General features: G+C 45.6%; 6 protein-coding genes across 10 annotated transcripts in view; 4 read left to right on the top strand and 2 right to left on the bottom strand.

Moving 5' to 3' along the window:
* Positions 1 to 6,552, top strand: part of mkrn2 (makorin, ring finger protein, 2) — a 7,669-nt gene extending 1,117 nt beyond the window's left edge. The window contains exons 3-8 of the mRNA XM_083668221.1: positions 673 to 827; positions 1,108 to 1,490; positions 2,062 to 2,276; positions 3,048 to 3,158; positions 4,631 to 4,775; positions 5,216 to 6,552. Coding sequence (XP_083524347.1) covers positions 673 to 827; positions 1,108 to 1,490; positions 2,062 to 2,276; positions 3,048 to 3,158; positions 4,631 to 4,775; positions 5,216 to 5,371 — 1,165 coding nt within the window. The 3' untranslated portion in view covers positions 5,372 to 6,552. The remainder of the gene's footprint in view (positions 1 to 672; positions 828 to 1,107; positions 1,491 to 2,061; positions 2,277 to 3,047; positions 3,159 to 4,630; positions 4,776 to 5,215) is intronic.
* A 2,526-nt stretch (positions 6,553 to 9,078) lies between these two features.
* Positions 9,079 to 26,674, bottom strand: raf1b (Raf-1 proto-oncogene, serine/threonine kinase b). 4 transcript variants are annotated; one of them, XM_083668714.1, is made up of 18 exons: positions 26,341 to 26,674; positions 21,271 to 21,511; positions 20,915 to 21,027; positions 20,541 to 20,643; positions 20,077 to 20,234; positions 18,372 to 18,464; positions 17,546 to 17,699; positions 16,654 to 16,773; positions 15,844 to 15,868; positions 15,525 to 15,631; positions 15,061 to 15,178; positions 14,101 to 14,185; positions 13,419 to 13,595; positions 13,057 to 13,103; positions 12,521 to 12,639; positions 12,205 to 12,336; positions 10,592 to 10,726; positions 9,079 to 10,400 (listed from the first exon to the last, which is right to left on the bottom strand). In XM_083668714.1, exons 2-18 carry the CDS (start codon positions 21,472 to 21,474, stop codon positions 10,260 to 10,262), a joined length of 2,031 nt encoding a protein of 676 aa, XP_083524840.1. In that variant the 5' UTR covers positions 21,475 to 21,511; positions 26,341 to 26,674; the 3' UTR covers positions 9,079 to 10,259. The 4 variants fall into 4 exon arrangements, with proteins under 4 accessions (XP_083524840.1, XP_083524837.1, XP_083524839.1 ...); XM_083668711.1 differs by lacking the exon at positions 16,654 to 16,773; XM_083668713.1 differs by lacking the exon at positions 16,654 to 16,773 and having other exon boundaries at positions 20,541 to 20,640.
* A 4,009-nt stretch (positions 26,675 to 30,683) lies between these two features.
* Positions 30,684 to 35,877, top strand: cnbpb (CCHC-type zinc finger, nucleic acid binding protein b). Its single transcript, XM_083668188.1, has 5 exons — positions 30,684 to 30,748; positions 32,178 to 32,296; positions 33,070 to 33,135; positions 33,940 to 34,138; positions 34,787 to 35,877. The coding sequence occupies exons 2-5, from the start codon at positions 32,194 to 32,196 to the stop codon at positions 34,902 to 34,904; spliced, it is 486 nt and encodes a 161-aa protein (XP_083524314.1). The 5' UTR covers positions 30,684 to 30,748; positions 32,178 to 32,193; the 3' UTR covers positions 34,905 to 35,877.
* Positions 35,878 to 41,386: 5,509 nt separating this feature from the next.
* isy1 (ISY1 splicing factor homolog) lies at positions 41,387 to 47,475 on the top strand. The gene is made up of 11 exons (XM_083668033.1): positions 41,387 to 41,477; positions 41,872 to 41,894; positions 42,201 to 42,252; positions 42,395 to 42,460; positions 42,657 to 42,699; positions 42,803 to 42,915; positions 43,325 to 43,442; positions 43,765 to 43,887; positions 45,429 to 45,547; positions 46,024 to 46,113; positions 47,028 to 47,475. The coding sequence occupies exons 1-11, from the start codon at positions 41,475 to 41,477 to the stop codon at positions 47,133 to 47,135; spliced, it is 858 nt and encodes a 285-aa protein (XP_083524159.1). The 5' UTR covers positions 41,387 to 41,474; the 3' UTR covers positions 47,136 to 47,475.
* Positions 47,476 to 49,324: 1,849 nt separating this feature from the next.
* On the top strand, positions 49,325 to 57,315 carry LOC310803478 (haloacid dehalogenase-like hydrolase domain-containing 5). The gene is made up of 8 exons (XM_083668265.1): positions 49,325 to 49,547; positions 51,165 to 51,368; positions 51,651 to 51,763; positions 52,917 to 53,010; positions 54,006 to 54,039; positions 54,293 to 54,467; positions 54,760 to 54,948; positions 55,315 to 57,315. Exons 1-8 carry the CDS (start codon positions 49,428 to 49,430, stop codon positions 55,721 to 55,723), a joined length of 1,338 nt encoding a protein of 445 aa, XP_083524391.1. The 5' UTR covers positions 49,325 to 49,427; the 3' UTR covers positions 55,724 to 57,315.
* A 139-nt stretch (positions 57,316 to 57,454) lies between these two features.
* Positions 57,455 to 63,787, bottom strand: rab43 (RAB43, member RAS oncogene family). 2 transcript variants are annotated; one of them, XR_014554183.1, is made up of 4 exons: positions 63,481 to 63,787; positions 61,240 to 61,423; positions 59,050 to 60,417; positions 57,455 to 58,992 (listed from the first exon to the last, which is right to left on the bottom strand). XR_014554183.1 is itself a non-coding variant. In XM_083668266.1 (3 exons), the coding sequence occupies exons 1-3, from the start codon at positions 63,667 to 63,669 to the stop codon at positions 60,164 to 60,166; spliced, it is 627 nt and encodes a 208-aa protein (XP_083524392.1). In that variant the 5' UTR covers positions 63,670 to 63,787; the 3' UTR covers positions 57,455 to 60,163. The 2 variants fall into 2 exon arrangements, 1 of the variants encoding a protein (XP_083524392.1); XM_083668266.1 differs by having other exon boundaries at positions 57,455 to 60,417.
* Positions 63,788 to 68,355: the final 4,568 nt, after the last annotated feature.

Below are 68,355 nucleotides of genomic sequence, written 5' to 3'. Positions count from 1 at the left end.
TCGCCTGGATTGTCAACATTCTAGAGCGCCACGGGTGACTTTATTCACCAAAAATGCATAAATTATGATGCTTCATTTTGTAGCCAATCAAAGTATTGTTGCTATGGTAAACACCACATAAAGCACTTGGCACTCTAGGTGGTGAGTGTTCCGGAATACTTTGGCAGTTGATGAGTTTATTAAAGTCTGCCCAACTGCCCATATTTGACTTCCTTTTTTTGGACCCCAACACACGCACTGGCCACTGTCTGTTTGGTCCGATCTCTTCTGAAATGACATGGTATGCTTTAGCTACACCTATTCTCTAACTAGTCCATTGGACTCAAGTGACAGCACAACTACAAATGCTTGGTGGGTAGTGGTCTTGTTGAATCAGGTGTGTTTGGTAAGGGCAACAGCAAATAAGTTTAGTCCTGTGGGTCCTTAACTGGAGTCACTTACTTAAACAAATGTATTTGTTATAAGTCGCTTTCGACAAAGGCGTCTGCTAAATGCCGTACATGTAATGTAAATGTAACTGGAGTTCAGACACTGAGCTGTTTGGAATTTACCTGAATTTCTCAACATACAAGATTTAGAGGAAATGTAGAAATTCACACTGAATCTATGCACTGTCTAAGCACAGAAGAACACTGACCTTTCCTGTACGCGTGCATTTGATTGTCTTTGTAGGTATGACCACATTAAGCCTGCCGCGGGTCGAGGTGGAGGTATCCCAATGGATCAGCCCATCAGAGGCCCCAACGTTGGAGCCTTTGTCCCAGGACCCGGGCCCTCAGTGGGGCCAAGCAGGCACGGCAAGAAGCCCCTGGTCCTCAGAGACAGAGGTACGGTATAGGCTGGAAGGCTGCTGTCTCACCAACAGTCTTTAGCTCATCAAAGCGGTTGTTTATTCTGTTTGCGTTGGGGAGAGGCAACAAAATCTCATGGGATGAGAATGTAATTTATTCCAAGTTGCAGTGAACCAAGAATGATTGGTAGTTATGTAGTTCGCCACCAGGAGGTGTTTTTGTGACGGAGATGTATCATAATGAATTGTGAATCCAGTGTTTAAGCTTTTCTCTTGACTCGTCTTCTCCTATCCTCCATCGTTTGGTTCTGTCTTAGCCCTAGGCTGTGACAGCCGTCTGCTACCCTATGGCAGCGAAGGCCCAGAGATGGTGCCCGGCCCGGAGCAGGAGTGCTGGGACTACCAAGACCCCAACAGCGCCCAGGCCAAGCCTCACTCCTACCTGGAGGCCATCAGGACCGGGCTGGAGTGCTCGGCCACCGCCGGCCCCTACCCAGGTCCTGTCCCCGGCCACGGGCCTGTCCCTGGGCACGGACCGGGTCACGACATGCCCCCCCAGCCCCAGTTGTGCCCCTACGCTGCAGCAGGGCAGTGCCACTACGGTAGCAGCTGTCCCTACCTGCACGGGGACATGTGTGACATCTGCAGCCTCCAGGTGCTCCACCCCCACGACCAGGAGCAGAGGAGAGCCCATGAGAAGGTAGGGAGGCCAGGTCTGTCCTCCATACATGCAAAACTTTCTATCACTTCTCTGTCTGAAGTTTACTTGTCTGTCTTTATGTGCCAAATGGAGAGGAAGTGTATTATAAATGGAGTCAATGTACTCAGTGTGTAATCACAAATATAATTCTATCAGATATTATATTTACACAAATATAGGTGATAACCTCCCAATATACAATGTATGTACAGTACTTTGTATCGTGAACATTATGTAAGCACTGCATGCAGACAGATCTAGCAAGGAACCGTGTGTGAAGCCTCTTTTCATTCAGTGTCACCCTCTCCTCCCCCCCCCCCCTCCTATCTTCCCCTCCCTCTCCTCCCTTCTCCCCTCTTCATCTCCCCCCCCTTCTCTCTCCCCTCCTCTCCTCCCCATCTCCTTTCTACCTCCCCTCCTCTCCTCCCCTCCCTCTCCCCTCCTCCTTTCTACCTCCCCTCTCTTCCCCTCCTCTCCCCTCCCTCCTCCTTTCTACCTTGCCTCCTCTCTTCCCCTCCCTCTTCTCTCCTCTCTTCCCCTCCTCCTTTCTACCTCCACCTCCCTCCCTCAGATGTGCATGCTGGCGTTTGAGAGCGACATGGAGAAGGCGTTTGCGGCGCAGCACAGCCAGGACAAGGTGTGCAGCATCTGCATGGAGGTGGTGTACGAGAAGGCAGCGCCCTCGGAGCGGCGCTTCGGCATCCTGTCCAGCTGCTGCCACACCTACTGCCTCAGCTGCATCCGCCAGTGGCGCTGCGCCAAGCAGTTTGAGAACAAGATCATCAAGTGAGGAGACCTTAGAGGAGACCTTAGTAGAGTAGAGGAGACCTTAGTAGAGTATAGGAGACCTTAGAGGAGACCTGAGTAGAGTATAGGAGACCTTAGAGGAGACCTGAGTAGAGTATAGGAGACCTTAGAGGAGACCTGAGTAGAGTATAGGAGACCTTAGTAGAGTATAGGAGACCTTAGAGGAGACCTGAGTAGAGTATAGGAGACCTTAGTAGAGTATAGGAGACCTTAGAGGAGACCTGAGTAGAGTATAGGAGACCTTAGAGGAGACCTGAGTAGAGTAGAGTAGATCTTAGTAGAGTAGAGGAGACCTTAGTAGAGTAGAGGAGACCTTAGTAGAGTAGAGGAGACCTTAGTAGACCTTAGTGAGTAGAGGAGACCTTAGTAGACCTTAGTGAGGTGAGGAGACCTTAGTGAGGTGAGGAGAGTAGTAGAGTGGATACTCAATGGGAGGGGAGGTTGGGTGAGTGGATACTCAATGGGAGGGGAGGTTGGGTGAGTGGATACTCAGTGGGAGGGGAGGTTGGGTGAGTGGATACTCAGTGGGAGGGGAGGGGAGGTTGGGTGAGTGGGTACTCAGTGGGAGGGGAGGTTGGGTGAGTGGGTACTCAGTGGGGGCTAGAGGCTACAGTGAGAGAGATATTCACATTTTTAGCTGAATTAACATCTATCCGCTACTCTATTGGAACTGCTGTGCCAACCCATGAGAGAGGAAGGAGACATAGAACTGACTTTAGTTCCTCTGTGTGTGTGTCCGTGTCCGTTCAGGTCGTGTCCGGAATGCAGAGTGGTATCGGAGTTTGTCATCCCCAGTGTGTACTGGGTAGAGGACCAGGATGAGAAGAACAGACTCATCGACGAGTTCAAGTCCGGAGTCAGGTCAGCAACTTTACCTTTCATCACAACCCCTTTTGATTCAGCCACAGTCTCCATTGTTTCACTGCAGAGAAGTTCCATACGATTTATTGCTGTGTGGGTGTATGATATTGTTTGTGTCAGCCACAATGGTCAGTCTATCAGTGAGGTGATCTACTAAGGAACACAGTCCTGATGAAGGGTTCGGCCTGAAGCCCACCGACCTCAATCATACTGAGCCTTAATGAATGTTGGCCACTTTGTTGAATGTTGACACCTATCCAATCCTCTCAGATGTACAGCCTTTATGTTCCAAAGGATTAGGAGGTAGGGACTAGGGGTTAGGAGGTATTGTAGGGACTAGGGGGTAGGAACTAGAATTTAGGAGCTAAGGGTTAGGAGGTAGGGGCTAATGGTTAGGTGGTAGGGACTAGGGGTTAGGAGGTATTGTAGGGACTAGGGGGTAGGAACTAGGAGGTAGGGGCTAAGGGTTAGGAGGTAGGGCTTAGGAGGTAGGAGCTAAGGGTTAGGCGGGAGGGACTAGGGGTTAGGTGGTAGGGACTAGGGTGGAGTGTGTGGAAGGTGGGTGGAGGACTGTCTGGGACCCAACATAAATAGAAAGAGAAAGGTCAGCAGCTGGCCTCCTCTGCTTCAGTACTGACAGAGGAGATAAAAGAGAGAGGGAGGGAGGGAGGGGGTTAACCCCACAGCATGGCCTTTGAGGAGGCTTTGATTGACTTGATGCACCAGTCAGACACACCCCTCTATGTGGTGCTGTGGTGTTCCATTAGAACACGGAGGTCAGGCTTCATTAGAGGTTCCGTCACTGTATTCCATATTTATGACCTCATCCATATGTAATGGCAGATAGACCAGGGGTCGGTTTCCCGAAAGCTTCGTAGCGTTAAGTAGTGCTTTATCTCTTTTGTGGATCCAAGCCCACGCCTCTCCTCGACCAGCAAAGTGCTTCGTTTAATGAATTTCGTTCTTTCAGGCACAGCGGATTGACCTGCAAACATTGATTTTATAATTGTTATTCTCTTACGGTCTTGCGGGCTGGGTTGTTGGGAGAAATTAAGTGCTATTTTAGCTACGAGGCTTTCAGGAAACTGACCCCTGTTAAATTTTGGGTGATCTATCTGGTGAATGCAAAGTCTCTGCTCTTCCGTGTGTCAGTTTAAAAAGAAAAACATCCATAATAATTAACATTAGAATCGATGTTTGGATTGTTGATTGGAGACATTCAGTAATTCCACCGCTCTACTGCAGCAGGACGCCGTGTAAATCGGCCAGGGACGAGAAACCTGCCTGTGCACACCACACCTTTTTGATACCATTCCTTATTCCGTTCCATGCATTACAACAACCCCTTCCTCCGATTTCTACCTCCACCAGCCTCCCCTGGTTCTGACCTACCCCCCGCCTCTCTCTCTCTCTCTCTCTCTCTCTCTCTCTCTCTCTCTCTCTCTCTCTCTCTCTCTCTCTCTCTCTTCCAGTAAGAAGCCATGTAAATACTTTGACCAGGGACGAGGCACCTGTCCATTTGGAGGGAAGTGTTTCTACATGCACGCCTACCCAGACGGCACGCGGGCTGAACCTGACAAACCTCGCAAGCAGCTGGGTCCTGAGGGGAACGTCAGGGTAAGACCCGGCTGGCGCTGCTCAGCCACGCTGCCCAGAGGGCTGTCCAGCTCAATATCCACTATACCAGTCACCTGTCTTTAACTCACTCAACTGCCAAAGAATTCCGGAACACTCACCGCCTTGAGTGCCAAGTGTTTTATGCGGTACTTACCGAGTAACAACACTTTGATTGGCTCCAAAATGAAGCATTGTAATTGATGCATTTCTGGTGAATAAAGTCACCCTTGGCGCTCGAATGTTGAAGATTTGGGTGACTTTATTCACCCCCGGCACTAAATGTGTGTTTGTGTGTGTTTGTGTGTGTTTGTGTGTGTTTGTGTGTGTGTGTGTGTTCATTATTTGGAGAGTTAGCTGGCTTAACTCATTGATCCAGTAGTTGTTTTAGCAGCTCATATAAGGACACCAAGTAAGTGAACTCCTTGTGTTTTTGTTTGTAGTTCCTGAACAACGTGCGTCTGTGGGACTTCATCGAGGAGCGTGAGCACCGCGGGCTGCCCCACCACGATGACGAGGTGTCAGAGCTGAGGGAACTCTTCATGCAGATGTCAGCCCCTGGGGAGGAGAGCCCCGGGGTCGCTCCTGCCCCGCACTGAAGCCGGCCCCCCCAGGCCCCCCCAGGCCTGGAGAGGAGGGTGGGGGGTGGGGGGTCACTCCTGAAGCTGCCCTGATCTGGCCTGCCTACCACTCTCCTCTGCCCTTCCCTGTCCAGTCCATCCCAGCCTAGCTCTCTCCCTTCTCAGACCTGCCAACCACTTCTCCAGCCCAGCCCAGCCCAGCCCAGCCCAGCCCAGCCAGTCTTGGCCTGGCCTTTGCTCTGACCAATGTCTCCTACCATACTGCAACTGCATACAACACTGGACAATAAAAGAAATGTACTCACTTGTAAGCCTTTTCATGTCGGTGGTTGTGAGGCTTTTTTAAAATGATATTTTTAACTTGTGGTACATTTTTGTGCGGGGGAAGAGGAGAAGAAAACAATACATCTGTACATAGGTATTATCTACAATGGTTCTGTTTAGAGAAAGCTGCTATATATTTTCCTGATATGCTTTAGATAATTTACATCGGAGTGGAAGGCTTTTGTAATGAGTCCGGTAGGTCAAAGGGAGAGCAGGAAGACCTTCTTCAGCTGTGGCACAACATGAATGCACTAATGCAGTGGTGTGAAAGGTCATATGTACATTCAAAAAAAAAAAAAAAAAAACTGTCAAAAACTAAAAATAATTACTATGAAATCAATGCACCCAAATCTATTTCAGACAAGTTTAATTTCCTTGAAACATGAGACTGAAAAATTCTGCAGTGTTTTATTTAGAAAAAAGTTACATTTTTATTTTGTAACTAGTTCCTTACATATTAAATGTCCAGTATACGTGTTTACTATTATGGCTGCTCATGTCTGAGATTTAGTGACACAGTGAATTTATCCTATCATGGTATAATAAAAATAATGTTGACCTTAATATCCCACATCTTATGTAAGAAAAAAAAAGGGTATTTGAGAGCATAGGTCAAAGAATGAGTTACCAGTAGTATCATATTATCTAAACTGTCTTGTTGAGTGACACTGGGGAGACTGTAGACAATAGAAATGAGTATGGTGTCTAGATATAATACGCTAAAGTGTTTCCAATAATGTATATTCATAAATGTTAAATCAATCATGATGAGAATGTTGGTTTATATTTCCACACTTTCCTCTCTGTATGTATGAAACTTTCCTTGTTTATTCGATAGGAAAATGAGTCCGTTCATTAAATAAATAAAAACATTTGACAACACCACGTGGGCTCTATTTTCAGCCGGTGTAAAACGGACGCAAGTCCAAACGCAGTTGCATTGACGATTTGTGTCGGTGGGACAGGTGACAGGTGGAACAGGTGACAGGTGGGACAGGTGACAGGTGGAACAGGTGAAACATGACAGGTGAGACGACCTCTGTCGCCTGCGCCCCGCTGGGTGGAGTAGCGGTAATAGAGGCGTGTTCATGACAATGACACCTCATATCTACAGGAGAGTAAGGGCCAGAGGTGGTCCATGGACAGGGCCTTTGTTTATTTTGTGACATTTGTCTATGTGAACAAAAATGCTCTTTTACGATGGTGAATACAAATAGAATAAGGTACAATGTTAAAACCCCATTTTGTATAATGGAGTTTTTTTTATTTTTTTATTTTATCTTTATTTCACCAGGGGGACCCATTGAGACCAAAGTCTCATTTTCAAATGGTGCCCTGGTTACAAAGCATTTTTGAAACAATACAAAAACATCACACATCAGTACAAATTCAATACAAAAACATAATACATTCACACATTAAAACTGATAAACATTATGGCAACATCCTCTAAAAACATGCACAGACCTCGACCTCAAATTCACTTCATATTATTGCTGAACTTGCCCAAAGAGACTAAGGCATCCAATTTGATGGTCTCTTTACACTCATTCCAAGCTCCAGGGGCACAGTAACTAAAATCAGTTTTTCCCAGCTCAGTTCTGACTCAGGAACCAACCTATCCTGAGATCCTGTTTGGTGATGACCTCAGGAACTAACCTATCCTGAGATCTTGTTTGGTGATGACCTCAGGAACTAACCTATCCTGAGATCTTGTTTGGTGATGACCTCAGGAACCAACCCATCCTGAGATCTTGTTTGGTGATGACCTCAGGAACTAACCTATCCTGAGATCTTGTTTGGTGATGACCTCAGGAACTAACCTATCCTGAGATCTTGTTTGGTGATGACTAGAACGCCGTGATGAGGGATGTCAGGTAGCTTTTGTAAGATTGCTTTATAAACATACAGGAGCCAACGCTGCGTTTCCTAGCGGCCAGGGATGGCCAGCCCACTGCCTGATATAGATTACAATGATGCGTTGTAAAATGATCACCAGTAATAAAAACGAAGTGGTGAATGATAAACAGTGTCAAGCTGTTTCAAGGTGGTAGAGGCAGCGGGCGTGTAGATAACGTCGCCATAGTCAAGTACACAAGTGACAGGAAAGTAGACTGTACCAAAAGCTTCCTGTCATCACGCGAAAAACAAGATTTATTTCTATAAAAGAACCCAAGTTTCACCCTGAACGTTTTAGTCAGCTCATTAACATGCAATTTGAAGGACAGCTTTTCATCAATAAAAATCCCAAGGTACTTGTAAGAGGGTACTCTCTCAATTACAGAACTATCCAAAGTGCAAACATTGAAATCAGTTTCCTTCAAAGAGCGAGATCTAGAGAATTGCATATATTTTGTTTTTGCTCCATTTAGAACAAGTTTAAGCTCTAAAAGTGAGCGCTGGATTCAAAGGCTGTCTGCAAAATAGATAACGCTCCTCCCAATGTAGGATGAATAAATGAATAAATTACTGTATCATCAGCATAAAAGTGCACATTACAGCCATTTTTAAAAGAGACAGTGTTATTAATATCCAAGGTGAAGAGTAAATGGCCTAGGTTTGAACCTGCGGTACACCTTTAGTGACCTCCATAAAAGTGGATTGAATAAAGTCAGCACATTGGGTTCTATTCGCGAGATAGCTTGTAAACCATTGGCAGGCGTTCTAATCTAGGCCAACAGAGACTAGTCTGTCTATTAAAATTGAATGGTCAACTGTATCAAATGCTTTGGACAGGTCAATGAACTGAGCAGCACAGTGCTGCTTATTGTCAAGAGCGCATACAATGTCATTTAGAACAAGAAATGCAGCTGATACAGTACTGTGACCTGATCTAAAACCAGACTGAAAAATATTTAAAATGCAGTTTTTACTGAGGAACAAATGAAGCTGACAGTTAACTAAAGATTTAAGAGTCTTGGCTAAGCAAGATAGCTTGGAAACTGGGCGGTAATTATTAAGGTCTCTACAGTCACCACCCTTGTGAAGTGGAAGCACATGAGCAGTCTTCCAAATCTTTGGAACAATCCCCAAGCTAAGAGAAAGATTAAAAATGTGTGTTAAGAGCCAAACTATAACCGAAGCAGCTAACCTCAAAACACCAGCGTCCAGAAGGTCAGAAGGTCAGAAGGTCAGCCCCAGTAGACTTTTTTGAGTCTATCCTCAAAAGAGCGTCACCCACTTCCACAGTGAGTGACCTAAAAGAGAACCGACAAGGATTCCTATCCTTTGAGAGCTCTGGACCTGATTGGCTGGTCTCATTTTGATTATGCTGACCCACCCAACTGGCGATATCTATTGGATTTATTTGATCAAAAATATGTCCTGCATTAATAAAATTATCATTAAAGTTATACCAGTTGAGCATCCATCAATGAATTCAGCCAAAACGGGAGTGTTTGTCTTTATTTTATTAAAATACAATGAATAAACAATCTCAGATTTTATAGTGCTTATTCAAGTATAATCACCCTAGAAGGCAAGCAATAGAATACCAAAATATATGAAAACCCCAAGTCATTGTACAGACAAAAGTCATGTCTTCTGTACTCACATCTTTACCCAGATTGTACAGCCTTCCACAGACAGACACATCTTTACTTCATAACAACCTTTAAGCAAAACCATGAACCAATACCCTGTTCAAGGACAACTCAATTGAAAATCAACAATTGCTCATGGACTTGTGAACACAGGTAACAATTAACAAAAACACCAAGGCAGCGGTCCAATTCTCTACTATTGTCCAACAAAAGTGCACTCTTTCATTCCCCCCCCCTCTTCAAGGATTTAAGAGGATTGCCTTGGTGTCAGTACAGCCATGAACGGGGGAGTTTCCTTCCTTCATATTTCTTACACCGGTCTATTCCTTTTATATCCATGGGGGGCAGGAGCGAGCACACACATCGGGGGAGAAGGGTTGAGGACAGGACTGCAGCCTTGATCGGTACTGGCCGTTCTAAATGTTTAGACTGAGGTTCTACCTCTATGGTAGGCACGTTGGAGAGAGGGCAGGCTTCAGTGGAAACGGTACTGCTTATGCTGTCAACATCCAGTTTTGAGGGGGTACGTTATGTCACATACAAGTTCTCCTGATACAATTAAAAAAAAAAAACTGGGTTGCAAATGAACATATTTAAATCAAGAGGAGATGGATGTCGAACAGTCAGCAAATGTGAGAGAAGCTTCACTTCTATGTAACCGATTGCTCCGGAAAGTGTGGCCACATTTCCATCCAATAAATTAGCATAAATTACCCCAGGAAAAAAAAACAATAAAGCACTACACTTCTTCATACAGAATATAGAACAAGCTCCTCTTCTCCTCCGTACTCGTCCTTGTAACATGTTCTGAATGTGCTTGGGCTAACAGTTCCCTGCTGTGCGACAGGCAGGCTTGAGATTAGGTGCGTTGGATTCGGCTCTCCTTGCAAACCGGGTGGGAGGGGTTTGGGTTTCCCGCTTTAGAAAAACCAATGGCATGGCTGAAAAAAAAAGACCCAACAACCCACCCACCCGCCACCCGGCGCAGCGGGCGAGCGGAACAACGTGTCTCCGGGGAGACAGGCAGAGTGGCAGGCAGGTTAGAAGACAGGCAGTCTGGAGGAGGTCAGCGTGCAGCAGTTGATGTCCTCTGTGTGTGTGGCTCTGTGGAGGGACGGCTCTGACGTGCTACGGTTGATCTTGGGGAGAGCGTGCTGCAGGAGCTCGATGGAGGACAGGATCTACAGACAGGGCCAGGAGAGGTCACGGTTTAGCTAACGCTCTCTGGCCGTTAATGCACGCACAGACACACACACAGACACACGCACACGCACACACACACACACACACACACACACTCCATTTCATGCATTACAATGAGCCTGTCCTCCCATTTCTACCTCCTCTGACGTGAGGTTTGATCAGGACCTACCTGAGGGAAGAGAGGCCTGTCGTCTTTGGACTTCTTGATGCAGTCGGCCACCAGCCTCTTCATGGCCTTGGGGCAGCTCTTGTACAGCTTGCTGAGGTCAGGAGACAGATACCCCCGGCCCACCATGAAGATGATCTGGAGGAGAGAGAGAGACAGAGAGAGAGGGACAGAGAGAGAGACAGAGAGAGAGACAGAGAGACGGGTTACGTGCTGTACGCTCGAATATGGTGGTGGAGAGTTTAGGGTGGAGGGTAATGTATGTTAGCCTGCTGTAAGGTGGAGGGTGGTTTAGGGTGGAGGGTAGTGTAGGGTACTGTAGGCTAGGGTGAATAGGGTGGAGGGTAGTGTAGGGTACTGTAGGCTAGGGTGAATAGGGTGGAGGGTAGGGTAGGGTGAGAGGGTGCTGTGGGGTGGAGGTAGTGTGTAGTGGAGGGTAATGTATGTTACGGAGCTGTAGGAGGGTGGAGGGTAGGATGCAGTGGAGGGTAATGTATGTTAGGGTTCTGTAGCAGGGTGGAGGGTAGGATGCAGTGGAGGGTAATGTATGTTAGGGTTCTGTAGCAGGGTGGAGGGTAATGTATGTTAGGTTGTAGTGGAGGCCATGAGGGTGTGATGCTGTGGACTCTGGGGCCTATATTTAGTGCTCTGTCTCCTGGGTGACCGCCCTAACCACACTGTGGACCAGCGCCAGAACCACGGACCTGGTTCAGAACTGTGGACGAGCGCCAGACTGAGGGCCACGGGCGGTTCTGAACGCCCTGCAGACTGCTGACAGGCCTCGCCGCAAGGCCGAAAACAACCCCACCACAGGGACAGACCAAACACAACACGAGACTATCCCAGGGTTGTTGTTGAACCCAATAAAGAAAATGTTCTCTCTCTCTCTCTCTCTCTCTCTCTCTCTCTCTCTCTCTCTCTCTCTCTCTCTCTCTCTCTCTCTCTCTCTCTCTCTCTCTCTCTCTCTCTCTCTCTCTCTCTCTCTCTCTCTCTCTCTCTCTCTCAAATATTTTGCTAGCTCTGACATAATGAGAATGAACCCAATACTCCCTCTGCGTGAAGTAGCTAAAGTCAGAACTCTTCCCATTAGGCTACACGTCACCTCCACAGGGGAGGAGGTCCACACTGAAGTTATTTATGAAAATAAATCTGTTTACTACATTTGAGTCGGTCCCGAATTGTACAGTTTAATTTCAAATCTAAGCGTGCTGCAGACATCCTACTCCTTTATTACTGACTCAGGTTTGCATACTATACCTATGCTGGTTTACATACTATACCTATGCAGGTTTACATACTATACCTATGCTGGTTTGCATACTATACCTATGCTGGTTTGCATACTATACCTATGCTGGTTTGCATACTATACCTATGCTGGTTTACATACTATACCTATGCTGGTTTACATACTATACCTATGCTGGTTTACATACTATACCTATGCAGGTTTACATATGATCGTGTTACCTGGTCTCTGTTGGCGATCATGGAGTAAATACTACCTATTCAGGTGGGGGAGGTGGGTTCCTGGCCGTGTTACCTGGTCTCTGTTGGCGATCATGGAGTAAATACTACCTATTCAGGTGGGGGAGGTGGGTTCCTGGTCGTGTTACCTGGTCTCTGTTGGCGATCATGGAGTAGGGCAGCTCTCCGGTCATGAGCTCGTAGAGGACGACCCCGTAGGAGTACACGTCTGACTGGAAACTGTAGGGGTTGTTGTCCTGCATCCGGATCACTTCTGGAGCCTGGGGAAACAACTTTGACTTAGAGTGTGTGTGTGTGTGTGTGTGTGTGTGTGTGTGTGTGTGTGTGTGTGTCTGTGTCTGTGTGTATGCATGCATGTCTGTGTGTGTGTGTCTGTGTGTCTGTGTCTGTGTGTGTGTCAGTGTGTATGCATGCATGTGTGTGTGTGTGTGTTGTTGTTGTTACCATCCACAGTATGGATCCAGACGGCTGCTCCACCTGATGAGAGCCGCTCCACCTGGCCTTGACTGTCGCCAGGCCGAAGTCCCCGACCTTCACTGTCAGGTTCTCATGGAGGAAGATGTCTGTGGCCTCGTCAAGGACAAGATCAACTCACATGGTGGCTCACTGACATGGTCTCTCCCCACTGGATCTCAGGGGTCAACAGCAGATCTACGTCCAACACTGGGAAATCTGAATCATCATCATCAGTGTCTAGTGTCTTACTAATAATAAAATCAAAGTTTATCTATCATATGTACATGATACAGCTGTAAACGTACAATGAAGTGCTTAGTACGAGCTACACCTCAACAGTGCAGTGAAATACAAGGATAGGAATGTAATAAAATAGAGTATTAACAATATAATATAATACACAATATACAAATCAACAGTCAAACAATAAAACAATAAGTGTTACTTTGGTGAAATATATAGAGATAATGTATCCAGATAATAATATATAAAGATAATGGTAAAAGTATCTCATGGAAGGATACTGTTGGACTTCATGTCCCGGTGGATAATGTTCTTGGCATGTAAATAACTGCAAAGAAGAGAGAAAGAAAAGAGAAACATCCAAAATATGATTAGTATGGTTAATATGAAATGTTTTACATTGTTATAATGTTATATAACATGGGATTGGGTCAGGGGAGGCTGGTGGAGGCAGAAATCAGGAGGACGAGGCTCGTTGTGATGCATGGAACGGAATAAGGAACGGTATCGGAATGGTGTTTGATATCGTTCCTCACTCCGTTCCATGCATCACAACGAGCCCGTCCTCTGATATTTCTACCTCCACCAGCCTCCCGTGGATGAGACAGTCCAATTCTTTCCCCCCCCATGTATGTGTACTCACTCCATGCCCTGGGCGGTCTGCCTGGCGATGTCAATGAGCTGGAACATCTGCAGGTTGGTCTCCTGGACGTGGAGGTGCTTGTACAGGCTGCTGCCGTCACACCACTGAGTCACGATGGCCAGGTTGTCTTTGGTCATGTAGCCCATGAACAGCAGGATGTTGACGTGCCTCGTCTTCCTGTGGGGCAACATGTGGGGGAGGACAATAGGGGAGGGGGCAATAGGTGAGGGCTGAATTCCAGTTCTCGTATTGTTTTTGGGAGGCTGGTGGAAGTAGGAATCGGAGGACGGGGCTCATGGTAATGCAAGGAACGGAATGAGGAATGCATTACAATGAGCCCGTCCTCCGATTTCTACCTCCACCAGCCTCCACTGAACCCTACATCAATGTGGAGGACTGCACAAGTGCAGAGTCCAGCAGAAGGTTGGAGGTCTGGGCAGCCTCACCCCTGTCCACCAACGGTTGTATTCGTCTGTGGTCTTTCGTTTGTGTCTATTTTGCTGTAAGGTTTGTAAACTGGGCTGTTTTTAATAGGATTTTTTGTTTTTGTCTTGTTGTGTTTTCCAATGAGGTCCACAGTAGAAATAAGTGTTTCACGCTGTCTTGTGTTATCCTCTGGGAGCTCTGTGTGAATCTGTGTTTCCCAAAATCAATCCGCATCCTTCAGCTGATGTTTATTTACCTGAGAACGGCCACCTCGTTGCGGAAGGCCTGGAACTGTTCAGGAGTGGGATCTATGACCTTCAGGATCTTCACAGCTACGTCACCTGACGGAGCAACACAATGACGTCAGGATGCAGAACAAGCCCAGGGAACAGGACGCAAACACACACACACACACACACACACACACACACACACACACACACACACACACACACACACACACACACACACACGAATACACAGTATCAAACTATGAGCCTCTGAATGTCAACATGCATGTGTGACCGCCCAACTCAGTTCTAACCGGGGATTGTCTGTGTGCCACAAGACGGTGTAGGTCAGGGGAGGCTGGTGGAGGTAGAAATCAGAGGACGGGCTCATTGTAATCCTTGGAACGGAATGAGGAACGGTATCATCTACCTGTGGGGGCCCGTCCTCCGATTTCTACCTCCACTAGCCTCCCCTGGTGTAGGCCTCCTGAGCTAAAGTTTCAACATGAGTTAGGGGAGCTGAGGTCTCAGGCAGGGTTAAACTAAAGAAGCAGTGCACAAATTTGTTGGAAATCTGGCACTCCGGTCACTGGACCAAAACAGTGATTTCAAGGGATCTCGTTCCCTGATCGCTACCGATGAAACATAGTCGTTACAACCATTAGGAAAGCTTTTAGAACACACCTCACTACACATACTGGACCTGTAACTCATTCAGTGCCGAGGGTGAATAAAGTCGCCCAAATTGTCAACATTCTAGAGTGCCAAAGGTGACTTTATCACAAAAAAATACATCAATTATGATGCTTCATTTTGCAGCCAATCAAAGCGTTGTTGCTAGGTAAACACCACATAAAACACTTGGCACTCTAGGTTGGGGAGTGTTCCGGAACTCTTTGGCAGTTGGTGAGTTAAAGTCCACTGAAACTCTTCCATCACAGATGCCTCTGGAGGCCCGTGTGGTTGGGTCAGAACCACTCACTCACCGTGCCACTTCCCTTTGTAGACCGTCCCAAAGGAGCCCGACCCGATCCTGGAGTGCAGAAGAACCTCGCTGGCCTCGATCTCCCAGTAGTAACTAGAGTCACGCTTGTCTCGCGGACGCTGAGGGGGGAGGAGGGGAGAGGGGGGGGGGGGGGGGGGGGGGATGGAGAGAGAAAGGGAGAGAAGACAGAGTTACTAGGAGCTGTTATCCTTGTGCCATTCATTTAAGCAGCTGACAGGAAATGATGCCAATATAGCTGTATGGGAAGGATTTATTAGGGATTCATGTCATGTTTGTGATGTTGGTGCTTGTATCAAATGTGGAGGACATTATTGTTTGTGACCAGGCAGTGCCTTGTTAATTGCCCCTGTGGGGGATGACAAATACAATTGTGTTGAATTCGATTGGATTGCTAAAACACAAACACACCAAACAGTGAAAGAAGTGAAACCTGAGGTGTCTTACTATTCTGTGTTTGTCCTGAGTGTTGGAGGAGACGGCTCTCTCCCTGGTCTGGGGGGCGGGGGCTTTGGCCTGGGGCCAATCTGTAGGACTCAGGTTGGGGGGGCTCTCTGTACAGCAGGAGAGGGGGAGAGAGAGAGAAAGAGAGGGGGAGGATTCAAATGTTTAAATTCACAAAATGTAAATCACTAATTAAATTCTTCATTGAATACACACACAAATATGAAACTAAAAATATGTAAACTAATACTATGGAATTAAAAAACGCATAAAATGGCATATATTAAAGGGAATGTGCAAACAAGCAAAAGTATGATCTTACCAGATTCATGACTTCTTAAGGCATCCTGAGAAAAAAGTGGAGAGGTGAGAGAGATTAGTCTTATTTGCCATAAGAGCTTTCAGATGATTACATTGTTGACTAGTATGTGTTCCATGGTTGGAGAGTAGGGTTGTAAAGGCTTGTCACAGTGTCACACAGACTGGCCTGAATTCTGATTCCCTGCCCCTCATCCCCAAGTGTGCACTTGTTCACTACCCCAGAAGCAACATACTGGTATAGGCCAGGGGAGGCTGGTGGAGGTAGAAATCGGAGGACGGGCTCATTGTAATGCATGGAGTGGAATGAAGAACGCCATTGGTGCATTCAACACCGTTCCTCATTCCGTTCCATGCATTACAATGAGCCCGTCCTCCGATTTCTACCTCCACCAGCCTCCCCTGATGAAGGCATAGGCTCAAGGTAGTTCCCAGTCCCCACCATCTACTGTTTCCACCAATCAGTGACTTATTGAATCCATGAAGGGAATAAATCAGTGCACACGTCAGGAGTAGGGAGAGAATAAGTGTAGAACGAAGTGTAGAACAGATCTGAGTGTTCCAAGTCAGCCTCACCACAGAACAGGTGGAGGCGGCCATCTTTAAAATCTCAGCCCATGGTGACAGCCTCAAACCCAGCCCTCTGATAGGCTCGGAGTCCCTCTCTCTTAGTAACACGTACATTATATAAACCCTGGCTCCCAGCCAATCAGAAGTAGCTACAACCTATCAGTCCAGGTGTCGTATTACAGCCATGCAGCCTCAGGGGTTAGGGTTCTCCTGAGTCACAGAGAGATTGTTCACTCCTCCTAACCTTTTCAAGAAGTTCTCTGGTGGCGTCAGTTAAGGGACCGGAGAAACGAACAGTACCTACTTTCCTCTTCAGGGCAAACCTCCGGGACAAGGAGCTAGCCGGGGTAGCTAGGCTATCTAGCTACACCCCCACGGTGCCATGGCAGAACAGGGGGAAGGAGGAGGAGGAGAGGGGGTGGAGGAGAGGGGGTGGAGGGAGAGGAGGTGAAGGAAGGGGGAGGAGAGGGACAGAATGAAGAGTGAAAAGGCAGGGAAAAGGGAATCGGCCACCTGGGTGTCTCGTGAAAGAATCCAATGACCTTGTGTTGATTTCCTTTAACTTTAAATCAAGGTTTTATGTTTTTGGACAGACACCAAGGTGGCTAAAACTCCCCCCAACGAAGAAGGAAAAAAAAAACACACAACCACTTAAAAAGAAAAGGAGTCACTCAAGATAGAACACAAGTAAGGTGGTGAAAATGCCAAACACAGGGCCGTGCCAAGAGGCTGGACGCTCCTATCAGGGCTAATGTGTTTACACAGCCCGGCTCTGCAGCACCGAGGTAACGTCTCACACGCCGGGATTCATGCCGTGTATAAATAGTCGTATCCGCTTTCATCTTAATGCTATTTTAAGGCCGCGTATGACAAGAGAGCCACAGAACGACACAGGTTGCGTTCCAGGTCCTCCACGCGGCCGTCAGGCGGAGCAGCAGACAGGAGATATGCAGTGTGTCGTGTTGATGGGATGTTGTTGGGTCAACCTGATCTTAGCTGTGCAGCGGCTGACGGCAATGCGAGCAGACCTGGAACACAGCCACAGCGGACGGGGCGGGAGGCGGTTCTGGATGGGTCAGTGTGGTGTGTGTGTGTGTGTGTGTGGGGGGGGGGGGGGGTGGCGGACCAGTTGTTACCTCGAAGGCGCTGGTGTCCAGGGGCAGGACGGTGCTGACCATGTGGACGTTGGGGGTGGAGGTGGACCTCTGCCTGTGGGACAGGGCTCCGTCTGGGGGGGGGCAGGGGGCGATGTAGTTGAAGGCGTGGGGCGTCGAGTGTCTGTGGTGGGAGCTGGAGGGAAACCATTCCAATAAATCACTCCGTGAAGCTGTCATCTACACCTCGTTATTGCAGAGCAGCCATTCATTTGACAAAGCCATAGCCATAACATATATATTTATATGGATTCAGACATGGCTTTGAGTCTAGACAAGGCCATTCATTACAGCCACGGCTAACGCAGCAAGAGAGGAGCTGCCTGTAAACATGGCCTCCTCAACAGGGAGAGAGGAAAGCTCCTTTCCTCTCTCCCTCTCTTTTCTCTCTCTCTCTCTCTTCCTTCCCTCCCCTCTCTCCCCCTCTCTCTCTCCCTCCCCTCTCTCTCCCCCCCTCTCTCTCTCTCCCCCTCTCCCCCCTCCATCTCTCCTCTCCCCTCTCCCCTCTCGCCTCCCTCCCCTCCCTCCCTGCCTCCCTGGGCCAGTGTGTTGTTTAATGGACACAGGCCTGAGAAATACTGCATGTCTGTGCTGTAGGAGGGCTCTCTGGCTGGCCCGTGTGACTGGCTGGCTGGGTACACTGTTGCTGTGTCCATGGGCTGAATCTGCCCACAGGGAGAAGCCGCAGGAGGGAGCAGCTCCCCGGTTAACCCTCTCAGAGCAAGATGTTTTCTAGTCAACAACAATTTCTGTTGAGTCGTTTATGGAGTTGTTGACATGATGGGCATGATGGAGAGGGTGTGGCTACCTGGCAGGGAATCTGGAGAGGGAGTCACGCATACGTCGTGATGTCAGAGGGGGGAGAGATGGGCCTCCACTTTCACCAGGGGTGGGGAAGAGGCTGGGGAGGGAAGAGATGGGGTGGGGGGGGTGGATGGATTAGATCCAGTTATATTCACAACACACTCTGTTTACCATTCGGCGTCATTCTAGGATCTGCAGAACATTCTAGCCATTAGATGTAATTCTAGAACGTTCAGAAGATTCTAGCCATTATATTTCATTCCAGAATGTTCAGAAGATTCTAACCCTTAGATGTCATTGTAAAATGTACAGAAGATTCTAGACATCACAGGTCCCAGCTCTGTAGCCATAGGATCTCATCTAACATGTGTAAAACAGAAGCGGCTATCTATTCAAATGTCACAAAGATTTGAATCCTGCAGTGCGTTCCGGAGGGTGCATCATTACAGAACGTTCAGATAGGAATGTGCTGTTTGTTTGTTTGGTTATCAGGATCTCCTTTAGCTGCAGCACATGCACTACTCTTCCTGGGGTCCACATAGAACATCAAACACAGGACCTGACTACAGAACAGTTACAGACAGAACAGCTACAGACAGAACAGCGACAGACAGAACAGCAACAGACAGAACAGCTACAGACAGGACAGCTATAGACAGAACAGCTATAGACAGTTATAGAACAGCTACAGGCAGAACAGTTCTTGACAGAACAGCTACAGTATAGACAGAACAGCTATAGACAGTTATAGAACAGCTATAGACAGAACAGCTACAGACAGAACAGCTGTATACAAAAACAACACAAATAGAAATATAACATAACAATAAATAATACAAATAAAAGTTGTGTAGAACAGATGTCAGAGTCCCTGTCCAGTAGATGTGGTAGTCAGTCATGTCAGCTCTATTACATGTCTGCCTGCAACACTGTAAACATTTCACTTCACCAAATACACCCCAGTAGTACAGGGCTAGCAGGGGAGGCTGGTGGAGGTAGAAATCGGAGGACGGGCTCCTTGTACACGCAGCCACTACTCTCCTCGCTCCGTTCCACGCATTACAACGAGCCCATCCTACGATTTCTACCTCCGCCAGCCTCGCCTGAGGGCTAGCCTAGTCAACATCAACATCTGATTTGCGAGCGAGAAGTCCTTCACCGTGCCTTACTAATAAACATCAAATGAATGGGTCTTTGTCCGGTGGCCTCAGCTTATTTTCATTGATAGCCATCAGTAAAGCAAACACTGAGATGAGAGAGGCTGCATGCAAAACCACCCTCCACTGCTACACCTCGTCCAGATACCGAACAGGTGCAAATGTCAAGAGCAGCTCTGTTTGTTAACGACCTTTCATCTCTGCCAGATCACAAGACCTCGCTGTGTCCTTTTTCACCCTGAAAAATGTCATTGTGTTGTTTTTGTTTGGCTACCATCATTAAATAAAATGGTGTATTTGCATAGAGTGTATGCTTACAGGAGTCTACACACACTACGGGAGAGGGAGAGATAAAAAAGGTAGCGAGAGACAGACAGAAAGACAGAGAGAGAGAGAGACAGACAGACAGACAGACAGTAGCTGTCTGATGTTGCTCCAGTCGACACACATCGATATTGAGATAGAGAGATAGAGACAGAGATAGAGAAAGAGAGAGATAGAGAGAGAGAGATACAGAGATGGAGATAGAGAGAGAGAGACAGACAGACTTACAGTAGCTGTCTGATGTTGCTCCAGTCGACACACATGGTCGGGACCTTGGTGCTGCAGTGCTCGTGGAACTTGTAGCCACACGTCTGGCAACGGAAACCATTGAGGAGGAACTTCTGACAGATATCACAGAACGCCAACTTCAGAAACGTCTTCCTGACCTGCGAGGAACCAGGAAGACATCGCTCTGTTATAGAATCTGTTAGTTCTGATTTCAGACATCGGGGAGAGAGAGTTTAGCGGTAAAAAAACCCAGCAGTGGGGCGCTTAGTGGCGTAGCACACTAATGCGCACACCTCGTAATCGCAAGGTTCCTGGTTCGATTCCGACCCTCGACCTTCGCCTTGCATGTCATCCCTCCTCTCTCTCTCTCATCCTTCCTGTCAATCTCTACTGTCTCTCTCAATAAAGCAGAAATGCCCTAAATACATAACAAACAGCAGTGTGTAGAGAAGAGGAGGACTCACAAAGTTATGTGTGGTCAGAGGGACATGGTCCAGCACCTCCACCAGCAGTTCCTCTCCAATGACTGAGGCAGCGTCTGTGTTCCAGTCCATTCTGGATTTCCTACTGCGGACGAGGAGACGGATGGAGAGAATAGAGAGGGTACAATTATGTTGTAGTTACTGTTCGGGGACACACATCACGCACACACACAATTCCTGTTTTTGTTGTTATTTTATTTTTATATTTTTTCATTGTTTTAGCCTGGTTCCAGATCTGTATGTGCTTGTTAGCCAACGCAACAATTCACTATCGTTGTCATGCCATTGGAGTTATGCTAAGGCATAAAAGCACTTAGCCTACAGAGCTGGGACCAGGCTATTAACCTTTTGTTTACCTTCTCTGTCCAGGATGTAGCCTGAAGACGGCACAGCACTCAGGCTGGAGGCCGCGCACCTTCAGGGCTTTGATAAGGCAGTTGTGTAGGGTCATACCTGGCCGGGCATTCACCTGTGGAACAAACAGCACCACTGCTTTACACCACTGAGGACACCCCTTTCAGTCTAAAGTTCCTCAGTCCGTCTCCAGAGACACTTTTCAGAGACAAAATTACATCAACAAGCACTGGACAACTACTGTAGTTTAGGGTCAAATCCATTTGACGTAATTTCATTGATTGAAAACCCCTTAAAGAGAATTACAGACTCAAATCATTTGTTGACTCAATTGAAATGAAATCCTAACAGGTCTTACCACAGTGCGTTGCTTGTTGGGCAGGTAGACTCGGACAGTGCTGCTGGTCTTGGATGAGTCCGGGATCTTTCCGTCGTCTGATGAGCGTCTCTGGTAGGGGAAGCCCTTCATGATGGTGGGGGACATACAGGGGTCCTCAAACACAGAGTCCTTCAGGCCGAAGCCGTTACTGAGAGTCCTCCAGGCACCCTGGATGTGCTCCATCGCTAAGCTACAGACTTCTGTGGCAGGCTTCAATGGTCTGGTGGTGGGAAAGACAAGGCAGAGAAATTATTATCACTGATCAGAATGGTGAATCTGAAACCTACAAACGCTGTCTAGCAAAAGAGAGCTTTATTACCAAGATGAATCTGTGATGTTTTAAACTCATTATTGATGTACTATGTAGGGCATGCCAAGATACAGCGGGCTAATACAGTCATGTGGTGCACAGGATTCGAACCCAGTAGGTCACAGACGATGCTTTGTGCTCAGACACAGGGCCCTGAACCTGGAGTGTGTGTCTGGCTTCAGCTCAGCAGGCTAACACATGCACAGGAGATCCGGATTCAAACCCAGCAGGTCCCAGCTATAACAGAAGACGCCTTGTGCTCAGACCGGGCCCTGAACCAGGAGTGTGGACTCTGGCTGAAGGCCAGACCAAGACCCCCCATCTCTCCCTCTCCCCCCCTCTCTCCCCCTCTCCTGCTCACACAGACCCGCTGGACTCACAGCCATAGGCCCTGGGCCTGGACAAGATGGCAGCTGAAGTCTCTGTGAACCCCAAGATCCTCACACTCAGCCAACCCACCTCCTCTCACACTCTCTACCTCAGGATCCGCCATGTTGGGAGCTTATTCCCTCTGTCCCATTTCACTCGCCCGGTGAAATAAGAATAGAACAGAAAAATAAACCCCCAGAAGGGCAGTCAGTCAGGCCAGGAACACCCAGCACCGGCAGACACTTATGAAGCCTGTAAAACCTGGGAGTCAGTGCTATTGTTAAACAGCTACAAAGACAGGCATTTTCAATGCAGAGTGGTTGGGCACCTGGTTTGAATTGGGAAGGTGCTTTTTTTTTTTTAATGGGTTGGATCTAGGGGGCGGTTTAATGGGTTGGATCTAGGGGGCGGTTTAATGGGTTGGATCTGGGGGGGGGGGGGGTTTCAGAGCAAGGCCAAAATGGCTCTGTGGGTAAAAAAAAAAGAAAAAAAGAGAGAAAAAAGTAGTCCTTAATGTGCTTACACCTCACACGTTCTCTCTCCAGGGGTCAGATGTTAAAACTCAAGAGGCTGAATGTGTTAAATGAGTAAACAGTGTGTGTGTGTGTGTGTGCGTGTGCGTGCATGTGTGTGTATGTGTATGTGTATGTGTGTGTGTGCGTGTTTGTGTGGGGGTGTGTGTATGCGTGCGTGCGTGCATGCGCATGTGTGTGTATGTGCGTGTGCGTGCATGTGTGTGTGGCCTTTCCCTCTTAGTGAGACCACTGCTGTTTATGACTGTGGAAAAAGGGCCTCACAGGAAGCTTATAAGCAATTTAAATATTCACAACGAGGAGAAAACCCACTAACACAACCTGCACAGAATAGAGTCCTGACGAGCCCACGTACACACAGCAGTGATGCATCAGTATCGTCAGGGTTACTGGGAGTGCAAAAGGGCCCTCTACCTTTGTAACAGTACCCTATACTGGGCCTCTATCAGATAGGTTAGCATAGCTGCGTAGCATAGTCAAATAGCTGTTGTAGCTGTATATCAGTCTAGCCAGCTAAAGATAGCAGTGAATGTCCCACTCTCTTGCTTCTGTCATAGGCCTACTACGTATCCATTGCCGAGGGCCTGTTTATATCTGTAAACATCGTATAGCCTCCGTCTAACCTCTTAGTTCACAAGCGGTCATAGCATTTCAAGTAGCCTCCACAGCAGGGGGGGGCTGGTGGTGGCAGAAATCGGAGGACCGGCTCATTGTAATGCGTGGAACGGAATCAGGAATGGTATCAAACACACGTGTTTGATATGTGTTTGATACCATTCCCCATTCCTTTCCGTGCATTACAATGAGCCGGTCCTCCGATTTCTACCTCCACCAGCCTCCCCTGAGCTGCGTGTACAGTTGCTTCAAACATGACCTTCTATCATGAACGCTACCTATCGCTTCTGCTTTCAACAACTAGCATGACAGTGATTACAACCTTGCTTCAGCTGCTCTGTGAGCTATGCCAGTTAAATCCTTATACAGCTGATATCAAAGCACCCTCTTATCTGGCAAGATAAACACTTAGCCAAACTGCAAAAGGTGACTTCACAGAGCAGGAGCGAGAAAGTCAAAAGTATTGCAACTCTCTGCGCACGTTCATCAATCACCATGGTCTGCGGTGCAATGCGAGCACAGACCAACTGCGACCAGTCACGGTGTCAAGCGCGGTGGACGTGAGGCAGCTCAGAAACCTGCTGATCTGGTCTGCACACTCATCTAGACTGTAACCATAGAAACCTGCTGATCTGGTCTGTACACTCATCAAGCCTGTAACCATAGAGACATGACGGTGTCTATATGACTGTAACAACACAGACCAATCACACTGATCATCATTCCAATACTGACTTGCAGAAAAAGAGTGAGGAAGTAGCCAGCTCCATGAATACAGGACATTCCTGTGATCATATCGTTGTCAGCCTGCCTGGGAGTAGAGCTATGCCTCCACTGAACAATGGTGACACAGTAGTAACATAGTAATAGTAGTAGTATAGTAACGTTGTAGTAAGTAGTAACATAGTAATAGTAGTAGTATAGTAACGTTGTAGTAAGTAGTAACATTGTAATAGTATAGAATCGTTGTAATAGTAGTAGTATAGTAACGTTGTAGTAAGTAGTAACATTGTAATAGTAGTAAAATAGTAACGTTGTAGTAAGTAGTAACATAGTAATAGTATAGTAACATTGTAGTAGGTAGTAACATTGTAATAGTATAGTAACGTTGTAGTAAGTAATAACATAGTAATAGTAGTAGTATAGTAACATTGTAATCATAGTAGTATAGTAAGGTACAAAACATTCACCCATGTGAAAAACAAGTAATTTGACAACGTCATGCTTCGACTTCTGTGGTGACAGTAACCATGCCTTGATTCCTGAATAAAATATCATCGTGACTCAGAGTCACAGGTTCAGCTGTACACATTCTGAGCCCCCTTGACAGGCAGAAAACCAGCTAGGCAACTCTTCTCCAGCAGGACATGTTTATAATTGTCAGTCAGACGACACAGACAGCAGGCAGGGGGCCAAGGACTCCTCTGTCCTCTCACGTCTTCGTTTGTTGCTAAACTCCCCACTAGTCAACGTGGACAACAAGGCCTAATGCATGCAACATGGTAATATCACGAGCATCGATATCAATTAGGCCTAAGTCTGGATTAACTCAATGGAATCCTGAAGCCACACCTACCTGTCAATGACTAACGATGAGTAACGTCAGTTATAATTGTTGACAAACCATCCCATCATTTCTTACAACCCATCCCAAGGTCATGTGGTGCTCAGCTGTACCTAAATCATTGTTTATAGTTGCTACAGTCATTATGGAATGTTTGAACAATTGTATCTTGAACCCAACAGACCTGACAGTCTCCAGAATTGTGTGGTATATATTAGTTTGCGTTAGTGGGGAAGGCATCACGCTGTCGCAAACCGTACTGCTTCCCCGTGCTCCGAGCTCACACGAGTCTCGAACCAGCGTCCTCTGTATTGTCAACACTAATGACCGTGGGGGCATTTCAACTTCAGGAGTGGTCCTCTGTGGCTCAGTTGGTAGAGCTAACAACACTTAGGTTGTGGGTTTGATTCCTGCTGGGACCATATATACTGAAATGTATGCACTCACTGCAATGTAAGTCGCTTTGGATAAAAGCGTCAGCTACATGGCATACAGTACATTAGGTTACCATCTCAACCCAGTTACCCCTCTAAAGACCCCACAGCGACCACAGCCACTGCAGATCCGAGTCACGGCACCAATGTAACAGGAATCTTTCTGCCGCCAACAGTTTTGATGCAAGTCTTGAAACTTGCATCTTCCGTATTGCCTACATACGTGGCCGTCACCGAAATACCTGACTAACCAGGTACGCCACCGAAATGTTAGAAATTTGGTGGCGCAGGTGTGGATATTTCAACTTGAGGAGCGAGTTTACCATCTCAACCCGGTTACACCAGCTTACAGAGTAAACACCCACATCTGTGTGTAACACACACAAACATAGCCTTGGCTAATTCTCTGAATGTCAACTCTCAAGTACAAACTGCTGACCTAACTAACCTTTTTTCTGTTACAGTCAACACAGCGCTGGGGTAGACGTACTCTTTTAATGTCACACAAAGACAGATAAATAAAAATGTCAGCCAACAAAACAAAGGACAAATTCCAATGTGTTTGGGACCATAGACAAACAAGAGGATCAGTTATCATGGGTTCCTTTATACCTAACAGCAATAAAGTGGAATGACCGAGACAGACTATGCCTGGAGATGCTTCCAACAGGGAGTTGAATAGCAGCGGCTAACGCTAATGGCCACTGGACCCAGAGCCATCCACATATGCATAATGTATATCTATGGCCCTCTAACCGAGTGGTTTCTTGTCTACGGTTACTGTTACTCAGTAAAAGAGACATCATACAACGTGATCAAGTGCTGGAAAACAATTAAACGTTAGCAAATCACAAAGAAACGTTGCAACCTAAACTAAGCTAAAATAAAGCAGTGTAACCTCAAGATCTCTTAACGTTGTTTACAAATTAATTAACGAACAATTTACCATTGTGTGGTTTGTAATGTAGTCCTAGGCTACGTTAGACCTCTCATGTTTACAAACAGTTCGCTTGCGACAAGGATACATTGTTGCAAGATTGTAACCCTTGAGCACAGAGCCTTTGTAGCGATAGAAACTCAAAGGACAAAGCACCAGTGAGCTGAATTCAACAAAGATCCTACACACTCCAAAATATCCTTAGTTCAAATCCACAGGCCATACCTTGCAACAACCGAAACAGGAAATGTTGGATTAAACACCATCGGCATAGGAAAACTACTCACCAAAGAAAGTTGGGAGATTGTAACTCCGCCATGACTATGATCGCTTGGTGTAGAAGTAGCCACTTGGTGACATCATCATATTTGCGAATACACACACACCAGAGAGAGGCAATAGCGTCCAGCTCCCGTTGTCAGGGGAATGTCACGATGTGAAGCTGTACGCCCAGTGCAACCAATATTTGTCATCACAATGGATTGACCACAATATAGACGCTAGGACAGGACGGCCTTTCTTTCCTATTCACTGTCCATCAGAATGCTCTGTTGTCCAAAATGTCAACCTTAACTGCATGACGAAGCATTGGCTGACGAGTCTGAATCAGCATGCATCTATTCTGCCCAGGCACCAAAATGAATGCGTTGTTGGTCTGCTCAGATGGAAGATCAGTGAGCCTGCATGACGACAGCAATTGACATTTGATCTGGGAGTTTTGACAAGCAATAATTGCCCGCATATCCTTTACATCGCATAGGGGTGGTTGGGAAAATTGGACACGTAGAGCTCTGACCCTGATTACGTGTTGGCCTGATTCTGTGTACACCAGCCAGGGTCTGCATATGGTATCATGATCATAATACTTGATTATAAGCATTTACCACCTGGCCAACTTAGAGAACTACTCTATTGAGATATGACCACATTAGGGGTAGCCTATAATGGCTTGTGGCAACAGTTAATTTCCAACATGTGTCATATTGGTTCATATTAATGCTATTAATCTGAAAAATCTGCTTTGGAGGGCAGAAACTGTAGCCTACGCTTCCCTGTTCTCCTTAGGTTGACTTTCTGCTTGCTGTATTTCTGTTCCGTTTAGAATCATCGTACCCTGACAGGACTAACACTGACAGTACTGCCACCCTATGGTAGAGAGTGATGTGTAGTCAGTGACAGTGTGCTGAACACAAGGTAAAGCTGGGCTGGAGAATTGAACTAAATAGCTTCACATACAAGCCTGGAAGAGAACTTAGATGGTCACTTTTCACTAAAAAATAACATGTATCACAGAATATTGCCCTCACTCAAAGACCAGGGGCAGTGTTGAAGTAACATACTCAGGGGCAGTTCTGTGGGAAAGGACGCATGAAGACCAACATGTGAAATTCATCAGAGCATATGGAATTGGGTGTCAAATGAAAGCTAAGAGTCTATGTTTTTGGGAAATTAAGTAAAAAAATACATTTCTCAACCATCTTCCATCATTAGAATAGGGATAAGGAAGGGCTTTGACTTCAGGTCAAACATATGGAAAAGCGCCTAAGAAAACATCTTACCAGAAAAAGTATTTAAAGGTGTTTAATGTTCAAGTATAGACCCCGGTCAACTAAAATCAAACACGTGTTTATTTTTAGGAAACAGTTTGGCTTATGTAACTTTAGGAATCATTGCCCAGTCTCCGGGTCATTCTGTTACAAAAAACCCACATACTGTATGTGTAAGATATTTTTACATTTTTCTGCCTCATGAGAAGTGAGGATAATGAAAGTAAGAAGTATAGGTAGACGTAGTGTTTTTACTGATATCAATTTAGTTAATTAAAAAGTGATTAAAACTGGTCCTTCTGTTACCAAATCAGTAACATAATGACCATAATCAAATCGGTAACAGAATTACTGCAATTGAATTGGCTACATTAACTTATTGTGCAGGTTGTACAGAACCTAAAGAAAAAGGTTCTTTGGCTGTCCCTGTGGGAGAACCCTTTAAGGATCCCATTTGGGTTCCATGTAGAATGCTTTTCGATTCCATGTAGAACCCCTTTGGATTCCATGTAGAACCCATTTCCCAGAGGGTTCTAACTGGAAACTAAAAGTGTTCTACATGAAGCTTAAAAGGGTTCCAAGACAGCCGAAAACTGTGGGAAATCATACAGTGGTAGTTACAAAACACCGCATCAACATCCTCATCTCACGCTCCAATAAACTGAGATTTCATTGTTGTTGAGACAGTGGGGAGAGCAAAGCCAGCAAATCACACAAATATCTAGCTCAAGTAACATCCATTGAGAATGATGATATATAAATGTTGTACACTGCTACCAAAAGGACACCAAGGGATTTGTCTTCATCATCAAGAGTGCACTGACAATAAAAAACATTTTAATTTTGCAGAGGCAATCTGAGGCAAACTAGGACCAGATTGGTTGTCTGCACATAACTTAGGCCTACTTGTGTTTTAATTTTAACATCACATTTTTGGTGCCAAAAGTGTAGGCTATTTTCTTTTGGTATAATGAAGAAAAATACACTGAAAACCACAAATGTTGTTCATTTAAATCACATTAAATGAAAAGTTTCAAAGGCAGATTTATGTTTCTTGTGTTTTGTGAGTTTTTATCAATTTCCCTTTTCAATGTTATATACAAGCTGATAAAATAATACATTATTACCTTAATAAGAGTGTCTATTGTATATTTATATATGCCTTTGTTTCCTTATGATAGATGCATCATTTACAGAATTTATGCATTTCTTACCATCATTCTGTTGCCGGATGTAAATCCACTTCACTGACTGCAGCTCAACAACCAAATTAGATATTTGCAAACTCAAGATATCATATGATATCTAACGGCCCATTCTTTCCGCAGACATAGTTTAATCTCATTTTGGAGTTTTTGGGGAAGCATCGTTACATAAAAAACCCAGGGAGATTTTAGGGTAATTCCGTTACCGAACTTTGATTCTGCACAGTTCTAAAAGTAAATGTGTTTTTGTTTTTTTTCATTTTCACTGGGAAATGTTAGGAGTAGTCTGTGTGCATAGAGCTGTATGGTTTGTTACACTTTGCTAACCAGGGTTTTTGTTTTGCATACATTTGAAAGTGAAAATCGAGTCCCAGCAACATTCTGCTACCAGGGAACAGCCCTCAGGTTGGTTTTGCTCCAACATTGTCAGCAAGTCTCACCTCTTTCTATGACTTGATGATGATTTACTCTGGTTTCTGGAGTGCTGAAGGCTATGAAAACCTGTTTCTGAGCACCTCAACGAGCACTTCATGCAATGTTGCTTCTGAGTATGCTAGTTTCACTCTCATCGACAATGTCAATCAAGTAGGGTCTTACCACTGTGGTGTGACACCCCTAAATTCGACTGGAGACCCCCCCCCCATACAATTTCTAATCTTCTAATAATAATCCCAGAAAATTGTCAACATGAACTGCTCCCATGGGATGAATCCCAACAGATGTACTTGGCTTCTTTCCCTTGACTCCTTCCCTTGACTCCTTCCCTTGTCTCCTTCCTTCTCCTGCTTTGATTTGGGCACTGGACAAGACCAAGCAAATCCCCATGTCCCAGTATTTCAAAAGTGTATCAGAATTATCCAGATTCCTTTTAGCTATCCAGGATCAGATCGAGCTGGCTGATTTCCCCAGTACTACTAAAAATCTGCCAGATAGATCTGATCCTGTATTGCAAAAAAAGACTCCGGATCATTCTGACCTAGATTAAAAGTTTTGAAATACTGGACTCTTGTGATAGCACTGGACAATGACCAAGCAAATCCTGATGTTGGATGTCTTCTCTTCATATCTTCTCATTTCTTCTCAGATCACTGCTGATGAGGAGAAGATGAGGAGAGGAGGTTCGTTTAGACTATTGAGATTCGCCCATGGTTAGAGATGGGCACCTGAGCAGAGAGAGCTTGAGGGACTGAGGTATTCCCCAAAGCTTGCATCATCTCATCTCACTACCACATCTGACTGTTGTTGTGAAAAACATTATTTATTTATTTTTTAAATTGGATTTGTGATTGGATGGAGCTGCACAAAGCTAATTAAAACAGATGCGAATAAAGATAAACCAAAACAAACATTGTCTATCAGTCAAGTTTTTGTCCGTACAGATTTACATTATGTCATGAACGTTTATTTTCTATTGTAAAATCACCCAAATCCACTCTAGGTTTTCAGGTTTAGGAAGAGCTATCAATTTCATAGCTACGTTATCGTTACATTGTTTGTTATTTAGCTAAACTGCTATTGTTTTCCACTGTCTGCTATATAGCCTTTACCGAGTGACGCATCTCTGCCTATTACACATGCAGACAGGGATTCCACTGTCACATATTTTCTTGGCTGAATTAATTATAACACATTCATTCATATGTTCAGCAAAGGTCTGTATAATGAATAGAATAATACTACAGCTCGCCTTATCATTACAAAATAATCGGATCATGGTCTATCAACAACATAGGCGCCTGTATGCATAGTCTACAGTTCATGATTCGATGATTTAAAAGGTGGTGTCTCCAAAAGCACATCCATAGGTTGGTAGAAACAGCGTGCCGTGTGCAGAGGGCATTCTCCACGGGGAGCAGGGGGGTGCCAACGGGCCGTGCGCAAACCGCGTGTGGCGCAGAGGAGAGAGGAGGGACCGAAAACAAACAGCGAGTCACGTAGAGGAGGTGAGTGCCCGTTATAAGGGTAAAAATGTCGAAATTTAAATGTCCGAATAGACATATAACTAACTCCGATGTATAACAAAGAGCTGCGGTTTTTTTTTTAGGAAAAAAAAAATCGAACATTTCCAGCGCCTTGTTGTGGAATTCGTTGGGAAGTAAACAAGTACATTTTTCTCACAGCGCACTTTGGCCTACTGCGTCAGGCTCGGCGCGGGAAAGTCGTTTGATTTAATTATTTAATTGCAAGATTGAGACTTTGTCCCTGCAGAAATGTGCAGGTGGGTGGTGTATAGCGGTTTGTTTAGAAGTCAACACCACCGTTGGGACCCCCAGACGGGAGCGTGGTGCGGGTGTACCGTTAGTCAGGCAGTCAAGGCCGCAGGCGTGGGTGGGCGGCGCTGTCAGACACACAGAGAGAGAGTTCCCAGGCATGGGCGTCTGAAAGTGTAGCTCGGGGACTCTTGGCGTGACATTTGGTCCACGGTCTACTGTCAATGGTGAGTTTATTTCCTAGACCTAGTTAGCCCTAGCCCAGTTTAATTGTTGCTTTCGTGACCGTGTTGAATTGTGTTCCATTTTGTCTTAGCATAAGCATTAGCCTGTGCTAGCTGTTTACTGTGTATGGCCTTGACTAGCCAGCTACAGCAAGCTAGCTGGTGATCAGGGTGAGGGCAACTATCTTAACTTGCTGTGAAATGCGACTATCTATGCCAGCATAGTTAACCAGCTATGGGGATATTTCCATGTTTTTTTCTCCATGTTTTTAATGGATACAGTGTAACAATTGTTCTTATTTTAGTTACGCGTGGATAGATAGTCGATTTCACGCAAATGAGCTCATTTAGACGAGGTGACATGATGTGTTGTTGTTGTGAGTTGGAGGAGGTGATCCAGGCATGATGGAGGACAGGCATGATGTGCTGTCTCTGTCTTATCTAACCAGACTTTCATAGTAAGCTTTTGAGTCAAAGTTGAAGGATGGGATGTTCTGTACCATCATTCCTGTCCATTCAAGCCCCTTCATGTCTCTGCTCTGTACCAGGCACTGCTTTCACATGAAGGTTAAGATTCAGTAGTCTTCATTAATATACATACTGGTTGGTGCAGTTCAGATCTACCGTTTGTCCCCTGGAGAGAATACACTTTACATTTTCACATTATTGGTACAAAAAAATAAAAATGGTGTGAGACAGTATGAGGTGTCTGTTTTTGACGTGTGGGGGGGTGTGTATGTGGGTGTGTGTGTGTGTGTGTGTGTGTGTGTGTCTTTTCCCTTCTCTCCTTCTCTCTGTCCCTCGTTCTTTCTCTCTCTCTCCCTCCCTCCCTATCTCTCTCTCCCACCCTCCCTTGTTCTCTTTCTCTCCCCCTCTCTCCCTCTGTGTTCTCTCTCCCTCCCTCCCTCTCTCCCTCCCTCCCTCTCTCCTTCTCCTAGGTTACTGCTAGTGGAGATGAGTAGCAATGAGTGTTTTGGATGCGGCCGTAGCGGCCACTGGATCAAGAACTGTCCGACCGCCGGACGGGGCCGAGGCAAAGGTCGTGGGAGAGGAAAAGGTAAGGCAGCCTCTGGAGAAAGCCTTTTTAAATTGTCTCATTCAGTGCCGAGGGTGAATAAAGTCGCCCAAATTGTCAACATTCAAGAGTGCCAAGGGTGACTTTATTCACCGAAAATGCGTAGATGATGATGATGATGCGGCAATTGAGTGAAGTCCAATGAAAATGTAAGATTGTTGCTGGTTTTAAAGGCTTTTTAAACCGTCTTCCCATAACTCACCAACTGCCAAAGAGCTCCGGAACATTCACCACCTAGAGTGCCAAGTGTTTTTCTGTGGTGTTTTTACCCTAGCAACAATACTTTGATTGGCTACAAAATGAAGCATCATCATTTATGTGTTGACGTACTGGTGAATAAAGTCACCCTTGGCACTCTAGAATGTTGACAATTTGGGCGACTTTATTCACCCTTGACACTGAATGAGTTAAATCATTCCCTTTCCTTAAATTAGGGGCAAAGCACACCTCTACACCGCCTTAGGGCAATTTTGGGGGGGGGGGTTATTATGTTCTTTAGTTGTTTTTTTAAGATGAAAAAATGCCTTTTTGACAATGTGCCAGCACTCAGCTCCACTTCTGTTCAGTGGGTTGTTACCCTCTTTATTCACCGACAACAAGGCTGCACTGAACAGCCGTGTGAAGTCAAATGAACGGTGTTTCAAACTGCTTCTGCGGTGTGAAAGTTGTCATATGTCTTGACAGTCGCAAAGGAAGTAACATTGTTTGTTTTGTTTTGTTTTCCTGTTTTTTTTCCTGTTTTTTCTGCTCCTCAGATCTTTTCTGCTATCGCTGTGGGGAGCCCGGCCACGTGGCCAGGGACTGTGAAAGAACCGAGGACGGTGAGGACATACCCCCCCGCCCCTCCCGCTACCCTCCACCCTCCACACCCCCCCCCCCATCATATCCAAACCTTGATGACACAGTAGATCTGCAACGCGATAGTCTCGTTCCCAGACACATCAATCAAATGACTTTGCTCAGTAAATTCACTCCCAGTAAAGCCAGGTTTGAGTCGTTGTTATTACAGGCTTATATGCGCTGTACGCAATAGCCTGGAGACAAGGTTACCAACACCGGCCTCTATAGGAAATGTAGCTTTTAGAAACCTATTTAACCTGCTCAGGGGAGGCTGGTGGAGGTAGAAATCGGAGGACGGGCTCATTGTAATGCATGGAACGGGTGTTTGATTCCGTCCCATGCATTACAATGAGCTTGTCCTCTGATTTCTACCTCCACCAGCCTCCCCTGAACCTGCTTTATAAACAGTATGAAGTGGCTAAAAATGAGAATATGGAGAAGATAGAAACCCTGTGTTTACTACTGGAGGCCTTTGTATTTTACTGCCGTATTAATTATTAGCAGACAAATTGATTAGTGTTTACAGCTAACATATAGTATGGTGTGGAGCAGTCTCACCAAGCCCCACGTGTGTGTGTGCGTGTGTGCGTGCATGCGTCTGACATGCAGTATATCTGACCACGCAATTCTGGAATAGTAGTGTGTGTGTGTGTGTGTGTGTGTGTGTGTGTGTGTGTGTGTGTGTGTGTGTGTGTGTGTGTGTGAGAGAGAGAGACTAGAATAGTAGCCGTGTATGTGTAGAAGAGATTGAATGACGCTCTCCCGTGCCGTCCCTCCCGCTCCAGCGTGCTATAACTGTGGTCGGGGCGGTCACATCTCCAGAGACTGCAAGGAGCCCAAGAAGGAGCGCGAGCAGGTGTGCTACACCTGTGGCAAGGCGGGCCACGTGGCGCGGGACTGCGACCACGCCAACGAGCAGAAGTGCTACTCCTGTGGAGGCTTCGGTCACATCCAGAAGGGCTGTGAAAAGGTCAAGTGCTACAGGTAGGCGTGGGGCGGAGCGGGTCTCACTTTCCTTCTTTTCTTTCTCTCTTTTGTCTTTTCTTTTCTTTCCTTCCTTCCTTTCTTTCTCGTGTATTTCCCTGTGTTCCGACCCCCCCCCCCCCGTCCCTACCCCTTAGACGTGTGTGTCGATCTGAGATGTTATGATGGGTTCAAGCAATATGGTTAAGGCTTAACCATGCCCTCTGAGAGAGCGGCCATCTTGCTTATGTCTATCCAATCCATCTTCTGTCTACAGGAGAGTCCCGGGGTAGGGGCCAGAGGCTGGTTTGGGATTCAGGGGTTCAGTTGAGCAGCATGTGTAGGCCAGTGTATATGTAAGCTGCTGGTTTTGAATCACAATCAAATAGTGGATAAAAGAGTCTGAAAAAATAGCTTAAGAGACTTGAAGGTGAAGGCTTTGAGCATGCAGGTTTGAATCAGCAGAGAGCTCCCTTTTAAATCTGAAAGTGGGTGAGAGAGTCTTTTCACAGAGTACACAGGCTTGAACATTGAGTGCTTTGAGCATGTGACAATGTTGTGACAAGGTTATTACATAGCTAACCGTGGCTCACTGATTCTCTAGGGGGGGGGGAAAAAATAAAGCAATTCTCAAATCCACCTCCCTCTTGTGTCCCTTGCTCCTCCCAGGTGTGGCGAGATCGGCCACGTGGCGGTCCAGTGCAGCAAAGCCAGCGAGGTCAACTGTTACAACTGCGGGAAGTCCGGTCACCTGGCGAAAGAATGCACCATCGAGGCCACGGCCTAATCAGTTCCCCTGGTCACACCCCTCCTTTTTCTGATTGATGGTTGTATTATTTTCTCTGAGTCCTCTTCACTGGCCCACGGTTGGCAGCTGGAGGCTAGTCCCTGGTCAGTGGGCACTGACACACAAAGGAGGAAAGGGGTGGGAAAAAAACGAATCCACTTTCTGCATTTAATACAAAAAAAATAGTTCATGTTTAGTTTGGTAGAGGTGTTATGTATAATGCTTTGATAAAGAACCCCCTTTCCATGCCTCTGGCGAACAGGGATGAGTGAGTGAGTGGATGTATCGTTGGGTGGGCCCCCCCCCCGCTAGGCTTGTGTGAGAGTGAGCCTTAGTCAGAGTGGGGGGGCTACCAAAAAAAAAAAAAAAAAAAAAAAGAAAGGTGGAAGTTTTGGATTTCCACCGGTGATAAATACTTTGTTTCTGTTTCTGTCGGAACAAAAATGAGTTGGCCTGAGAGTGAATGATCTGAGACAACAGCAGAACTCGACTTGTAGGGTCTGATCCATCCCATCCAGACCTTACTGGCAGCACGCAGAAGGCGGGAGTCAACAGTAATGAAGTAGATGATGGAGGAATTAAGCATGAGGAAAGAATTGATTATGAATTCATAAAAAGGTGCATTCTTTTTGTAAAGTGTCAAACTGTTGGGTGTTCCACAGCTCACAGTATAACCAATGTTTTGATCCCAAGATTACAAAGTAGTTAAAGGTAATTGTACCCATGGAGGAAGTTAAAACTTCCTAGAAGAATGGAAAAGAAAAAAATAATAATTTTAAGTAAGAGAAAGGCGAATGTTTTCACAAAAATCAAAATGTTATTTTTGTACAATATATCACTTAGACTACTGTAAAAAATATCATTTGCTTGTACTCAGTTTTTAAGTCGGAAGGTAAATGCAACTGAAGTCCTAGAACATAGAAATGTAATTTTAACCTACCAATAAAACAAGGAGGACGGGGAGTGAGACTTAGTTTCTTTTCTGCGTTGTCTTTGTCGTTTCACCGTATCATTTACAAACGTATGTTTTCATACAAATTGAGGTAACACTTTATATATATATATATATATATACACACACAGTACCAGTCAAAAGTTTGGACACCTTGCCAAGAGTGTGCAAAGCTGTCATCAAAGCAAAAGGTGGCTACTTTGAAGAATCTAAAATATAAAACATATTCTGGTTTGTTTAACACTTTTTTGTTTACTACATAATTCCATATGTGTTCCTTCGTAGTTTTGATGTCTTCAATATTAATCTAAAGAAAAACCATTGAATGAGAAGGTGTGTCTAAACTTTTGACCGGTACTGTATGTGCAGAAATTACCAGGCATTTCCTGAAGAGTCCATGTTTAAATGTTAACGTTACAATAATAACCGATGCATTACTCTGTTTATTTGTTTAGGATTAGTTAAAACAAGCCCCACTGTCGGCTCCTGGAGTTGAGTTCAATTCTTTGAAGTGAATAAGTACCAGAGAGCGCTGGCCTGTAATGACTAGTAATTACCAGTGGAAACAGTGCTTACAGAATAATGTGCAACTGTTTTCCATTTGGGACCACATTTTCCAGCTGGTTGGGTCCTCTCCTAAGGAGCATTGATGTTCCATTGTACAGTTATTGAGACTGCAGAAGAGGCTGGGTGTGAGTCTCCCCTCCTACCGCCCCCGCCCTCCTGCTGTGGGACTGTAAAGAGCCGTGCTATATTGGAGTCAGAGGTTTCTGTCCTTTGAATCGCAGGATCAATTTCAGCGCCAGCCCAGAGACAGGACTTTCAGATGACGTCCCTGCTGCAGATTTAGCCAGGCTATATAAAGGTCTCAGCTCTTTGATATTCCTTCACACACTACAACACATACTAATTTTTTTTTATTTTATGAAACCTTTGTTGATACAGGGTATCCCGCTGAGACCAAGGTCCCTTTTTCAAAGGAGCCCTGCTTACATTAAAATGCATTACATTAATCTTACATTGCATTACATTAGCTGACTACAAACAACACATTACTTAGCCCTACATTACAAACAATTACACACAATTTACACAATAAAATCACTTAAGACACATATCAACCATATCCAAACTACCCACAGTTCTGTATTTTACACATTGTTCACACTATTCGGGCAATAATAGCAAGAATTCCAAAACAGTATTAGCACATGTAAATCAAGGTTTTGCAAATGTGCTCCTAAAGTTGTAGTTACCTGTTAGTGATTTACAGAACTGAATACATGATTGCCTTTCATCTTGAGGAGGAGGAGAAGGCGAAGTGGTGTGTCTTACACCTGTTTATTCAAGCAAAGTTCAAGCGTTTGAGGAATAGCAACTTGCCCTCTGCACTAGTAAGGAGATAGGGCCCTGTGCCACTGTACCATCCCACAGCTGGCTCTCTGGGGCATCTCACTGATATTGTTCAGTCAGTCACGGTGTTCATTTCATCAGTGAATAATTCAATGGCTGCAGAGACAACTGCACCACCAATACAGCAAGGCATATTTCAGTTTGAAATCGTTCCGTTTTTTTAAATTTGAATTGTCACGATTGCATCAAGAAATACTGCAAATGAGAGGGATTGTGTCTTTGTTCATTGAGGTAGTTAGTCAGTAGCTGACGGTTCGACAGTAAAAGTGGGAACGACTCAATACTCCTGTGGAATGAAGGCTCGAAGGGGGACGGTTATAATTATATCCAGAGCTTTTACTGCAAGAAACAACTGCTACACTTAAGCTTAAGAGGAATGTTGTGAGTAATGGTGTATTTGTGAAGATTGACAGTTCAATAGGAGGGGTTGTTGACGTAATTGGAGCTCTCATCACCTGCTCATCAAGCACAGGGGATCTGGGCTGGGTCCCAATAGTCTTAATATGGCTTCCTCTCTTCCCTTGTCTCCTTTCCTGAATCCTCACTGATGTGATCGATCTGTGTGGGTAAATCGATCCTCGGCGGATGGCCTTCTCGTTGTCTTCACCTATCCATTGCTTTTCGCATCAGGGCAGAAGGAGGAGAGGAGATGAGGAGAGGCAGGGAAGAGAAGCAGCTTTGGAGTATTGAGATGCAGCCGGTGGATGTTCGGTTGCCATTCACTAGACAGCTTAGTGAGGGACAGTCATATGGAATTCGCTGCAGGTAAGAACCCCTCTGGGCTTCAATACAACACATCACACCAACGTATATTCGCATGTGAGAAGACACCAGTATGAACAGGAATAACAACAGTGAATCGCACCTGCATGTGTTACATTGACACCTTTTTTTCTGTACACAATGTAGGTGAACATGTGCAGAAACTATCTTTTTTTGTTTGTTTCTTTGTGTATACAGTAATTGCTGATCTGATCTGTTCATTTATCAAGCGGTATTCGTCCAGGTAGACTCCAAGACAATGTCCATCAAGACCCCCTCAGAGTCCTCTGGTCCAACTGAAGATGGTTACCAGCAACAGAGAAGAGAGGGGACAGAGAGAACCTCTCCTACTGTCCAAGACGAGACCGGAGACAGATTCAGCATCAGCTCAGTGAGCCCATGTCCAGCACAACCAGACCCCAACCTTAACCTTGACAGTACAGCTCTCTCAGACAGCAACACTGGAGATCTGACCAAGCTGCCGGACGTGCTGAGTCTCTCCCAGGACAGCCTCAGCAACCTGGGCCTCCTCTCCTCCCCGGCACCCCTGGAGTCTATCAGAGAGCTGGACGAAGGAGAGGAGGCGCCTGGGTCTGGCCAACGTAACCCTGGAGACGGGGCGGTGAGAGTGAAAGACCAGGAGGACGACCACGACAACCAGGCCAACCAGAACAACCAGGCCAACCAGGGCGACCAGGACTCTAAGGCGAGCCTCAGGAGGAGAGACTCTGAGGTGCTTGGGAATCCAGGCTCGGGTGAGGCTCTGCGAGGGCCTGTCTTTGTACAGACGGTCAAGTCTATAATGAGGTCTATCCACGACGTGAACGCGTGTGGCGGCGGTCTCACCGATCTTATAAACTCACCCAGGGACGTGTCGAACGACGGGTCACTTCAGGAGTATTACCACACAACCCAAACAGAGACGTGTGAGGGGGCGGGTCACAGCTATCCGAATACGTGCGGGGTTCTATCCAGGCTCATCGACCACAACGCAGTAGAAGGCTACGTTGATTCCACCGATGTATCAAGCCTCCGCGATCTAGAATCGTCCTACGTCTCACTGCCAAAGGCACGCGGGCTCAGAGGAGAGCATGATCATGACCGGAGGGAGGTTAACCCTGCGTGTGCTGAGCTGTGGGGCTCCAGAGGGATGGTGGGATGCCTTGGAGGTGAGCTCAGCTCAGATAAGGGGACAGGGGAGAGCCGAGGTCGCGCAGTAACAGACGTGGAGGCCGGGAGGTCGAACGGGTCTCTGTTTGATGTCCTGAATGCGTGCAGGTCGAAGGTCGAGCAGCTGGAGCAGCTTAAACAGTCGTCATATGAACTGACGTCTCAGGTGGGTTCAGTTTTCTATTCGTCCACAATATGGGTCGGTTTAACAGGCATGGGGGGAGACATTTCTTGTACAAAATTGTACTTTCGATGGAGATAGAAGAGCCTTGATTCGAGAGGCTTGATCTGAACCGGCCCTGAGCAGGACTGTCTGTTTGATTCAGGGGGGGCTGGTGGGGGTAGAAATCTGAGGATGGGTCATGGGCAGTATAGGGTACAACAAGAATAGGCCTAAATGTAAAGAAGTAGTAGACATAGTATATTGGTTAATAATATAATACATTACTATACTGTATGTGTCTCTCCCAGCTCCAGTCGGCCCAGGCCATGGCTTCCGGCCTGCAGGGCAGGGTGCAGTGGCTGGAGCGGGAGCACAGCCTGAGGCAGAGGGAGGCCCAGGACCTCCTGGAGGCGCTGGAGAAGGCCAAGGGGGAGCTGAGGGAGAAGAGCACCGAGATGGACCAGGCCGCGGCGCAGATCCAGCTGCTCCAGCTCCGTCTGGAGAAGCAGCAGAGTGGGGCGGGGTCCTCAGAGGGGCTGGCTAACGGACACACTGTGGCTCTACGGGCCTCACAGCAGCCTGGGAGGGATGGTGCTGACTCCAGGGTGTGTCGACTGTTGTGACTGCAGTGCAGACTCTAACGTAAGCGCAGAAGCACGCGTAGGATTCAGATTCATCGTCATTCGAACATGTAAGCGTAGTAGCATGAGTAGGATTTTGGAGAGAATGTTGGTGTTGTATTTTATTGTGATCGGTCTGAGGAGTTGTAAGGTTGACTGAATAAAGAACAAGAGAAATAATTCTGTATGTTTTAGTGATCATATGAATGCGGGAAAATCAAATGTTTGAAATTCCAGGAAATGTAATGGAACTTTTCTCAACTAAATTGTTATTTCCTTTTTATTGAACAGTGATACAAGCTGATGAGTGTTTTTATTTTTTTATTATTATTATTTCTGAGGGACCTATTTTAATAACCTTGTTGTGACCAGGCTTTCGCGTGAGAGCAACGTGATTTGAAGGCCTACGCGAGACGACCTAATTCTAACAAGTAAAGAATATAGACACAACATTGCTGTTGTTTTGCACTACAAGGTGCCACGTCTCTTCTGTCTCCATAGAATTTGAAAGATGATACCGTAGATTAACCTTGAGGCCGAGGCTTAATCGTCCTTGTCTAAGAGAGTGGTGTTGTAACTGGAGTCAGGCTACGCACAGGGTCCTGCACTTTTCAACACTTTCCCCGTGAGTGTGCAGTTAGGTGTAAGTAAGCACCGTATGAATGAATTATTCAACATGGTCAGGAGTTACCATGTAGGTTAAGTGTGGGGGAAGTATGTTTTGCGGTATGGGTTGAAAATACCTGTGTAGTGAGGGTGGATGTCATATTTCTCACATTGGGGATAAGAACGATCAACTATAGGCCTGTGAGAACTGTTGCCTTTTATTAATAAACACACACACACACACACACACACACACACACACACGCACACACACACACACATACACACACACACACACACACACACACACATCCACACACTCCCCCCCCCCCCCCCCCACACACACACATCCACACACATGCACACACAGACACACACACACACACACACACACACACACACACACACACACACACACACACTCCTACCTTTCATTATACTACAGAGATAGAGACAAGGAGACAACCGCTTTAACGATTTTAACCATGTTCACGGTTGCACATTTATTCAAACAATAACCAAGTGACACTTCGCTGAGAGCTGGGAAGCTGTCTGTCATCACCATGGAGATCCTCTAGAGGGAGCACATGAGAAGGAGTGAATGTGTTTTTTTTTTGTGTTTTCTTTTCAATTTATGCTCAAGAAGCAGCAACAAAATTGGAAATATCTGACATTTTATATCAGATGACTCTGCTCAAATTACTCTTAGCTTTGTTTTCGCCAGAGAAGTCAAATGTATTTTTGGGCAAATATGCTTTTTTTGTGCGTGTGCCAACTTTCAACTTTGACCTGTGAAGGAGCCCATCCACTTCCCGTTGTTGCAGCGTGTGTTCTGTTGATGAAACAGCCGACGTTCTGTCGGCGCTCCAGCTTTTAGCGGCAATATGGTAAATAATTCAAACACACTTTATTAGTTTAGTAAGATACAGTTCACATACGACATGCGTTTCCCGGCGAATTAGTTGCTTTCTTGTTTCATTCCTTGCGGTTGTGAAACAGTGCTAGCTCTTGCTAGCTAACGTAGCTAAGATGTGGCTAGGTCTCTATACGAGGGTTCCAACCTTCAGTCTCCACATGTGTGTTTGTGTTATTGATCTTATAATGTTATTTAGCTGTTAGTGAGTAACTCAGACATTTATCTATACTGTTTAACGGGTAACAGCCTAGATACCACCACCCATCAGCCTTAATGTGTCAGCTACCGAAGTTAGCCGCTGAATAGTAGACAGCAACCATCAACGCCACCATAACTAACTAAATGTGTTTTTGTTTTTGACGTAGGCACGTAATGCAGAGAAGGCCATGTAAGTATTTCTGTATTGAACACATTATTATAGAACTACCATTTGTGTAGTATCATACATTCAGTGTTATGCAATCTTTGTCCTGGAGAGCCAAAGGGGTGCACAGTTTTGTTCTAGCTCAGTACTTGCACCTGACTGAACTGATCAAAAGCCTGATGGTCAGTTAGTTGAGTAGCTGAACCAGTGCTTGGCTTCAACCAGTATGTGTGACTGCTTGGACCTCATACTGTAATATAAGTTGTGTGGTTTCTTGTGTGTATTCATTGACAATAGTCGTTAAAAAAAACAACGTACATTCTCCCACAGGACGGCCTTGGCGAGATTTCGTCAAGCTCAGCTAGAGGAGGGTAAAGTTAGGGTAAAGAACATCTGTTGTTTTTTACTCCCACATTTCCATTGATTACTACCATGTACCTGATGCCTACTGGCTTAATTGAATAGGTTGTCAGTAGCCGTTGTTGTTTCAGTGATTTGTCCTTGTTGTGTGTGGATGTCAACAGGAACGGAGACCCTTCCTGGCATCAGAGTGCAATGAGTTGCCTAAAGCAGAGAAGTGGAGGAGACAGGTAAAGAGACGCTGCTGTTGTTATTATACTGTTCCCTTGATGGGTTATGGTCTTCATGCTGTCATGTTATGGTCATTGTCATTCCATGACTGTTGTTTGATGTTCCTCAGATTCTCTCTGACCACTTGTTTGTGTAGAAAACTCAATTTGCTACTTTGATGATTTAACCCGTCACCCTTATTTTCTTCCATTTTAGATCATCAGTGAGATCTCCAAGAAAGTAGCTCAAATTCAAAATGGTAAGTGGTCACAAGTGACACAGAACAGTTATAACCTGTTATAGCCGTGACTGATGTGATGTATTTCTCTCTCTTATTCATGCCTCTCCTGTTCTGTCTCCAGCTGGCTTGGGGGAGTTCAAGATCCGAGACTTGAACGATGAGATCAACAAGTGCCTGAGAGAGAAAGGTCACTGGGAGGTCAGGATCAAGGAGCTCGGTGGTCCTGACTATGGGGTGAGGATCTGTCACTTCTAGATCACTAATGAATGTCATTGTAGAGCCCCATGGCCTGCCTGGCCGTGTCCTCTACTGTACGTGCTTCAGCCAACTCCCAGCTGTCTGCCTAGCCGCACATCAGGCGAGGCTGGTGGAGGTAGAAATCGGAGGACGGGCCCATTGTAATGCATGGAATGAGGAATGGTATCAAACGTGTGTTTGATACCATTCCTCATCCCGTTCCATGCATTACAATGAACCCGTCCTCCGATTTCTACCTCCACCAGCCTCCCCTGCCGTACATGTGGACAGACAAGGACAGGTGTTGACTAAAAAGCATGTACACCTTGGAGCCAGACAAGCAGATTTGTTTCCCTTCCTGTATCAAATTGTCAAAATCATTTCTAAAATGTGTTTTCTCGTACAGAGAGTTGGACCAAAGATGCTTGACCACGAAGGCAAGGAGGTTCCAGGAAACAGAGGATATAAATATTTCGGTGCTGCCAAAGACCTTCCTGGAGTGAGGGAGCTGTTTGAGAAAGAGCGTACGTTCACTGTCTTCTTACCAGGGGAGGCTGGCGGAGGTAGAAATCGGAGGACGGGCTCATTGTAATGCATTGGACGGAATTCGGAAGGGTATCAAACATTCGACCATTGACCATTCCTCATTCCATTCCATGCATTACAATGAGCCCGTCCTCCGATTTCTACCTCGACCAGCCTCCCCTGCTTCCTAACCTTGATGGATGAAATATTAAACTAAACAAGAAGATGAGATCTCTGTTGAATGTGAAGAAGATGAGATCTTTGTTGAATGTGAAGAAGATGAGATCTCTGAACGTGTCCCCATCTTATTCCCCGCCTCAGCAATCCCTCCGCCCAGGAAGACGCGAGCGGAGATGATGAAGGACATCGATGCGGAGTACTACGGCTACAGGGATGAAGACGACGGGGCGTTGGTGCCTCTGGAGCAGGAGTACGAGAAACAAGGTAGAGCCCTGCTGAACACACACACTCACAGAGAGCCCTGAACACACACATCCACATAGAACCCTGAACACACACACACACTCACACAGAGCCCTAGACACACACACACTCACAGAGAGCCCTGAACACACACATCCACATAGAACCCTGAACACACACACACTCACACAGAGCCCTAGACACACACACACTCACACAGAGCCCTGCTGAACACACACTCACATAGAACCCTGAACACACACACTCACAGAGCCCTGAACACACACATTCACACAGAGCCCTGTAAAAGGTGCAATACACATAATGTTTGTCCTCCTACAAAATACAAATGATTGTGTCTTATTTATCAAATCATAGAGGTTAGTTTGATTTTCTCAGGGGACCCCAATTTGAAATCAGGGGACCCGACCCCAAGTTTGAGAACTGCTGCTTTACGGCTCAAGTGGTCATCCGTTGCGTTCTAAGTGGTCTTTATTGCAGTCAGATGGTAATCTGGTGTAGACGTCTACTCCCTGTAGGTTCAGCACCTGAAGATGTTAAACACTTCCCTGTCTGCTAATGTGGGCCGCATGGCCGCAATAAGGAGGGTTCGGGACACCGTCATTGTCTGGTGCCTGGGTTACTTCCAGGACAACCAGGAAGGAATGTCTCTCATTCAGCGTCTCGTGTCTCTGAAGAAGATCAACTCTGACCACGAGACGCCACACACACCTGACTCCACCTAGGACATTAAGTTCCCCACCCCTTATACACACACACACACACATACGCCTTGTCCTGCACACGTGTGTGTGTGTGTGTATATAGAAACACACACACACAAATATACAGTATGCACACATAGGAACACACGTGTATATACACACACATACAGTACGAACACACATGTATATACACACATGTACACACACATACAGTACGAACACACACACACACTCACTTTGCTGTTCCTGATAGAGAATGGCAGCCTTTGTAAGCGTAGTGTACTGTGTGTCTGTCTCTGTGCTGGTGGCATGTGGTTCTCATTTGGCCTGGTGTATTTTAGTCTTCTACATGCAACAACGGGGCGGAGGGCTGATGCAACTCATATGAGACCTCTTTATTAAACACACCACATATTCAATCCCCTTGGTGAACGTTTCCTTCAGGGGGGGATTGACCAGGCCTTGGTTTGTTGGTTTGTTCTTGCACCAAGACCTTCTTCAGGCTGGGAACTTGCAGGAACTCAGGAACAGTATTGAGGAAGTGACCCTCTTTCACACGAGAACATGCATAACAGACACAGACTTCTGTTTATTGTTTAAGCCACTGAGTTGACAACAGCATAATTGTGTGTGTGTGTGTGTGTGTCTGTCTGGGTCTATTCTTTACATTATGGTATGCATCCCAGAGCATTATTGCGGCCATTGTGCAGTTTGACCATTAGTACCCTAAATGGTCCTAATACAACACACACAGCTGGCCCAGATAACAATGACTGAAGTGTGTGTGTGTGTGTCTCTCTGTGTCTGTGTCTGTGTGTGTGTGTGTGTGTGTCTCAGTCATAACAGAGGCTGTGGAGAAGTGGAAGGCTGAGAGAGAAGCACGCCTCGCTGGAGGAGGAGGAGAGAAGGAAGTGGAGGAGGAAGAGGAGCACATCTACGCCGTCCAGGAGGAGGAGGTAAGATGGCCTCCGAAAATCTCAGTCAAATCAATCACCCGGGGAAACGGGTCGTTACACCTTGTCCTGCACACGGGTGTGTCTCCTGAAAGCTCCTTAGTACAGCGCTAGGAGTCTTTCCTACGTTGCCTGTGATGGACTGAAGATGATCTTCTACCTGCGGAGTTTACTGGAAACCCAACCCCTGTCAAACACTGAAGTACATAAGCATCCACGTGTCTCACCCTCCAACATGTCCATGTGTCTCACCCTCCAACATGTCCACGTGTCTCACCCTCCAACATGTCCATGTGTCTCACCCTCCAACATGTCCACGTGTCTCACCCTCCAACATGTCCATGTGTCTCACCCTCCAACATGTCCATGTGTCTCACCCTCCAACATGTCCACGTGTCTCACCCTCCAACATGTCCACGTGTCTCACCCTCCAACATGTCCACGTGTCTCACCCTCCAACATGTCCACGTGTCTTTCAGCATTCTGATGAGGAGATGAGAGACCAGGCGGAGGGAGAGGATGGAATACAGACCTTTATCGCCCACGTCCCTGTGCCCTCGCAGAAAGAGGTGAGTGGAGGCACTGCTGCGTGGCCCATACGTGCAGTAAGAAGCAGACCTGGGTGAAACACCTACAGTACCAGTCAAACGTTTGGACACACCTTCTCATTCAATGGTTTTTCTTTATTTTTATTATTTTCTACATTGTAGATTAATATTGAAGACATCAAAACTATGAAGGAACACATATGGAATTATGTAGTAAACAAAAAAGTGTTAAACAAACCAGAATATGTTTTATATTTTAGATTCTGCAAAGTAGCCACCTTTTGCTTTGATGACAGCTTTGCACACTCTTGGCAAGGTGTGTCCAGACTTTTGACTGGTGCTGTATGTCAAGTACTCAGGCATGTCAGATGTGCTTGGTTTAGCTTTGACTTTGTAATCGTATCGAATGGTCCCGAAAAGTAGTCGTAAATACAACAAGCAGGGGGACTATACATAAAAAGTGTTGTCATTTCTGAATGGTGAAACAAATGTGTACACAAATACCATCAAATGAAAGCTGAGAATCTGTGCTTTAACCTCATAGTAATTGACTGATTTCAAATCCAAACTTTTGGAGCGTAGAGCAAAAACGAAGGGAAAAAAATGCTTCACTATCCCATTACTTACGCAGGGTGCTGTCTGTATTTGACCCAGATCTGTTGATAAGACCTCTCACAGCCTGCAGAAAGCCATCTTTCACGTGGTCAAAGTGGGGCAAAATATCTTGATATCAGTGGATGTAGAAATCGGAGGACGGGGCTCATTATAATGCATGGAATGGAATAAAGAATGGCATCAAAGACACGTGTTTGATATCATTCCGCATTCCATGCATTACAATGAGCCCCGTCCTCTGATTTCTACCTCCACCAGCCTCCATTGCTTGACGCAACCTCTCTCTCTCTCCCTCCCCCTCCCCTCCCTGTCCCCCTCAGATCGAGGAAGCCCTCGTCAGGAGAAAGAAGATGGAGCTGTTGCAGAAGTACGCTAGTGAAACGTTGATGGCCCAGAGTGAAGAGGCCAAGACACTCCTGGGGTTGTAGTGGCGTTTTCAATGTTTCAACAAAAAAAAAAAAAGGTTTTTTTTCAACAGTATTGAATGGTTGCTTTCTTCAAGGACGTCTACTGTACTAGAGAAGAGACCATTAGGATTTATGAAATGACATGTGACGTGAGGGTGCTGGGGTGTGTTCCATGTACAGTAACACAGCATGTGATACGATGTGAAGGCGACATGGGGCCATGATTTGTAAATAGCGTCTTTTTATATACATGTATTCTGTTTCTCTCTCGGTGGACAACTTTCTACAGAACATTTCAAACAAGGTTAAACTGCCATTTGGTGCATTCTTTTCTTTGATATGAATAAATATTTTCCCATCATCTGTTTGGATTCTACTCCCTCCCTCCCTCCCTCCCCTCCCTCCCTCCCTCCCTCCCTCCCTCAGTCATTAATGTGGTCCTCCATGCCTCTGCTTTAGACACACGTGTGTCTGATCAGAGTCACCTGGGGTCTGTTCTGGAGGGCGGCATGTTCCAGAACGTCCAGATAGAACTATGCAACGTAGAACGTATTCGTTTCTTGTGTTCTAGAATCGGGAGTCATTGTCAACTCTATTTTGTTGCATTTCTTTCTGCCATGATGTGAATATTTCACCTCGCTGAATGCACCCCTGGCCGTCTCTAATTTGAGGCTTGAATGCTGCTGATTGGGAGCAGACTGGTTCATGTGACTCCTCGTAAAGCAGAGGAGGGTGGTGGAGAAGCAGCCCCGGTAGTCACACTTCCCTCATCAAGCGCTCAATCTAATCTTATCCTTGGCAAAATGCTGCTGCTGTCCCTGTGGAACTCGGGCTGATGTTTGATATTAAGTATCATGCATTCAGCCACAGTCAGTCACGTGTTTTGACTACTGTATGTAATGATAATGACAATGACATCCTCTGCAACACACTCAGTGGCCCTTACCAAATATGACCCCACCCCCTGGTCCCCTTCTCCCTGGGCTCTGATAATAATGCATTACATTGTGTAATAATGGCACTACATTCCATGGAGAGAACAAGAATAGATAGAGAGATAGATAAATTAAGAGTGAAACAAAAGCACAGTCAGTAAAAACAGCAATAAAAATAGTTTAAAAGATTAAAAGCAAGTTGAAAAAGATGGGTTTTGAGGGATCATTTGATCATTTGAAGGAGGAGAGTGGATTCTTTGATGTGGTTTGGGAGAGTGTTCCAAATCGTGGGGGGCTGCAGTGGAGAAACCCCTAGTTAGCTCTAGAGTAGATCTGTAGGGGGTGGAAAGGTATGAACAAGCTCCAAATGGCAGTGTCTTCACCTTCAATAGTGTCTTCACCTTCGCTCCAAATGGCATTTTCACTACCTTTCTCGCCTATCCAGTCTTTACAGATCAACAGTAGGCGGGTGACCTGGGAGTAGGGGCTGCGGGTTGTTTATTACCAGGGACTAGGGGCCAGGACCATTGTTTTTCGTGGAATGCGGGAATTCGACAAATGAAGCAACATACTGTTTTAAACCTTTCAGACTCTCAGGCGCTATGCAGTAATTGACCTGAGAATCAATGGCTGAAAATACTTGCTCGTAAATCATGTATTGTTAGCAATGCTATAGGACTACTTGACCATTATAGACAGATAGCCTCTGCACAATGTCATACATATGTCTAGATACATTTTCGGATCTAAACAGATCTAATCTTTTTAGACGCTAAAATATAGTAGGCTAAACTTGTTTCTGATTCCCCAATTACCAGTTAAAAAAAAGAGGAAAAATTACAATTAGCATGTGTATATTATTCTTTTCATGTTTCCACATTAATGATGTTTTCTAGGTGATTTATCAATATGCAGAGCATAGGAAGCTGTGGACAATCCTTCAGTGAGCGGTATGACAATGACACCGTGATGCTCTTCACCGACTCCTTTGTTTCGCTTTTCAGATTCTCGCTCAGTCGATAGGAACGGAATCTGATGCACCTTCCCGTGCAATGTCAAACATTGACCGATCACGAAATCTTTTAGATTTTTCGGTAACGTGAGCGAAAACGGTCGCACGAATCTCCTCTACAACCTTGTATGCCCGCGAAGACGTTGATGTTCCGAATCCGTTCCCCTTCACCCCCCCCCCCCCCCCACCGCCTCTCACCAGACCACCTCCTCTCTGTCGTCACGTTGTTTTGCCTCCAGAGATATATATGAAGGACTTGAACACGATGGAAGATTAGAGCCACATGAAGGGCGTCAGCACGATGGAAGAACATTAGAACAAGAGGCTGCATAAAGAACCGGATACTAGAACAACAGTAGCAGAAATATGAGGGGCCTGAGTGTTTTCCACCGGGCGGTGAATACTCTGAGCAGCCGGCAAGTTAACGGAGGGACGACTCTCTGGACACGGTGCGGAATGTGCGGAACTCCGACGTCTAAGAGCAAGGTAGGGAACGTCGGAGCGTTGACGTGTGAACTTTGTGTGAACACCCGTCAGGTACATTGTTGCCATTTAACGATACAAGGTCATTCTTTTGCCTAAAATCTCTTGTTTCATTGAGCTGGTCATTCATTCGAGTAGATTTGCCTTGAAGCTGAAATCTGTAGCGGTCAGGCATGTTCTACTAAAAGTAAACTCGCCTGTACTTTTGTTATGATGATGATGTATTCACGTGTTCATGTATCCATCAACATAACTTAGGATAACATTCTCATAGTCGTATAACCTACCTTTAACTGTAGACAATAGTATATAGTACCTCTAGGGAAATTGTACCACCAATGTTCGGAAACCTGAGAAGAGGTCACACACGACCAGGCATGTGATTGGAGAACGTTGTGGGCGCCGCCACGTGATGTGGACAGGCGTCTGCTTACATTCCCATACCTTTCTGTGGGGCTGTACTCACTGCCCCCCTACCCACCCCCTACCCACCCCCTCAGCTTAACCATGGTCTCACCACCCCCCTACTGCCCCTCCCCGCCCCCCTACCCACCCCCCCAGCCTAACCTGGGTCTCACTGCCCCCCTACCCACCCCCTCAGCCTAACCTGGGTCTCACCGCCCCCTACCCACCCCTGTGCTTTAGAGGTAGGTCAGCCACAGTGCCTCTATGGAACACAATAATCAACATAATTGTAGTGTACAAGGTTTTAAATATGTTCTGTATGAGTGAGGTAGGCAAACCTGATTATACCCTGCTGCTACATGTTATGTCACTACTGACTATGCATGATAAAGAAACACATTTCTCTCTCTCTCTCTCTCTCTCTCTCTCTCTCTCTGTCTCTCTCTCACGATGTGAGTTGCTTGCTCATTCAACAGCAAATGGGACATCTGTGTGGTTTGTGCACAGGAGCATGAACTGGATGTTATTATGCTATCTAAAAATAGGTTTCAAACATGTGAATTTAAACACAGACGTCCCTTCACAAACATTTTATTCTCGAAGATAGCAAAGCAACCAGAGATGAGAACTGGAGGGGAATTATGTTGATGTAGAATGTGTTTGTGTGTGTCCACTGGATCTTTGCTGAGATAAGCAAGTGTTCCCTCTGGGGAAAAGCACAGATGTTAGGCCTGGTAATCCTTAAGTGCACGAGAGAGGAGACATTCTTACCAGTGACAAACAGGGACAAACCAGAGACAAGCAGCCACCAAAAGGTCACGGATGTACGTAGTGTCCCTTCTGTGCTGGTTTTGTAAGACCTAAGAGCCTTACTGTAAGCTGCCATGTCATCTATTCTCTGAATATCTGCTGTGTTTCATTTGAGTGAATATAAGGGATTATTTTGCGGTATGGCAGTTCTATCTATCTATCTATCTATCTATCTATCTATCTATCTATCTATCTATATAGCAAGCACATGTCATGGAAGAAGTGTTTTTTTTTTTTTTTTTAACTCAATTGTGAATATTGTCCAAGTTGATCAGATAAAACATGTATTTCAATTGGGTTGTAAATATGTTATTACATGTTTGTAACATGTCGATCACACATGTTATACTCTGTGTCTTTCACCACAGCCTCTCTAACCAGTGAAACCCGTCTTCTAACGTGTAGGTCCAGCCGGGCTTTGGCTTGCTGTTTGACATCGACGGGGTCCTTGTGCGCGGGAAGACTCCCATCCCGGCAGCTAAGAGGGCCTTTCAGAAGCTGGTGGACTCGCGCGGCCAGTTTGTGGTCCCCGTGGTGTTCGTGACCAACGCAGGGAACTGTCTCAGACAGAAGAAGGCTGATCAGCTGTCTCACATCCTGGGAGTTCCTGTGAGTCGCTTTCACTTGGTCTTTATTTCAAGGAAGTTCTCTTCAGTTCCCTGTTTCCTTGCTCACAGCTTTGAACGCTGCTAAACAACATTTACATGATTTACACAACATTTACAAATGCTCTTAGAAATGTGAAGATCTAGATATAATTCCCCCGTACATTAATTGCAAGTTACTTTTTCAGAAAGAATATATAATATGCAATATGGATATGGGGGGGGGGGGGGGGGGGTCTCACTTCATTATGTGTATTAATATGATTTTTGTGTGTTTCTTCTTCAGATTTCTCAAGACCAGGTGATGCTATCTCACAGCCCTCTGAGGATGTTCAGGAAGTACCACGACAAATGTGTCCTCGTGTCTGGACAAGGGCCTGTGTTGGACATCGCCAAGAAGTATCCTTCTCATTCTGTTTATATCAATGTCTTTCTACTCTCCTCCTGTCTCAGAAGACACTGTGTTATGAAAATGTACCCCCAGTCATTTTGGATTATTAATACAGTATATTGCGACTTCTATATTTCAAATACATCACTATATCACTGTATCCTAGTTTCTGTGCTGTCTTTTTTATGTACCAGAGGTGATAGTCTGGTATGCTGGCTGAAATAGCCGCCCTGCATCTGACCCATGTGATATGGTTGTGTAACCCCCCCCTCCGATTTAGCTCATCTTCTCCTGATAGATTAAACTGAAGGCTGTGTGTGTGTGTGTGTGTGTGTGTGTGTGTGTGTGTGTGTGTGTGTGATTGTGTCTGATTGTGTGTGTGATTGTGTGTGTGTGTGTGTGTGTGTCTGATTGTGTGTGTGTGTGATTGTGTGTGTGATTGTGTGTGTGATTGTGTGATTGTGTGTGTGTGTGTTTGTTTGAACTGCCAAACCTAATGAGTAGTTACGCAACACGCCATTTAAGATTTGGGTGATATTTCTGGGTGCAGGCGTCCTCCCTGAGAGACAAGGGTGCTATTAGCTTTCCTGTCAACAAGATGATCTTTTTCTCTGTTAAGCAGGCGAGGCAGAAATGTGGTACAAGTAAATCATTATTACCAGCCCTGAGGACTGTCGTGCCGTAGCAAAGTCTTCCGTGTCAAGTAATCAATGGAATGTAGCCAGGTTGGTTTGAGAAGGTACTGCAGCCTAATGCATCTAAATCAGAGGAGGCAGGCTGAGGCAGAAATCCGAGGACGGGCTCATTGTTAATGCACGGAATGGAATGAGGAGTGTGTTGGATTCCGTTCCTCATTCCGTTCCGTGCATTACAATGAGCGCCCGTCCTCCGGTTTCTACCTCCCCTGGTCTAGCCCCATCAGGGGTAGTGAATGAGTGTAGGGGGAAAGGTAGAGGTCCAGACTGCAGGTGTTGTGTATATACAGTATATACGTCATTTAGCTGACGCTTTCACTCAAAGCAACTTACATTGCAGTGAGTGCATACATTTCAGTATATATGGTCCCAGTGGGAATCAAACCCACAACCTAAGCGTTGTTAGTGCCATGCTCTACCAACTGAGCCACAGAGGTGTATGCTTCTCCTTCACCTGCTCCTCCAGCCTGGGCTTCATGAACGTCGTGAGCGTGGACATGCTGAGGGAACACTTCCCCCTGCTGGACATGGTGGATCACAACAGACGGCCCAAACTACCGGTACGCAAGCCCATGACAGTGGAGGCTGGTGGAGGTAGAAATCGGAGGATGGGCTCATTGTAATGCATGTTTGATACCATTCCTCATTCAGTTCTGTGCATTACGGTGAGCCCGTCCTCCGATTTCTACCTCCACCAGCCTCCCACTGGTCCATGATATGCTGCTCCAGCTGTCACTCAGTTCTCAGTTCAATCAATTGCAGATAAGTGCGAACCCTATTGGGGGTTGTATTGGGAGGTGTTAACTGCATTAAAACTGGGACACTTCCTAAGCTGTTCCCCTGGAAGCCATTATCAGTGGATATTGGTGCAAAGGACCTGACCTTAAAGGACTAAGACGGACTAGGACCTGACCTTAAAGGACTAAGACGGACTAGGACCTGACCTTAAAAGACCTGACCTTAAAGGACTAGGACGGACTAGGACCTGACCATAAAAGACCTGACCTTAAAGGACTAGGACCTGACCATAAAAGACCTGACCTTAAAGGACTAGGACGGACTAGGACCTGACCTTAAAAGACCTGACCTTAAAGGACTAAGACGGACTAGGACCTGACCATAAAAGACCTGACCTTAAAGGACGAGGACGGACTAGGACCCGACCTTAAAAGACCTGACCTTAAAGGACTAGGACCTGACCATAAAAGACCTGACCTTAAAGGACGAGGACGGACTAGGACCTGACCTTAAAGGACGAGGACGGACTAGGACCTGACCTTAAAGGACGAGGACGGACTAGGACCCGACCTTTAAGGACTAGGACCTGACCTTAAAGGACTGTGTTCTGTAATGTCAACATTAGTGTCTTTAGCTTTTATGTGCTATTCATTCAATCTGGGCCCGAGTATTCTCTGTTTATATGAATTTAGAAAACCATAGAGTCATGTTAGTGTTGCCATGTGACCTCTAGTTGTGTGATGTGCACAGTGTTGTCAGGGAGAGTTGTCGTCAGGGAGTCTGACAGTGTGCTCTTGTGTCTTCTCTCTCACTGCAGTCCTCACCCATCTTGAATCTCCCTAAAGTTGAAGGTAAGATGCATTATTATTGTGACATATTGTGTGTAGCTTTATTGTTATGATGAAAAGAGTAGTATTTTCAGACTCAGCTATTCTGATGGTTCTGTACTACAAACCTATAGTTTTGTTTATGATTCACTACACTACCTAGATGATACACATCTGCAATTGCTTACATCTTGTATTTAATTGTTTTTGTTTTGGTGTCTGTCTGTCTGTCTCTCTCTCTGTTTGTCTGTCTGTCTGTCTGTCTTCCTCATTGCAGCTGTCATTCTATTTGGAGAGCCAATCCGATGGGAGACAAACCTTCAGTTGATCATTGACGTGCTGTTGACCAATGGAAACCTGGCCAACGCCCACGAGAACCAACACTCCGCCCACCTGCCCCTGCTGGCCTGTAACATGGACCTCATGTGGATGGCAGAAGCGCAGTCTCCACGGTAACGCTTTATACAGCATCATCACAAGGAAACTGACAGGAGCCCAGTTCTGAAACGCAGTGTAAGGGAACAGGCTCTTCCAGTTAGTCAGTCAAACAGACATACCAGGGCAATAACTACATAACCGCTTCTCTTTGGTAATGCTAAGTCCTATGCAAATAGGGGGGCCAAAGCTGTCTACCTTCGCTGCAAGAGATGTTGCATCCGTGTATGAAATGCGCTCTGTAACCACCGTCTTATTTGACGTTTGACTTAGCGTCCTAATCTTCTCCTGCCCTGCTCCTGCCTCCAGGTTTGGCCACGGGACGTTCCTGGTGTGCCTGGAGAACATCTACAGGAAGATCACGGGCCAGGAGCTGAAGTACGAGGCCCTGATGGGGAAGCCCAGCGAGCTCACGTACCACTACGCTGAGTTCCTGGTCCGAGAGCAGGCGGAGGAGAGGGGCTGGAGGACCCCCATCAGGTCACTCTACGCCATCGGGTGAGGAAACGCTCTCTGTTCCTACTCTGCTTCTGACATGAAACGCTAATACAAAAAATATCACTTTTGCTAAATGCCTCAGATGTGAACTTAGATATCACTCTACGCCATCGGGTGAGGAACCCTCTACTCTGCTGCTCCACTGTCCTTATTCATATTCTCATTCAAACATGAAACATTAAGAAAAACAATTATTTAAAATGTTTTGCCTTTGAACACGTGTGGCGTGTTGTTCGGGGGGGTCGAATGCAGAGTAGAACACAGATGGTTTGTTTTAACAGACGGGCAAGTAAAGTTCTATTCCATTCTATTCTATTCCATTCTAATTCCACTCTAACTCTGCTGTGCCCTCTTTCCTGTCGCCAGGGACAACCTGATGACGGACATTTACGGAGCCAACCTGTACAACCGCTACCTGGAGGAGAGAGGGACCAGGCAGAGCGCCCAGGTGGTGGCCAAGGTCGCCGCGGGCACGGGCACCGGCGCCCCCAAGGCCCTGCCCCAGGACGAGGACATGGACCGGGCCTGGGAGAGCGAGCTGGCCTCCCCCTCGGCCACTTCCTGCAAGTCCATCCTGGTGTGTACGGGCGTGTACAACCCCCACACGGAGGTCCCTGTGGACGCCAACCACAGCATCAAGGAGACCGTGTTCCACGGGCACCGTGACTTCCGCTTCGACCCGGCTCTGGTGGAACCGGGAAACATTGTGCAGGACGTGGAGGACGCCGTGGAGCTCATATTCCAGAAGGAGAAGTTTGCTGCTGCTAGACCGTGACAATATGCTAAAAACCTGTGGCGATGCTCTCTCTGAGGTCACAATGAGCCTCCACCGCTTGGTCCCTGTCCTTAGGATCACTTCAGGATCTCTCCTCTGTGGACTGAAGAGGTTTAGTAGATATATTGGATGGCTTGTTTACATTTGCATTCAAAGGATCCTGAGCTTGAGCACTTATCAAAGAAGAGTAAGCCATAAGTTCAGTACTCATCTTTGAGGAGGGCTTTTTTTTAGTATGAAAATGTTAGTGTAAACCAGTACAAAAGCTTTTTTTATCCGTCCCATGCAAGTTGCTGAGGCGAAACGTTTTAAAACCATAGAAATTCAGGTAGATTTTACTGCTCATAGTCGGTAATACCTTATATTGAGGAACACCAAATAGGAAAAAACAATAGCTATCTGTATTGACTGGAGATATTTGATGTTTTAGATATTACCCATGTTATTGTTTATACAAGGTTACGTTGATGACCATCGATGTTCTGCCAACAGATTATATATCTGTGTTCTCCTCAGTTTCATTTCATTTAACAAGGAGCATGTTGAATACAGGTTGTGATGTAACTGCCAGAGAACTGCACTGAGAAGAACAGAAGCAAGGATGCACCGTCTTACTAGAGTTGTGATGTTGCCAGTGTGTTCAGAATCAGAATCAGAATTATTTTATTTGGCCAAGTATATTTGCACATTGACTTGGTGAGGTTGGTGCATGGACATAAAAAACAAATAGCAAATTTACAAAAAAGAGCAGCAGAACAATACATTTTGTAGGCTGTGTGTGTTTCCTCTCTGGGTTAGTGTTGCTCTGTCATACGAACAACTGTTCTATTCATGAAGAACGTGTTGTTACGTTTTTTAACATCGGTGCTGGAAGTGGATTGAATAAGGGGGGGTGGGGCAATATTCCATACGAGGTGCTGGTTTCGTGTCAGGATGTGTTGCCACGTCAACCATTATAGGATTTCTGTTTCAGTGACAACATGTATGACAGTTGGGTTGTCATGGATTTTGTATGATGAGTGTTTATTACCGTTGAGGTGATGGTTTCAATTGCACTACCGATAGGTCAGAAGGAAAAGTGCCGTCAGAAATGAAAGTCTAGGATGAGGATACTGCAGTTGTCTGGGGAAAACAATCCACAATGCAGGTTTGAAATGCCATCGTAAACCAACTCTGTTAATGTAGTGCCTTAACTTATAAATATACAATTTTATACTTGTACTTATACACCTAAACCTTTGTTTTTACCATGTACTATACCCATACTGTCCATATGTCATAGTATCTACAATGTAAACATTTCTATTATACGATATTATATCATTGTAAAGAAAATTATGTGACACCATTTTCCATTCATGAAAATTGCAAAGTTAACAAATGTAAGTGATTAATGTCAAGTTATTTATATTGCTTACAGGTTCTGTGGTTGTGGCACAGGAAATGTTAGTGACATCACTGTAAAGCAAAGGAGCTGCATGTATAGGCTACTGTATTTATTTTATTAACAATTCAAGAGCAACAGTGTTGAAAAGACTTTTAAAAATGTTTTTATGTATAATGTGCTGTTGATGATAAAGGACTAAACCTGATTGATTTCTGCTCATTCGTTATCATTCTAAACTCTGTACAAACGATCCAGACAGGGTTTTTCCTCAGAAAATGACATTTAATTCAATATGAACAGATCATTTTGAGCATTACATCTCCAGATACAAAGATTACAAACAAACACAATTAACTGTCAACATCTCACCATTATAAAGATGTGGAAAAACTGCATAGTTACACTTTGATTCCATTGTCTGGTCTTTTAACACTGCGATACACACAACTCTCTTTCATATCTGCATGTACAACGACAGAAAGGGGAAGGCACTTGTCCGTACATCTTGAATGTCTGTCATCTTTATCACATCGGACGTCACCACCATCCTTCAAATACATTCATGCATTTTCACATCTCAATTGAGTGTTCATATTAACAGTATCAAAATGAACATTACATTTCACACAAATAGATATGAAATATGGCAGATAGATTCTTGAATTCTGTATTTTGTTGTTGTGCTATAAAATCGGAGATATACTTTTGATATCAATTTTTTTGAAAATGTTATTTTACCAGTGACTTGTGTGAAACTGTCAAAGTGCAAGCACTTAAAGGTAGACCGCGATAGGACAGACACGAAAAACGCGGGGCGACCAACCGCAAGACTATTCACTCAGCCGCCTCTTCATCACCCGGCTGTCGCGTTGCATCGACGCGACCGCTAGCGAGCTAAACGTCCTGCTCGGGTGAATCTAAAACAACTCTAAAGAAGAGTTCCAACTTCCTTTAGTCACGTCATATCGCGGAGTCTACCTTTAACTCTGCGTACGTAATAGAGTAGTTGAAGAGCACTGAAATATGTCCTGTTCAGGCCTAGCGTTCCTCCCACTAGTCTGTGACAGATACAAACAACAACAACAATGCCCATTTGCTCCCTTTCCTCACTGCAAATACATCAAATAAACAAATATATCACTGTCAGCTTCACAAGAGGGACTCACGGTACTGAACCATGGTGATATCCACGAGCCACATCCTTGTGTGCCAACGCACTGTCCTGCGTTGCACCTCTCTCAATGCCATAATCACTGCATCACGTCAGATGTCATTGGATGATCATGCTGATGAAGCACTGTGCCAATGAAAGCCTATGCTACATACTCTAACTTCTAACACAAAAACACACCACCACCACCATCATCATCATCATCATCCTCCTCACTATCCTCATACTAGCTAAAACACTGCCAGTTTGTTGGCTAGCAGATCTGGGTCAAAAAGGTAAGCTTGATTTAGCTTGCTTAGGGCTATGTATTAGAGGACTATATATTAGACCAGGGCTATGTCTTCGACCCTAGACCAGGGTTATGTTTTAGACCAAGGTCTATGTTTTAGAGCCAGGGCTATGTCTTAGACCCAGGGCTATGTATTAGACCCTGGGCTATATTTTAGACCAGGGCTATGTATTAGAGGGCTATGTTTTAGATCCTAGCCCAGAGCTATGTATTATACCCAGGGCTATATTTTAGACCAGGGCTATGTATTAGAGGGCTATGTTTTAGATCCAAGCCCAGGGCTATGTATTATACCCAGGGCTATATTTTAGACCAGGGCTATGTATTAGAGGGCTATGTTTTAGATCCTAGCCCAGGGCTATGTATTAGACCCAGGGCTGGTGGGCACTGGGCACTGTTATCCATCTCCTATATCAAAGCCACTACGTACCTCTCTACATCTGGGGTACACAGACGTTTCAATGCCAGGCAGAGCAAACTCACTGTAGCAGATCATGAGGCATATGATATTGTTTACTGCAACAATCTCAAATCAGTCCCTACCCCCAATGCACTTCTGGCGATTTGAGCGAATTTGACAGCTAGCAGGGAGCAATATGGCGACAAATTGGTGACAAATTCAAGTGCATAGGGCGTAGGGCGTTGGGGATGGGGGTTCATCAGGATAGGGGGGATAGACTTCTAGTGCTTCGTATCTACAATGGTCCACAATGCCCTTCACTAAATGTCATTCCAGTCCAGTTGAATTACCTTCAAAAGTATGCTCACATCATAAAATAAACAAATTAAAAAAAAAAGGTAGGAGGTCCAACATTGCCTTTGGAAGTCGAGAGCCAAGCCTGCCTTCCTCGCCAGGAGGGCGAGGTGGTTACTGCTCTAGGGAAGGTACAACTGTGTGTTAGTTTAGACACACTAACTATATGGATGTGTTGAGCCCAGGGGAGGCTGGTGGAGGTAGAAATCGGAGGACCGGCACATTGGATGCATGGAATGGAATGAAGAATGGTATCAAAGATATGTGTTTGATACCACTCCTCATTACGTTCCAGGCATTACAATGACTCCATCCTCTGATTTCTGCCTCCACCAGCCTCCTGCGGTTGAGCCCAACCAAACCAAATCAACAGCCGAAGAAAACAAACTATCGTTAAACATGAGGAAAATCAGCTAGAACAAGAGGCCATTTTAGATCCACAACATTCCAGTTGTTGGTTCCCTACTCTCCCTTCAGGACCGGTAGATAGTTTGACCAAACACAGCATCATCGCAGCACTGGTACAGTGTCCTGTGTTACAGGAGCTGTTTTTCAAAATAAAAATTAAAAACTAGCATATATGCTAAATAAAAGCAACAGCTACATACATTTTCCCCCAGTAGTGGCACAGGTATTGCTACAGTACATCAATAACTGTATCACCAACCGCTCCCTGAAAAGAGTAGCACAAATAGAAGTAAAGTATTTTTTTTTAAACAGCTTAACAATGATCCACCAGTTTCTCCCCACATAAAACCCCATAGAATAGAATCAATCTTCTACGGTTCAAATCGGCTAACTCTAGAACATCCGTAGAACTCTAGAACATTCCATCAACATCAACAGCCACACCCCCAGCCCTCTGTGGCCACGTCCTTGCTGTTCAGTTTGAAACTGTCTGTTACGTTTTCATTGAACATGGGCCCGCCATGCCTCAGGATCAGCTCGGCGGCCATCTTGTTGAAAGCCTCCTCGACGTTGTTGGAGTCCTTAGCGGACGTCTCGACGGCGCAGATGAACTCCAGCTGGTGGGCCATGGTCTGGGCGTCTTCGTAAGGGACCTGGCGGGTTTCAGTCAAGTCCGACTTGTTCCCTAAAAATAGACGGTTGGGAAATACAGTGATGGCATGAGTATCGGCTACACAGTGATGACATCAGCATGTATATTTAATATTTTATTATCACATCATATGACATTATCATATCACACACACACACACCAAGCAAAATTATGCCTCCATATAAACCTGCAGTGAAGACCTTTGCGTAAGAGGGAGAAAGAGATGGATGTCATTCTCTGTGGGGGCGCTTAGTGGCGTAGCACAGTAATGCGCACACCACGTAATCGCAAGGTTCCTGGTTCGATTCCGACCCTCTACCTATCTTGCATGTCATCCCTCCTCTCTCTCACCCATCCTTCCTGTCAACCTCTACTGTCTCTCTCTCAATAAAGCAGAAATGCCCTAAAAACATATTTTAAAAAGAAAAGAAAAAGAAAAGAAAAAAGGATGTCATTCTCTGGCCGAACCTCTAAAGTCTTTCCTTGATTCCTCACATCCCCTATCGTGGCCTCCTCCTCCAACCTCACTGGAGGTGAAAGTCTGACGCCACTCCTCTCAGGCCTTCTCCTCCAATACACTCTGAGAAGGAGGTGAGGGAGGACGTGAGGAATCAATAACAGACCTTTGAGATTCGCCCTATATATGGTAGTAAACAGGGGAGGCTGGTGGAGGTAGAAATCGGAGGACGGTGCTCATTGTCATGCATGGAACGGAATGAGATACGGTATCAAGGAACGGTATCAAACACAACGCGATTTCCATTTCCGTTCCGTGCATTACAATGAGCCCGTCCTCCGATGCCTACCTCCCCCGGCCTCCCCTGGTCGTGAATGAGGCTGAGCAAAGCGACCGACCAATGAGAAGAGGCACGATGTTGGAACCGCCGTATTTCTTCACGTCTTCCATCCACTTGGGCACGGACATGAAGGACTCCTTGTTGGTGATGTCGTAGGTGATGATGGCGCCGTTCGTGCTGCGGTAGTAGCTCTGTGTGATGGTGCGGAAACGCTCCTGGCCCGCCGTGTCCCAGATCTGCAGCTGAATAACAATGACAACAACAAACATCCCATGATTACCTCATTCCCTCATTCATCATCACCGGCAGGGTTCAAAGGTTACTGACGTACTGTGTGTTCTGGGACACTGGGGCAGGGTGTGATAGTACAATGGAATTCTTACTCCAAGCTGCCCCTCTTCGAAAACACAATAGAACACAGGGTGACCGAACGGTGGGAGTGGGACCCTTAGGATGACTTTACCCTTTAACCTTAATCCTAATCCTATCCTTGACCATCCTCAACCTATACCTGGAAATCGCCAGAAGGATCCCACATAGTTTCTGAGTGGTATTGGGCTCTCTGTTCAGTGGGGGAAATGGCATAGCTTGGATCTATATATAGCCCCTCCTCAAAAACACACAACTCTGACCATGCTGCAAAGGCTCCAACCTGTCAATGCTAGGCCTATGTAACTAGAATTTACGACCAAGTATTTGAGCTGTCTGTCCTAAACCAAGGCTTAGGGTGAGGGTGAGGCTTGGGTAAGGCGTATGGTTCCGGTTAGTACACTGAAATCATCATCATGTGGCTCAGTTGGTCGATCTTAGGTTGTGGGTTCGATTCCCGCCGGGACCATATATACTGAAAAAATGTATGCACTCACTGCAATGTAAGTCGCTTTGGATAAAAGCATCAGCTAAATGGCGTATATTATATTCTTCTTATTATTATTATATTATGTCAGGTGTGACGTTCTAGCACAACGTACTATCACTATCAGTGTGGAAAGAGTCACGCCATCTGTCGTAAGACAATGGCAGCTCACAGGACCGCATCAATAGAAAGTGATGATGTCTGCTGAGTAAGCTCTAGCCATATAGGGCCCATAGAGATAGAAAGGTTCTTTATCTATGTACGCTTTTATATCTATGCATAGAGCTACATGGACTTTCGTCACTACGACCCTGGAGACTAGTCACACAAGTTATATATCCTTACACTTAACATTTCATCACCCCTCTTTTGAGCACTAGATTAGATCCCGAAACATGATCACAGTTGGATCAGAGGGAACAGGTGAAATGGTGCAATAGGCCCATGACAAATAGTAAGGTTGATCACCAGAAAGGCATTCTAGTGAATAGCCTCACCAGATATTAGCTTACACTCTCACTCTGACCGCTCAGGGACACCAGTGCCTCTGTTTACATGTTTAACATGTTTAACCAGTCCCTTTGTTGACCTGTTTAACATGTTCAACCAGTCCCTTTGTTGACCTGTTTAACATGTTCAACCAGTGCCTTTGTTGACCTGTTTAACATGTTCAACCAGTCCCTTTGTTGACCTGTTTAACATGTTCAACCAGTCCCTTTGTTGACATGTTTAACATGTTCAACCAGTCCCTTTGTTGACATGTTTAACATGTTCAAGAGGTCCCTTTATTGACCTGTTTAACATGTTCAACCAGTCCCTTTGTTGACCTGTTTAACATGTTCAACCAGTCCCTTTGTTTACATGTTTAACATGTTCAACCAGTGCCTTTGTTTACATGTTTAACATGTTCAACCAGTCCCTCTGTTTACATGTTTAACATGTTCAACCAGTCCCTTTGTTGACATGTTTAACATGTTCAAGAGGTCCCTTTGTTTACATGTTTAACATGTTCAACCAGTGCCTTTGTTTACATGTTTAACATGTTCAACCAGTCCCTCTGTTTACATGTTTAACATGTTCAACCAGTGCCTTTGTTTATATGTTCAACTTGAGGGCCTTGAGGTGACAGTTGCATAACTCATCATCAACAGTTACTGTGTAGCCTATATTATAATCCCCATATTCGAAACAAATAAGAAATAGAAATGATTCCCAGGACGTGTCGCCTGGTGTGAGGTGTATCAGGTGATGAGACGGTGGCGGTGGCCTCGGCTCCTTCTGATCAGACACAGCAGGAAACACGTATGCAGGCCCGCTGCAACACAAAGCAGCGATAACAAACAGCCCGGCAGCACAATAATGACACGGCACATCTGAGCCGACGACTGCTTTACTCCACATAACACCAGAAACAACACCGACACATGACACAAGCCTACTAACCTTCACTCGCTTTCCTTGAATATCTATTGTTTTCATGGTAAAGTCCACTCCAATTGTATTTCCTTGTCTTTCGATGAATATGCCAGTCTTGAAACGCTGAACCACACATGTTTTGCCAACCCCAACATCTCCCACTAAAACTATCTTAAAAACGAAGTCATAATTATCATCTGAATCAAGTAATGACATCGTCGCTGTGACCGCGGAGACACTGTGTTTGTAGATAACAGGACAGTCAGGAGGATAGGTGTTCTCTCGCTCAGAGCCTGTTACTTATTTGTTTTGAGAGCAGAACTGACGTGGAGAAGTCGGCACTTGCGGAATTGCCAACGCGGAAGGGACTAGCAGGCAGAAGTAAAGTTTAGGTATCTTCGCGCCGCGCCTGATTATTTTTTACCATGGAATGTAATCCAGCATTTCTTCACGGCCAGGGGTCCTGATGTGGCTCGCTCCGCCAGAAGCCTACAAAACACACCGAGGGAAGAAGAACAAGCACTTCCTTGGCGGCCATGTTGGCCTATGTTGTAGTTCGTATTATTATTGTAGGCGCTCGCCAATTAAGAAGTTGATTTTATATCGTTTATTTGAAGCGACTAGGTTTGCAAAGGGGCGGAAACGTTCCGGAAACTTTCTATGGAAACTTTGGCCGAGGAATTCTGGGAATATTCCCCTATTAGAAAAGAACATGGGGCATCTCCGAGTTTCCTACAACTGCCGAACACGCCATTATAGTTTGAGATGGCAGTGATTTCTACTTAAACTTGCTGCAAGGAACTGTGATTCTCAAATTAACAAAACATAACAACTAGTCAATTTCATGTAATTTCCACCAGTTGAAAACAGAACATAATGTACATAAACACAAGTGGAAAGATTTCTATGGCGAACTGTTTTATTTCATGCACTGCATCATTTTTGGGGGGTTCACATAAAAAAATAAAGTATTTAATATTTAATAAAGTATTGTATCTGTCTGGATACACAGTGATTTGTGGTATGAACTGTGCGTTTCTCACTGTAACCTGAGAGAGGCAGTCGCGTCTAGTCTCAGTACAGCGGAAAATTAGGTTTCAAGGGAAGAAGAATTTATTGCCTAGGTAGTACGTCAAGAAGTCCTATCAAAATGTCCAAACTTCAGATGTTCAATGTTTTTCTGACAGATAGATTAAAAGCAGCGGCTGTCGAGATATTTTGGGCGGTAGAAAAAACGATAGCAGATTGCCAGGAAGAAATCGCCCGTTCAAATGAGGAGAGCGTCCGTCTGCGGAGGCTGCTGGAGGTTGCTGTCCTACCTGCTTGGATAAACACGTCACCTACAGCAGGTTTGTGGCGAAGTCATTTTTCTGTCACCGCCAGCAGAAGGTAGCAGCAGCTGGCAGCAGTCAGGGAGCGATTATTGTCAAGTCTTACGTCGCCTAGTCCGCAGACAGGCACTGCACCCAAGCGAATTTATAAATATGCCATCACTAATACATGGACATTGATGTTGAATTACCGAGTGCTGCTGGGTCTAACTCCCAGTATCAGCATATTGAAAAATTAAAGAAACTCTATCCCTAGTAACCAAATCCACTGAGTTTGGTCAAAAGCAGATTCATACGAATCTGAAGGTCTGGAAGGTCTAATCCCGTCCATATGGGTCATTGTGCAGTTTGAACCACAACGCACCCTTATTGGGCTATAGCCAACTGTGGCGTGTGTCTCAATGAAAGTGGGGTGGAAAACACTCAGGACCGTCCATCGTAACGAAATCCGAAGTTTTGTTCAAAAATAGATGAGTCATACAGGTTTCTGCTGGGTCTAACTCCCGACCACAAAGGTACCGTTACAGCAGTGGTTCTCAAACTTTTTCTGTCAGGCCCCCCTTTGGGGGAAATATTTTTTGGGGGCCCCCCCCTCGCCCCAACAAAAGAGTCATGAAATGGGTCTCATAAAATTTATTGAAATCTTGAGACTATTTTTCAAAAACAAATAAAAATAAAAATACAATCACTTCGCCTGAACAGTAATAATTAAAGTTCGCTAGATTACTACACGAGTCTATGTGCTATTTCTCAAAAGTACTTCAATAACTCAATAACTATTCTCCATTAGTCATAAAAAGGTGCTTTATAAAATATCAAGTGCAGCCTCTTAACATGCTATATTTGTCAATAAAAATGATGTACTTCAATAACTCAATAACTATTCTCCATTAGTCTTTATAGAAAAATTAAGAAAAAAGTGCTTTATAAAATAAAATGTGCAGCCCCAACATCTGTCAATAACAATGCTCTGTAAGTCTGTGTTTCAAAAATAGAGGGAAATAATGAAACAGTCTTTGCTAGCTAGAACAATAAAATACAATCCAATTCAACAGACTGCTGTCAGACAGTGATTTGTCAAACATAAAAACATTTTTTTTAAATGTGTGCAATCACTTTGCCAGTTTGCAATCTTGAGAAAAAATGAGAATAAGAAAATGCAGGTATTTGGCAAAATAGATGAACAAGTCAAAATGTGTGAGTCTTTCACAGCGGCCTAGTGGCTGCAGTGGGTTTGCTTTACAGGCACATGTTTTCCCAGCGGGGTTGCAGGCTTGGTACCGCCACTCAGGTCATGCTCAATGTGGAGCTTCGACCTGTGCTTTGTTCTTAGTGAGGCTACAGCTGGAAAACCAATCTCACAGAGACAGGAGGTGGCGAAAGGGAGAAGGATGCCCACTGCCCTCTGCCCTCTGCCCTACGAGGGGATGCTCCTTCTCCACACCAAGCCAGAATTCACTCAGCCTCAGGGTGGAGTCCGATGTCAGCTCAATGAACTGGTCCTCTTCAGCAGAGCAGGAAATAAACAAACAGTCTTTATTAGTGGCTTCTTGACGTGACTGGGGTGTAATGTCTCTAATGTCTCTGTGTGTTTGGTTTCATACTGTCGGCTGCGAGAGCTTTCAGACATAAGACCCACAGGCGTCTCTCCTCACCTCCCACCACAGTCGATGTGAAGCCAAGAGCAAGATAAGCGTCGTCATATTTTCTTGCCTTGTTTTTTTGAATAACGGTGCCCTCACACCTGTTTGTGTCATTATCAGTTATTTTTCTTTTCACCCCTGTCAAATACTTCTCCATTTTTCCGCTCGGAAAGCGCCACAGTTTGCCGGCTCGCTTGACAGCACTTTAAAGAGCCCGCCTCGCAACAGTAACTAAGAGAGGCGGAACTACAAATAGCGTCCGGTTCCACAAAACAATAGTTCCGCTCGCTGGTTCCGCTTGCCTTGTTTTTTTCTCTCTCGCGGTCGTGGTCGTGGTCGTGGTCGCTCGCGCCCCCCGTCACACTGCACGGCTGGAGGCTCTGAAGTGCGTCTCAACGAAAGTTGGGTGGAAAACACCAAGACACTTTACTGACACTCCAATCCAACTCATATCATGACAGAGTCCCTCTCTGAAGACTGTGTCTGCATTATTTTCCTGAAAGTCAACATGTTACGTTGTAATGTACTTTGGCACTTTCGTTGTCATGGTAACACAGTGCTAAAGTGGATTAAAGCGTAGTGAAGTGACTTTTCAACTGTTGCAACGTGTGTCTTACTTTATCTGTTGATATTTAGTGATACATCTGATGTTTGCATTGAAAAAGTGAACAGTTAGTTCAATAAAATGTGCTTTAGAAGGCTAGCCTATTGGGTAGAAAGCATTGGTAATACATCAGGGAACCAGAGAATATGTAAATAAACAGGTTGGCCTCTTTAGAAGAAAAACAGGAGCTGGCATCTACAGCACCAGTCAAAAGTTTTATATATATATATACAGCACCAGTCAAAAGTCTGGACACAAACTTGCCAAGAGGGTGCAAAGCTGTCATCAAAGCAAAAGGTGGCTACTTTGAAGAATCTAAAATATAAAACATATTCTGGTTTGTTTAACACTTTTTTATTTACTACACAATTCCATATGTGTTCCTTCATAGTTTTCATGTCTTCAATATGAATCTACAATGTAGAAAATAATAAAAAATAAAGAAAAACCATTGAATGAGAAGGTGTGTCCAAACTTTTGACTGGTACTGTATGTAGTGCCGATGTGTAACCAATGATGGCTGGAGATAGTTACGTGATGCACTTCTCCTCATGTATTACTGACAGAGGCCCTCTTAGAAAAAGATTCTAAGAGAAAAATATGTATTTTTATGGGAAATCTCTTTTCTCCCCTCCAGACCACCTCTCTCTCCCTGTCTATGGAAAAGAGTTGCCCCTGAGAGTTCCCCCTGATCAGCAGCACTGTGAACAGAATTGGACCTACTGTGTGCAGGAGGACCCAGAGCCCACCAGAAGCCCCAGTCTGGGGCAGGAGGACCCAGAGCCCACCAGAAGCCCCAGTCTGGAGCAGGAGGACCCAGAACCCACCTGGAGCCCCAGTCTGGGGCAGGAGGACCCAGAGCCCACCAGAAGCCCCAGTCTGGGGCAGGAGGACCCAGAACCCACCTGGAGCCCCAGTCTGGGGCAGGAGGACCCAGAGCCCACCAGAAGCCCCAGTCTGGGGCAGGAGGACCCAGAACCCACCTGGAGCCCCAGTCTAAAGCAGGAGGATTCTGAACCCACCAGTAGCACCCGTGTAAAGCAGGAGGACTCAGAGCCCACACAGATTAAAGAGGAACAGGAGTTCAGGACTAAGCAGGAGGAAGAGCAGCTTCAAGGGCTGGAGTCTGACACCAAAGACTGGACCCTCACTCCTCCCTGTGTGATAAGTGACTGTTATCCTGACCCTCCTCGGCCCTCACATCTTCACCAAACCCAAACCGCAGCTGAGTACCAGGGAGACATATCCTGTCCAAAGAAGAAGAGGAGCAGTCAAGAATTCAGGAAACTGAATCTTTGTATTCCTGAGATAAAACTTCATAGAA

The sequence above is a fragment of the Argentina silus genome, assembly GCF_951799395.1.
Source record: "Argentina silus genome assembly, chromosome: 4".
NCBI classification, from domain to species: Eukaryota; Metazoa; Chordata; class Actinopteri; order Argentiniformes; family Argentinidae; genus Argentina; species Argentina silus.
The sequence above is the reverse complement of the archived record's forward strand: the minus strand, read 5'-3'. Positions and strand labels throughout refer to the sequence as shown.

What these genes read in the sequence shown, in the direction of transcription:
- raf1b (XM_083668714.1), bottom strand. Translation starts at nt 21,474, where the DNA reads ATGGAGCACATCCAGGGTGCCTGGAGGACTCTCAGTAACGGCTTCGGC. An exon ending in CTGGATCCATACTGTGGATG is followed by an intron (nt 12,337 to 12,520) that starts GTAACAACAACA and finishes TTGTTTCCCCAG; the next exon opens with GCTCCAGAAGTGATCCGGAT. An exon ending in ACAGGCCTCTCTTCCCTCAG is followed by an intron (nt 10,401 to 10,591) that starts GTAGGTCCTGAT and finishes CCCTGTCTGTAG; the next exon opens with ATCCTGTCCTCCATCGAGCT.
- cnbpb (XM_083668188.1), top strand. Translation starts at nt 32,194, where the DNA reads ATGAGTAGCAATGAGTGTTTTGGATGCGGCCGTAGCGGCCACTGGATC. An exon ending in AGGTCGTGGGAGAGGAAAAG is followed by an intron (nt 32,297 to 33,069) that starts GTAAGGCAGCCT and finishes TCTGCTCCTCAG; the next exon opens with ATCTTTTCTGCTATCGCTGT. An exon ending in GAAAAGGTCAAGTGCTACAG is followed by an intron (nt 34,139 to 34,786) that starts GTAGGCGTGGGG and finishes TGCTCCTCCCAG; the next exon opens with GTGTGGCGAGATCGGCCACG.
- LOC310803478 (XM_083668265.1), top strand. Translation starts at nt 49,428, where the DNA reads ATGAGGGGCCTGAGTGTTTTCCACCGGGCGGTGAATACTCTGAGCAGC. An exon ending in CTCACATCCTGGGAGTTCCT is followed by an intron (nt 51,369 to 51,650) that starts GTGAGTCGCTTT and finishes TTTCTTCTTCAG; the next exon opens with ATTTCTCAAGACCAGGTGAT. An exon ending in GCAGAAGCGCAGTCTCCACG is followed by an intron (nt 54,468 to 54,759) that starts GTAACGCTTTAT and finishes TCCTGCCTCCAG; the next exon opens with GTTTGGCCACGGGACGTTCC.
- rab43 (XM_083668266.1), bottom strand. Translation starts at nt 63,669, where the DNA reads ATGTCATTACTTGATTCAGATGATAATTATGACTTCGTTTTTAAGATA. An exon ending in TTCAAGGAAAGCGAGTGAAG is followed by an intron (nt 61,424 to 63,480) that starts GTTAGTAGGCTT and finishes ATTGTTATTCAG; the next exon opens with CTGCAGATCTGGGACACGGC. An exon ending in CATCGTGCCTCTTCTCATTG is followed by an intron (nt 60,418 to 61,239) that starts GTCGGTCGCTTT and finishes GTCTATTTTTAG; the next exon opens with GGAACAAGTCGGACTTGACT.
- isy1 (XM_083668033.1), top strand. An exon ending in CGTAATGCAGAGAAGGCCAT is followed by an intron (nt 41,895 to 42,200) that starts GTAAGTATTTCT and finishes ATTCTCCCACAG; the next exon opens with GACGGCCTTGGCGAGATTTC. An exon ending in GCAGGAGTACGAGAAACAAG is followed by an intron (nt 43,888 to 45,428) that starts GTAGAGCCCTGC and finishes TGTGTGTCTCAG; the next exon opens with TCATAACAGAGGCTGTGGAG.